The following is a 72,089-nucleotide window of genomic DNA, read 5'->3' as shown; positions in this document are numbered from 1 at the left end:
ATCCCATGTCTTTGCTATTGTGAATAGTGCTGCAATGAACATACACATGCCTAGGTCTACCATTCTCATTACTGGGTAGAATAGTAATTCTGTTTTGAGTTCTTTGAGAAATCACCAAACTGCTTTTGACACTGACTGAACTAATTTACATGTCCACCAGTAGTGTCTAAGCATTCAAAATGGTGACTTTTTGTTTGTTTGTTTTTGAGAAAGTCTCACTCTGCTGCCCAGGCTGGAGTGCAGTGGTGCGATCTCGGCTCACTGCAACCCCTGCTTCCTGGGTTCAAGTGATTCTCATGCCCTAGCCTCCCAAGGAGCTGGGATTACAGGCATGCACCAACACGCCTGGCTAATTTTTGTATTTTTTGTGGAGAAGGGGTTTCACCATGTTGGCCAGTCTGGTCTCGAACTCCTAACCTCAAGTGATCCGCCTGCCTTGGCTTCCCAAAATGCCAGCATTACAGGCATGAGCCACTGCACGCAGCCTCAAAAGTGTGATTTTTTAAAGAGCAAATAAAATACATCAAAATTAACTTATATCTGAAAAAAAGAAACTTAATAGACCAGTACTTTGATATGTGATTCAACTAGAGCTTTCATAAAAAAACTTTAGGCTCCCTAAAATGGCTCTTTATTGGATTAGTACAATTGGCTGAATTTTTGTTTAAGGGTAAAATTTGCCCAAGAATGTAGGGCTTTAAAATTTATTTGCCGGCAGGGTGTGGAGGCTCACGCCTGTAATCCCAACACTTTGGGAGGCCGAGGTGGGCGGATCACGAGGTCAGGAGATCGAGAGCATCCTGGCTACGGTGAAACCCCGTCTCTACTAAAAATAAAAAAAAATTGGCCGGGCGCGGTGGTGGGCGCTTGTAGTCCCAGCTACTCTGGACGCTGAGGCAGGAGAATGGCGTGAACCCGGGAGGCGGAGCTTGCAGTGAGCTGAGATCGCACCACTGCACTCCAGCCTGGATGACAGAGCGAGACTCCGTCTCAAAAAAAAAATACACACACACACACACACACACACACACACACACACACACACACACTCTCAGCCGGGCGTGGTGGCGGGCGCCTGTAGTCTCTCACACACACACACACACACACACACACACACACACACACACACACACTCTCTTAGCCGGGCGTGGTGGCGGGCGCCCGTAGTCCCAGCTACTCGGCAGGCTGAGGCAGGAGAATGGCCTGAACCCGGGAGGCAGAGCTTGCAATGAGCCCAGATGGCGCCACTGCACTCCAGCCTGGGTGACAAAGCAAGCCTCCTTCTCAAAAAAAAAAAAATAAAGAACAAATCATATGAAACAAAAAAATAGCAGTTCTAACATGAATGTGAATCTGTATTTAATGGCAACTACACTTAGGTGTTTATGAGAGAATATTACAATTTCATAAATTTACATTGAACACTTAAGAAAAGAAACATATTGGCACAAAACTCTTTGAACCATGAAAAGTCCACTTTATTCAATATTTATGTGGAAATTATTCTGGCATAACTTCATTCTACACTGCTACAACAGGAAACTATAGGAACATAAGGACAAAATGCCAACATTTAACTGCAGCCTTTCCTGGGAAACATAATATGTTTAAATAGCCTTTAGAGACAAAGAAAAGTCTATTTAATTTATGGCATGAAAAGAAATGTGACAACAAAGCATTTTGTAGTCATGGTTATCAGTCTTTGAAAAAGTTCTTAATAGGATTTGGGTTTATTTTAATTAATGAAAATAAAATATGAATAATTTATTGAACTCAGTATATTATAGCAGTGGGAACTTCTCATAAATTATTCTCAGATAATTTTCACAAGCTAATCAAAAAAGACATAATTCTGTTTATTATGAAAAATGGGATCCAAGGTTTCGAGAGAACTTTCGTGTCTTGCTATTGTTTCTAAAGTCTCCCTCCAGACCATCTCATTTCTGAGTCACAGACTTTCCTAAATAACAAGTGCAGCCAAATATGTTATCACTTCAGGGTCATTTTTGTTTGTTTGTTTTCTCCCTTTCTCTCTCTCTTTTTTTGTATCCTTATACCCGGCAGCAGTTTCTTTGAAAATTTGGACCAGAAGGTGCATAACAAGTTGTTCTGCAGAAGTTCTTATCTGATATTCTTAGGGAGCTATCCTGCATGTAATCTTCATTTTTTTTTTCTCTACCATCATGTAGGCATACTCAGTGTAGACTACCACAATCCTGGATACCTCTCTGCTTAGATTTACAATCTCTGCTAAGATTTGCCACTGCAGAAAGTGTAGTAGTTTCACTACATATGAAAAAAAAGACTGCCTTCTAACTGCGTACTTATTTCTAGCTTCTAGATTGCACATTTACAGTGTTTGCAAAAGCAATAACTATTCTTACCGGTAGGAGATGAATTACACACTCCTTCTTCTTCTATAATAAGAGTTATCTACCTTCTGGTCAAAGTGCTTCCTTAAGGCACTTCGAAGCTCATCTGCTGGCAGGCATGAAGCATGCTGTTCCCCTGAGCCTTCACGAACTGGATCTACTCAAGACAAAACAGTCTCTGCTTCATTATATTCAGAAATTCAGGCTTGCCATGAGGCTGTTTAGTGTTCTGAAACACAAATGCTGGCAAATCAAAAATTCTCCCAAACACGTATCTACCAATTTTTGCTCCGTAAATAGGAACAGTATTTTCTCATATCCTTAGATTAGCTGAGTTAAAAAGATGCCCCAAACATTGAGTCCCATTATTTTAAGCTTGAAGTTTTATAATTATAGCTTTATCCTTGCCCCATGAGAGACGCATTCTCTATCAAGCCATTCAAGCAAGGATCAGTTTTCAGTTTAGATAAAACTACAAAATGAATAAATTCACTTCTGACATTTAATTAATGCCTTTCTTTACTCTCTCCTACCCCTACACTCCACCCCTTATAGTACTTGCCTCCTCTCATTCTCCCCATCTCCAGCCCAAATCCAGATGACTTCTGCTATATTAAAGTTTGCTTTCAGGAAAAGATCTGAAATCCGTAAGCGGTTTCATACTAAATATTAGCACACTTCAATGGTAGAACATTGATTTGCTGAAGTCTGGGGTTGATTTCCTAGCCCCTAAAATCACATTCTAACTGTGACTACGTGTTCTTTCTATAAGTTTAACATAGATTTAGGGTGAGACTTATCTTTTTATATAAACGAAAATATTTGGGAGAATGCTTTCTTTGTTTCTTTCTTTTTTTTTTTTTTTTTTTTTTTGAGACAGAGTCTTGCTCTTTCACCCAGGCTGGAGTGCAGTGGCGTGATCTCGGCTCACTACAAGCTCCGCCTCCGGGGTTCAAGCGATTCTCCTGCCTCAGCCTCCCAAGTAGCTGGGACTACAGGCACTCACTACTATATCCGGCTAATTTTTTGTATTTTTAGTGGAGATGAGGTTTCACCATGTTAACCAGGATGGTCTCGATTTCCCGACCTTGTGATCTGCCCACCTCGGCCTCCCAAAGTTCTGGGATTACAGGCATGAGCCACCGCACCCAGCCAAGAATGTTTCTTTCATACGTGAGCACATAGGGTATTTCATGTATTAGCATTAATGTTCCTTATCAAATATGCAATCAGGGGCTCTCTATAGAATCAATTTCAATAAAACAGTTAAGCAATTTTTTAATGGAGTAGGCATTGATTATAATTTTCTCCTCTTCTGACTTTTCAATTCTTCCCAATTAGCCAGTGATAAGAAACTGGAAAGAAAATTTCAAATTGTTTACCATTCACTTGTTTTTTTTAACCTACTGTAGTTTGGAAGGATTAAATTTTAGGCTAGCTGATTCATTTCACAAAAAAATTTATAAAATTTATAATTCATTTCACACAAAAAAAGTTTTAATAAAAAATATTTCCCTTTGTATTTGAGCTCAACTTAATTCTCAATTGGCCCTGAAATGTGAGAATTGTTTTCCTAAAATATTGATGGATGTCAGAAGGCCACAAGAAGTGAGACCTCATCTTTTTTGCTCTATGAGAACATCAATCTTTCTATTTCTGTGAAAAATAAGGAAAGGTAGGTGGACTCTGGTGATTTCCTGATGTTGAAGTTAATAAAAAGCTCCATTCAAAACTACGATATTCGGCACAATTAATCTTCCCTGTTAATATAAACAGAAGAAAGAGTAAACTATTTGATCTCAAAGCTCTGGTTTAATTTCTAGCAAGTACGATTACTTCGGTTCATAATTTAAAAAATGAAAGCTTTAGATTTCTATTCCAAGCCATTACTTGATAAATCATTCATTAAAGAACATGAATGCACAAAACAAAAATAAACTTTTTTTTTAAAATTTGGTAAGTGTCAGTGTTCTAGGATGTGCTGGCCATTCTTTGTGGAGGTCCTCAGAACCACCCTCTACCCTTCCAGCCCCAGTGTCACCCTTCCTGCCCGAGTGTCACCCTTCCTGCCCGAGTGTCACCCTGCTCCCCTCCCAGCTGACTTCCAGTTGGTTTTGGCTAATGAGAGACACCCACAGAAACAGTAAGGTTTCAGAAGTCAGAGCTCAAAAAGTTTCTTCCCTACTCACTCCTGTTTCCAGGTTCTGACAAGAAAATTCTTTTACTTCTATGACTGTGGCTCCTGCCAGACCTTTGTGTTCCCCGGCTGCTGCCTTCTGGGGATCTGGCAGCAACCGTTCCTCCCTCTGCGCCTCTGCTGTAGGTAGTAAAGGCTTTCTGCTAGTGCTTGTCTTTGGTTGCCACAACGTCACCTGGTGGGTCCCTTCACTTTTCTTTACAGCCTGTTCCTTTAAACTATCTGAGCAAATCATGCTTTCTTTCTGGGCCTTGACTAATGCAGTAGTGCATTTTAAAAATCTGACTAATATCACATTGCATTGCTTAGAAAAATATCATAAGAAAAATAATTCTTTGAGAAGTAGCATATTTGTGAAAGTAGATCTATTTAGGAATTAAAATGCTATTAGATTGGCAGGCAAATGTTATATTTTTGTATTCTCACTCTATTTTCTAGAACTGAAAACTAAGTTCTAGCTTAGACTGCAATGCACACGGTATACTACAAAGAGAGACGATAAAATTGCAGGATGAGAGTATAAAGTACAAGGTAAAACCTTATTGAAACAAAATAAGCACAACTCTATGTACAGGTTGTATGTGTTTATATATAAGAGCCAAGGCCGGGTGTGATGGCTCACGCCTGTAATCTCAAGACTTTGGGAGGCCAAGGCGGGTGGATCACTTGAGCTCAGGAAGTTCGAGACCAGCCTGGGCAACATGGAAAAACCTTGTCCCTACCAAAAATACAAAAACTTAGCCGGGTGTGGTGGCACTCACTTGTTCTCCCAGCTTCTCAGGAGGCTGAGGCACAAGAATTGCTTGAACCTGGGAGGCAGAGGTTGCAGTGAGCGAAGATCACACCACTACTGCACTCCAGTCTAGGCGACAGAGCGAGACTCTGTCTCAAAAAAAAAAAAAAGAAGAAGAAGAAGAGCCAAAACAAGGATACATAAGGATACATACCAGCCTGTCAGCCTGTTATGTATCATTGGTTACCTCAGTGGGGTTGGGGTGATGGTAGTGGCAATTATTAACATTTTCTTTATACAATTCTTTTAAAAATGTTCCTTTTGTAATTCAAAATATTCAAGAACAAATTTCAAAAGAGTCTGTCTTAACAAACATTTACATTCTTATAATCCAGAAGCTAGTCATCAAACACACCTCAGTATCATCATTTGTTCCAATATAAATATACTCACTTCCTAAATATGTGCTACTGCAAAGTAGATCTTATTCCTTTCTTATTCTGGTTGAATCATACAACCATTATCCAGATTGAAATAAAAAATATAATTGTATTTATTATCCATGTTAAGGTTAAATAGAAGGTAAGAAGTTTCAAAGTTTAAATTGCATTATCATGGAAAGTAGGGAAGAAAGGAAATAAAGCAGCAACACATAAAACATTTATATTTGTGATATTCGATATTTTTTCTGGGACATCCAGTGTTCTAGTTACATCGGCCATCTCGAATTCATGCCTTCATTTGTTCAGTAAGTGTGTAGTGTGTGATGATTGTGACGGATGCTTCTCTACTAGGCAAAGTAATTTTTAGAGCCTCACTACTCTTAGTCTGCAAAGTTCATTGCCAGCATTATCACCACAGCAAGTGTCTATGCTGATTTAAATAATAACCATATAGCAGCAATTATAGCCACATAAAATGCATTTCAAGACACACATTTATGTCTAAGGACTTCAAGTCCCCTAACCAAACAACTTAAGTAGAATAAACCTAAATAAGTTTTAAGTCAAAAGCAGGGGAATCAAAACAATTACAAGCCTCCTGTCTTAGAAGAAAATGATGATGCTTATTGGCTTAACCATATAAAATAGTGTATATACGTTTACTAGACATGAACAATTTGGAACAAATTTTGAGTGTACCTATAAGTGTGTAAAATGTATATTTTATGTATTGGGAATAATATTCATAAATATATTCCTCCAATGTTGTAAAAAATGCATGCACCCTCACTACGCTAGTGATTTTACAGTTTAATGAAGCCATTTTGTTTTAATTGCAAATGTCTACCACCGTAGAAGTTTCTTGGCTTTTCTCCATTAAGCCTAACACTTTGAACACCCAAGTTCACTTTTTTTTTTTTTGTCTTGAGACGGAGTCTGGCTCTGTCGCCAAGCTGGAGTGCAGGGCGCAATGTTGGCTTGCTGCAACCTCTGCCTCCCGGGTTCAAGAGATTCTCCTGCCTCAGCCTCCCGAGTAGCTGGGACTACAGGCAGGCACCACCACGCCCGGTTAATTTTTTGTATTTTAATAGAGACAGGGTTTCACCGTGTTGGCCAGGATGGGCTCCATCTCCTGACCTCTTGGCCTCCTCGGCCTCCCAAAGTGCTGAGATTACAGGCATGAGCCACCGCACCCGGCCAAGTTCACATTTTTAAAGACTCCATCTGATGCCTGACAAATTGGTATAATAATAGATTGACATTTGTTGTTTTACTCTAGGTCCAATTTAGAAGATGATTTCCATTTTCTCTCTTTCTGTCTCACTGAAGGCAACTGATCTGTCAATCAAAACTTTAGATTTATAAGATTTATAATTTTTTCTGTAATAAAAGACGTGCTATTTACAGAGTTCTTGTGCAAAAGTAGTTTAAGTGAACCCAATTAATAATTCAAGAATGACTTTGTAAGATTCTTCATCTATTACATTTGAATTCATTTTACATTTTACATTTTACATCTATTACATTTGAATTCATTTTAATGAAAAAGCCTTTCAAAGTTGTCTTTCCAAAGGGAAGATTAATACACTATTTCTTAGAGATACCATCTAAAAAAGTTAGTATCTTTCTTTCTTTTTTCTTTTTTGGAAACTCGCGGTGGTGGTAATGTGAGTGAGTTTGTCAATCTTTGCCCCTACTGTGAATTTGAGAAGCAGAGGAAGAGAAAAAGAGAAAGACCCCCCCGCCCCCTGCCTCCCGCCTCCCGCCTCCGCCCCTCCCTCTAGCACACAGCAGGCGCGCAAGGAGTGCAGTGTTAGCTGCTGCTGGACTGAGCTCCTCATCCTACACTTGCAGGGGTTGCTCTTTTGGACAGAAAGCTGGAATAAAACGTAAATTTTAGACATCCACCAAGGCCAGGACTAGGGTGAAGGGACTAACGCACTAGTCTCAGGAGCAACTGTTAAGTAACGCTAATCCTGAATGAATGAAATAGTTTTAAAATTGAATGTAATCGCAAAGAAAAAAAAAACCCATGATAGACAAAATATTAAAACTTTAAATAAAGGCTTGCACTCGCACAACCCAGGCTCACCGGCCTCTCCCTGCTCCTGGCCCGGTTTCCCAGCTTGGTTCTCTACAAGTCAGAATTCCTAGCAAAATCAAAGTGTGCGCGCGTCTGCCCGAGTACACGCCGCAGAGTTATTTCTGCCCCATCTTCCCTATTTGAACTCAAACAGGACAGGATTTTCCTGGGTGCAGCCCCTGCGTTGGGTGAACAGCGGAGTGATAAAGCCTGGCGTTCTCCACCTGCAGGCGGAGGCTGACGGCGCGGTCTTCGGAGCGAGTCCGTGCACCACGGCCGCCCCGCCCCGGTGGGAGAGAGGGACGGAGGAAGCTGCCGGTATAACGGGAGGAGAGCGCCAGGCGGAGCTGGGGCGTCCCTCCCGCTCGCTTCTTGACTCGCGTTGCTGCCGGCCGCCTCCCGCGCCTAGTGTCCGGGACGCGCCTGAACCTGCCGCCTCCGTGCCTGGGGCGGCGCCGCGCGGCCCCGAGCGCTCCAGAAAGCTGCGGTGCGAGTCCGCGGGGCCGACCTCGGAGACGCAGCTGGGGCCGGGCGCGGCTTGGCGGGAGGGTCTGCAGCGCCGAGGGAGGCTGCTAGTGCGTGAGGAAGAGAGCTAGAGACTGGACAGGGGAGACAGAGCAGCGTCAGAGCCGCGCAGGGGACGGGAGTGAGAGCAGGAGCGACGCAGAGCAGCCGTCGCCGTGCCCGGGTCTCAGGGCGCCTGGCTGAAGTGAGCATGGCTTCAGTGGCCTGGGCCGTCCTCAAGGTGCTGCTGCTTCTCCCCACTCAGACTTGGAGCCCCTTGGGAGCAGGAAATCCACATAAGTACAGCAAATGGTTTAAAACTTGCGCTAGGCTGTCTGGAAAACTTTGTTTTTTTTTTTTTTTTTATTATCGGTAATATTTGGAAGTGGAATTGCAGAACATGCTCCTGAACATGAAGTACCTTAAAAAAATATTTGGAATTGCAACCCGAAAAAGACGATTTTGTTTACAATAGACTTTCCTCTTGTGGGGGAGTCTAAGATATACCATGCATGTTTTGAATTTTTAATCGATGTACTTGAATATTCATTGAGAAAGTGGACGTTTCTGTAAAACCTGAAAAGAGCATCTTAATAAGAGATTAGCCTGCAAATGCTGTCATTTATTCCTTTTTAGGATTGTAATATTTTGTAGGAATTAAGTCTAACAGGGAAAAAACTGGCAGACATTACATCATACTGCATCAACTTAGATGTTAGCAGCTTACAGTTTTGCCGACCTTGGCAGCTTCAGAGTTAAAATGCTAATTAACTTCCATGCAGTATAGGGACAGAGCGCCTGTAGGCGAAACTAAATTAATAACCTGCCCTAACTACTAAGGGAATAACACTTGAACACCCCTGTCAGGGGCTTCGTTTCTCATAGTAGAAAGTTCTTGCTTAAAGACAAAACTCAGCCAGTCATTTAGGTAATCTTGAAAATGATTCCTCTCTGGATGCTAATATTTTACATTATTTAATTTGCCATCAGGTTCCCTGTTTTTTATTTTCCTTAATTTGGTAAACACCTAGGAAGCCTTTATTTCTAGAATGGGCTATGATTCTAATGTAATGATGATATTCCAGACCGATGAGCAAAACATAATGTACCCATATTTTATCACACATAAAAATGTTTACACAACATTGCACATTTTTTTTTGGCTTGGAGTAAATCTCTATCAGAGAGCTTTCTTTCTTGATTAATCAAACCATGAGATTAGAATTTTTAAAATGTCTTCCTCTTCCTTCTCAAATCACTTTTATTTTTCTTTCAGTGGCATCTCCCCGCTGTCAGCCTCAGCCCTCTCCTACCAAAATCTCTTTCGAAATAAGTTCCAATAAACGCCAGTGGCCATGTTTGGAAATTTAGATTATTGCAGGATAACCAAGGGTAGCTTTCAGCAGTTCTCCTAAACTGTCATGAAAAGTTTGCCGTAGCTCAGTGCTGTTCTGCCCGCGGGCTCAAGGGTGGGTTGGTTCTTCACACACAGGGCACGCACATGGGTTCATGAACTCACTGTGCATCATGATTCAGTTGCGCCTCAGTTAATCCTACACTTGGTGTGCCCTTCCAAAAAACAAGCTCCGGATTCCTTTGGTCAGATGCTGTACCGTGTTTCAGATTCAACTTTAATCTGCTTTTGTGAGAAGCCTTTGTGAATAAAACGTTGTTACTTAAATCAAAATCCTTGGGTCTTGTAATGGAAACTGCCGTTTGGCTTAAATAAACATATAAATGAGTTACTTATAGAAAGGCATGCTAGAGTAATTGACCAATCAACTGGCAAAATACAACAACAAAAAAAGTCACTAGAGGTCACTCTTACTATTGAATAAACAGGGCTTCAAAAAGACCTTCCTGGAGAAAAGCAAAGCAATGAAATCTGAGTGAGACCCTGCCACCACCTTTCCTGTTTTTGTTGCATAGTTGTGATTACTTTTTATTCTCAGGATTAGTTGTATTGATAGTTATTTTGCTTGGAATCCAGTGGAAGGATTACAAAGCCCATAGAAATTAAGCTCTTCTCGTTTATAGTGAACATTCTTTTTGGAGGAGGGGAGGGCAGGGACAGATATTCCAAATGGACTCAGCACCAGACGGGACTCTCGCGAGTTGCTGAGTGACACGTAAAATTTCAATACTACTACTGTGGGTGTTTTCAGTCTTCTTTCGTTGATGAAACTTAGTATCCTCATATCTAATAAATTTTACTAATTTTAAATTACCTTTTAGATCAAGTAATTCTTCCAGATAAAACTATGTAACTGTAATAATTATACCACCTTCAATACCAAGAAGAAAGTCAATAAGGACATCTAAAAGTTTCCTTCTCATGTAGACACCATGAGTTGCTCACGTTATTCACAGCTGGTTTTCGAGAAGCACGTTGGCCACCCACGAAGGCAGCCTGTTGATGATGGCATGAAATGGCTCTTCATGGGAAGAGCTCTATAGGCCGGGCACAGTGGCTCGCGTCTGTAATCCCAGCACTTTGGGAGGCCGAGGTGGGTGGATCACCTGAGGTCAGGAGTTCGAGACCAGCTTGGCCACCATGGTGAAACCCTGTCTCTACTAAAAATACAAAAATTAGCCGGGCGTGGTGGCAGGCATCTGTAATTCCAGCTGCTCGGGAGGCTGAGGCAGGAGAATCGCTTGAACCTGGGAGATGGAGGTTGCAGTGAGCCGAGATCCCACCATAACACTCCAGCCTGGGCAACAAGAGCAAAACACAAAACTCCGTCTCAAAAAAAAAAAAAAAAAGCTCTCTAAACATTTGGCATTGTGGGGATTATGTGCAGTTTATCTGAATGTTATTTGACCCGACAAATACATGGAAAGCTTTGTTAGGAAGATTCTGCATGAAGGGAAATATTTTCCTAACTTCAGTGCCCATAGACTTGCAGTGAGTGAAAGGTCACTTACTGCTCTCATTGAGTCCCTGAAAACAGCAGGAAGCATCAAGAGAAAGATTGAACTCTGGGCACTGATCCCAGGGATACACAAACAAATGGCTGGGCAGATTTTGCAGAAATTCCTGTAATTGGTAAAATGCTGAGAATAGCCTTTGATGTAACTTTTCAGTGGGTTAATTTATTCATTACTTAGCCTAAAACACTTTTAATTTTAATTGCCTCAATTTTTTCCCCTAAATGGTTATGTTTTGCAAGTTCGCCAGCCAGCCTGGGGAAAGACGGGTAAGCCTACTATAGAGTGTGTGTGGGTTAGTTAGGAAACTCACTTAGATGTGAAATGTGTCAGGAAAGAGATCTCACAGAGTGTAGGAATAATTATTTTTACAGATGTTTCATTTTGGACCTTTTAGTAATACCATTTAAAGAGAGATTCTGCAGATGAGTAACAGACTCTTAATTTTAGTGTCAAATGGTACTCTATAAAAAATGGAGTTCAGGCCGGGCGCGGTGGCTCACACCTGTAATCCCAGCACTTTGGGAGGGTGAGGTGGGTGGATCACTTGAGGTCTGGAGTTTGAAACCAGCCTGGACAACACGGTGAAACCCCGTCTCTACTAAAAATATGAAAAAATTTCAGGGCATGGTGGCAGGTGCCTGTGAGGAGGCAGTGAGCTGAGATCGTGCCACTGCACTCCAGCCTGGGTGACAGAGTGACACTCTGTCTCAAAAAAATAACAAAAAAACCCCAAAAAATGTAGTTCAGTTGCCTTTATTCATTTTCACCAAACTCTACACAAACAGTACGGAGCATAAGTAGCCCATGGAAATGATAATCAATTCCAAGACATTGGTTTGGTCATGAAAAAAGAAAAATCAAATTACTTGGCATTCTTCTTCCTCTTCCTCTCCCCTTCTCTTTTTGAACAATTCAGTCCAAGGTCATTCAGTTCAGCTTAGGCATCCATGCTGGGTAGTGGGGAGGCCCAGGACCGTGGCAGAGCATTCAGAAACCAGCAGGGTAAGGAAAGCATCCACAGTGTAGCAAGGGTGGGGACCTGGAGAGACAGGAGACAGCACTGGTGGTGACCTATAGCAAGTTGTCAGAGGTTGAGTGGAGTGAGGAAAGAGGCATTGGAATGATTGACAGAGGCTAAGAAGACAAGGCAACTAAATACTATTCTGCATTAAATGCTTATGTTATAAAGGACATGATTGGAAATTGGTGAAACTTGAACAAGATTGGGGATTAAATATTGGAACTTTATCCATGATGACTGTGATGATCATATTATGGTTATATAGGAGAACATCTTTGTTGTAGGAAATGTACATTGAAGTATTCAGGGGTGATACAGCATATTAGCATAGTTCTTCCATGTTTTCTGTAAATTGGTTTCAAAATCAAATGGTTACTTTAAAAAACCATTCAAAATTGTGTTTAAAGGAAACATGGACCAATAGAAAAACTCAGAATAAGTAAATGTAGTTAAATTGATGCATTTTACCTAAGAGATGTAGATTAAAAATAAAGAGGCTGAAAAAAAACAATTATGAGAAATAACAGTTCGTTTATGTATGTCTCTAAATCAAATTAGCCTGGATTTCTGAATGACAAAGATGTAATTGGCACTGGGATTGTTCCCCATTCTTTTTGGGACGTTTATTGCCTAGGACATCTGTATCAGTCTTCGAAGTACTTTTTAAAGCTTGAATATCTGAATGAACCCGTCAGACTGACTGTTATCTGGTCTTCTGTAATGGGCTTCCGCACCTTTGACGAGACTCTTAGCTGAAAGGTTGCTTGTCCCTAGGCCCGGTTGCTCCACGTTGTAAGAGCATTTGCAAACGCTTGGTTTTACATGATTGTGCACATGTCAAGTCTGCTCTGTCACTGTAGAAAAAATATTCCTTTTCCACTTGACATATAAAGCATGGAATTGTTTGTTTTAAATGTCTTTTGTCAAGGATTTCATATATCTGCTTGACGTGTTGTGGTACTGTATAAAAGACAAGTGTGAAATTCATTGCTTACTATGATAGCCTTAACACGACTACAGTAAATCTAGTTTTCTAAAAAACGGAGTATATGCTTAGCTTGGTTAAAATTTTATAATGAAATGACTACTCTGGTAATAAATATTAAAAAATATCATAAAGTGGGGGCTAAAAAATGATACTGCATGTGTTCCAGTTAATGAACATTTTTGTTGTAATAATACGAAGAGTGATTGAAATCTGAAAACATTTGAGATTTTAAAATAGTTTTAACCTTGTAACTACAGGATTGTAATTTAAGTAGCATACCTACTTAATAAGGCAGCAATTAAAATTATTGCTAAGAATTAAATTACCAAGAAGACATGGTCTAGTATGTATTGCCTGGGCTGTGGTTTGAATTACTTTTAATTAAGTATAATCACATTTTTTGAGAGTATAAAAACAGAGGATATTACTTGCTTCTAATTCACAGATGTGTTTATGAACCATTGGCAATTACAGCATTTGCAATTGAGGGCCTAAGAAAATTTTAGGTTAAAATAACATGTTGAGTTATGCCTTATAACTCAGTATATGCTTATACTTTATATGCTTTATGGAGTTTTGAATATATAATATATATGTATAATAGTATATTTTTCCAGGAAATATATAACTTGTAGTTCCTTGACTTATTTTGTAACTAAATCCCATGGAAAAAAGTTTATTGAATGTCATTGTTTCTCAGGCAAATGTAGAGTTAAGAAAATGATATATATATACATATTGGGAATCTTTTAGAAGGCTTGGACTTGGTAGCTCAAATCTTCTACAACCTTGAGCTTCAACTTTCTGGCCGGTTCAAGAGATCTCTTCACTGTCCTTTTCATGTAAAGTCAATGTTTATGGAACACTAGACCAAAATGGAAGGATTCCTTTGGAAACTGAACAAACAGTTGAATTAGTCTTTGACTTGATGGAGTGATTTGATCTAAAATATTACCTAACCGTTTTAGATATCTGTTCAATCAGAGCTGCCTCCATATATGCAAATGATAATTTGTCTTGGATTTTTAGATATCTTAGCCCTCAGACAAGCTAATAGAGTTTAAATTGAACCTGGTGTTTTAGGGACAGTTGAATTGTTGGGATGCCCAGGAAAACAGTCACATTTTTCTACAAGTATGTGTTTATTTGGCTGGAATGTGGGTGAGGAAGAAGTTATATGTGAATTAAAAGAAAGATTGTCTCAATGTCACATGTTAAATTAAATTACAGGCAGAACTAAGCGAGTTTACGATTGCTGCCGCTGGGAGCAGAGACTATTTTCAGCTTACATTTATAACAGAAGGAGGGATTTAAAATATAGTATTATGCCTACCCTGATACAGCTAACCTCCTCCACCCGCCCCTCCATGCACATACAGCTACATGCTTACCCTCGAACTATGAAAGAAGGGTGTCTCTCAGACATCCTATATTTAACCCAGCTTTGGACACGTCCCTGGAGTCTAGTCTTTTTGAACACAGCAGTGAAGATAAGGAATGGGGAGGGGGCTTTGATTTCAAGACCACTAGATATAGTAGATTCCTAATTTAATTTCAAAGACAAATCAATTATTAACACAAATACAAAGAGAACAGTATTTTAAGCAAAGCTTCTGTTGTGGCAGATAAACTTTTAAGGTGTCTCCCAGTTGGGTTTCTATTTTAGATGACTTTTTGAAGAATATATCTCTGTAATAGAAATATGTTTGATGATTCTCATCTTTAAGAACTTCACATTTGCTATAATTAAGATATTTATGAATTTATTGTAAGAAGGTTGGTAGAAAAAGTAATGCAACATCAAATGGGAAAATAAATATATAATATTATATAGCTGTTCAAATATAGGGTTTATGATTCTTGAGCTAATTTGAACTGCTGTACAACACCAGGAGAAAAGTCCACAGCTGTGTTAAGAAAGCTCTTATAAGCTTATGAAATTTTATAGCACAGGCTGTCACAGAACCTACAATTTACAAACATTTGTAAAAGTTAGGAAAGTTTTGGGTTCCTCAATAGAAAATGATGTTGCTTAGCTTTAAGAAAGTAACTAATTTATCTCTTTTTATTCTTGTCCACTAACAAAGGAACCCAAATGGTCTTTTAAAATTATAATAAAACTAAGCTAGTAAAATATCACATAGATTTTGAGATACTGTGAATAACCATAGAAAATAACAATTTGTTGTTCTTCATGTATAAAAATAAGCTTAACATGCTTATCAATACATCTTGAACTATAAGAGATTTATTTCAGCAGTGTTGCCAAAGGGCAAGCAATGCCTGCTGCCTGTAGAAAACTTTGAATTCCCTAAGCTCAGGGCTCCTCACTTGTCATGTAACCCACTGCGTGTGCACACATCCATCTGTGCCCATCCATATTCCCCCAGAGGACTTGGAGGCAAGGGAATTGATGCAAATATGCTGATGCTCATATTGTTTGCTATGCTGTAAGTAATACAGTCCTTTGCTTTGACCCAGGAGTCTTCTGCCGCAACGATGAAACAAACTGGCAGACTCATTTGTTAGCTTGCAAGTAGGGTAAAATCTCTCCTCACGGTTCTCATGATCCGCCCGCCTTGGCCTCCCAAAGTGCTGGGTTTACAGGCGTGAGCCACCGCGCCCAGCCCTGCTTTGTATTTTTAAAGGGTTATAACAAGAAGGACATGCAACAGAGACCAGGTGTGACCCACAAAACCAAAAGTGTTTACTATCTGCGTTTTACAGAAAACCTTTGCAGACTCCTGACTTAGACAAATGCCTTATGATTTTATTCTGAATTAATATGACTCTTTCTACAAACAGTTGTCTTTAAATAAAAAGATTTTACAATTATTGTGTTTTCTTTAACTAGAGTGTGTACTCTCATCCTTTTCCTTACTTTTCAAACTTAGAGTTCCATTATTAGGTTATATATTGTAACTCAAGAGGGTGGGAGTAAGTTCAAGACACTACTTTCCTATATGCTTGGACTGGTGTGGAGTAATACTGCTTACGTCAAAGTCAGGCACTCACCACTGCTTCTTATAAGTACTGTTCTTGTTTCACAAAACAAGCCCACATAGTAAAGGGAAGTGATGTCATAAGCATTGTCATTTGTAATTTAGGTGAAATTAGCTGACGATTGTAGTGAAACTTTTAATATTTAACTTCTACTATTGGAAATAAATGTCTATTTTATCTCTTTCTATTCATAGAACATTCTGGACTGCAAATTTTTATCCTTATGTACCCTAACAGTGTGTTATGTCCTGTTACTTTTTGTGTTGTTGTTAACATTAGAATTTAATCTTTAGTTATATATTTGACTAAAGTACCTAATACCAAAGAAAGTGTTACTAGAAAAGCAAATCTAGGTATTTCCACCCAGTCAGTATAAAAAAATACGTTTTTAAATACTCCCAAATATACATACATCGCAACACACAAAAACACCTATAGGGTAGATATTTAACATATTTTAGATAAATGGTAGTACACAATTATATTTTCAGGTAGCATTTTTCACACTTCACAGCATATCCTAAATAAAATTTGGGCTATGATTTCATTTATTTTAATTTAACCTCCACTTTAATTTTTTTCACTTATACTACATAATGCTAAAATGCATGCTTATTTCTTAGATGAGATTTCACAAAAGAAGCCAAACCTCTTTTCACTTGGTTGGGAAATAATTCCTGTTATAGGAATTTTAGATCTGAATTTTCCCCCGTAATTTCTTATTCTGAATTCCAGGTATTATCTTAAATTTGATCAGTTCTAACCTTGCCCCTTCTCACCTCTCTAATGAATGGTGAAGCTCATCGCATCATACCGATGTCCATAAACAAGCGGGAGCAGCAGTCTTCATATAGTAAATACTGTGGAATAGTTTTGTCATAGTTGTTGCTTTTGTCCTATTTTTGTCTTCATATTCAGGCTGCCTGGGCAACAGCTCTGGCTCTGGATGTAAAAGCCCCCTGGGAGGGTTTCAGGGCTGCCTAAGGCTCATCACCATTGGTGACAAAGCGGTGGATCCCATCTTAGTACAGCAGGGGGCGCTGGGGAGTTTCAGGGACCTCCAGATAGACTCCTGCGGCATCACAGACAGGTAAGGGCCATCCTAGGTCACTTTAGCTTGCCTGTTTTCAAAGTTGAAGAAAGCAAATGTAGACAGCTGGAAAAAGGCATTCCGTTCTCTTTTTTGTTGTTGTTATCTTTCGAGAGGGAATGAAATAGTCATAATTACTATGAGGATTAGAAAACTTCATCTTGGCCGGGCGTGGTGGCTCACACCTGTAATGCGGCTGAGGCTGGCGGATCACGAGATCAGGAGATCAACTTCATCCTGGCTAACATGGTGAAACCCCGTCTCTACTAAAAATACAGAAAAAAAAAATTAGCCAGGCGTGGTGGCAGGCGCCTGTAGTCCCAGCTACTGGGGAGGCTGAGGCAGGAGAATGGCATGAACCCGGGAGGTGGAGCTTGCAGTGAGCAGAGATCGCGCCACTGCACTCCAGCCTGGGTGACAGAGCGAGACTCCGTCTCAAAACAAAAGCAAAAACTGCATCTCTAATGGAATAAATAGCATTTTTTAAATGATAGTATTTTATTAGAAGATATACACCTTATGAATTTTACCTTAATATGATCCCGAGTTGCTCAGCTAATAGTTATAAAGCTCGCTTTTGCAACCACACACCCATCAGTTGGATGATATTTTTCCAGGCAGAGGAATTTGCCAGGTTACTATTCATCAGCCACCCAACCCCACATGTTCTGCAGAGAAAATAAAAAGTAATTTCTGCTAGAAAAGTTTGAATCATAAAGACGGATGAAGATGTGTGCAGAAGGACATACTCAATGAAATATGGAGGTTAGACAAGAAAAACATTTAATTCAAATAAGTATTACAACCACAGTTATGCTAGTTGTGCCATAATTTTACAAAGATTTTGGCTGAGAAGAATCATAGGGTCACACCTGGAAAAATAATATTTCTACATACAATTTGCCCCAGTACATTTGGTATTTACTTTCAGTGAATAAATAAATGCTACAGATTTAAAAATTAAAAAGCGATAATCTGGCCCAGCGCGGTGGCTCACGCCTGTAATCCCAGCACTTTGGGAGGCCGAGGCGGGCGGATCACGAGGTCAGGAGATCGAGACCATCCTGGCTAACATGGTGAAACCCCGTCTCTACTAAAAATGCAAAAAATTAGCCAGGCATGGTGGCGGGCGCCTGTAGTTCCAGCTACTCGGCACGCTGAGGCAGGAGAATGGCGTGAACCCGGGAGGCGGAGCTTGCAGTGAATGAGATCGTGCCACTGCACTCCAGCCTGGGCAACAGAGCCAGACTCTTCTCAAAAAAAAAAAAAAAAAAAAGTTATATCTGCATCTGGTAGAACTTTCAAAACCTGCCTTCTTCATGGAGTAAATTCAGTTAGTCAATTCTGTTTTAAACATTAACTGTAAAATTATCCTCTCTGGCTAAACAGGTTTTAATTTATAACTCACAGTTAGTGACATACTAAAAAAACGCAATTACTACTAAATGAAAAGTTCATTCATATGGACTTTATTTATTCAGCATGGAATAATTTCCCCCTGTGAACATTCTGTTGATTTGTAGGAAAAATGAATTAATTCAAAGATGAGGAGTATATGAAGTGTAAGAATTTGTCAAGTACCTCTCATTCTTGACCTTGAGATTTGAATTCTTGGCACACAGCTGGGACTGCATTTACATCTCAACACCAGCTCCAGAACCCCACTCTGTAGTCGTGGGAAGGGTAGTTGGGAAGGTTTCTGGCCATTTGCTCACTTAATATAATCCCAAGTTGCTCAGCTAACTAGCCAGGGAGCTCAGCTCTCTCTGAGTTAAGGGGTAATGTCCCATGGGCCCACACTGTGAGTGACAACAGCTGTCAGCTCAACTGTGATGCAAGTGTGATTTTCTTCACTTGTATGACATTATTTTGATACCTTGTTAATTACTCACAAAATATGATCCATTTGCAGTGTTTCTGTTATGAGATATATATTGTGAGGCTGCCTCTTTTCAGAGATGATCCATGTTGCCTGCTTTGTGCATGTAGCTCCCAAAGTACAAAACTATTGTTTTTACTGTTATAGGCTGTTTTGTTTTAACCTTAAAGTCCCAAGAGTTACATTGGTGCCTAACTTGGTATCTAAGATCCCACATTTTAAAAAGCCCTCCAAATTGTACCCCAAAGTTACTTGTAAACATGCTCAACTAAGCATGTATGTGTGAGCCACACTTAAACTTCAGCCATGATGTGTACAATAATCATTGCAGATAAGGATTTTAAGAAAGCACTTTTAAATCATTTTCAAATAGGGCTACAAATAAAGGCTATTTACTATTTCATTCCCAAATTCAGTAACGTAGAAGACTAGCTCCTCTGAGATTATTTTGAAAACCTGAATTTTATAAAGCAATAAAATTAGAAAACTTTGGGGACACAAAATGACATCCTACAGAGTTAAAATTAAAGACCTTTGCTGTTCCCTTTACATAAAGTTTTCAAAACCTGAAAATACTGAAAATTCACTTTTAAGTATCCTGAAAACAGGCCTGTAAGCATCTATCAGCCTTTCTTTGTTGTTGTTAACAAACAAACAAACAAACAAACAAAAATCTAATTGTATTAGTCTGTTCTCATGCTGCTAATAAAGATATACCCAAGACTGGGTAATTATAAAGAAAAAAGGCTTAATGGATTCACAGTTCCACATGGCTGGGGAGGCCTCACAATGATAGCAGAAGGTGAAGGAGAAACAAGACACGTCTTATATGGCAGCACGCAAGAGAACCTGTGCAGGGAAACTCCCCTTTATAAAACCATCAGATCTCGTGAGACTTATTCACTATCATGAGAAAAGCCTGAGAAAGATCTGCCCGCATGATTCAGTTACCTCCCACAGGTTCCCTCCCATGACACGGTGGGAATTATGAGAACTACAATTTAAGATGAGATTTGGGTGGGGACACAGCCAAACCATATCACTAACTCACAAAGTAGAAACATATGTTACTCAAATACCAGACCTAAAAATCCTACTTAGGGACAGATAAGGGGTATGAAGTTATCTTTTTTAGTCAAAATTTTAAGCTACGCAAAAAATAGCAATGGGCACTTTGGATGACAGAGTCACAAATAATGGATGTTTATGTTTGGATAGGTGTTTGTTTGTTTGTTTTTTTGAGACAGAGTCTCGCTCTATCGCCCAGGCTGGAGTGCAGTGGCACGATCTCGGCTCACTGCAAGCTCCGCCTCCTGGGTTCATGCCAATCTCGTGCCTCGGCCTCCCGAGTAGCTGGAACTACAGGCGCCCGCCACCACACCTGGCTAATTTTTTGTATTTTTAGTAAAGACGGGGTTTCACCGTGTTAGCCAGGATGGTCTCGATCTCCTGACCTCGTGATCCACCCGCGTCAGCCTCCCAAAGTGCTGGGATTACAGGCGTGAGCCACCACACCCGGCCAGGATAGGTTTTAACTTCTTAATCACCTCTTACATCAAATTCCTATACTGTTTTAAGGTTTGCCCTGTATACCACATGGCAGAGCTTCCAGTGGAGTCCTGTGCTGCGTTCCAACTGGGGCTCCCTGAGCAGGGAGGCCTCCGTCACCTCCTCACCTGGCTGTGCTGACCAGGCTTCTGACCCCACTCCTGCCCTCCCTCTGCCATCTTCCCCTCTGTTGGTCTTCTGCATGCTAGCTACTTCCTCTATTATTTGTAATACATGTAAATTTTTCACAATTGATGTTGTGTTTAGTTGAAGAAAAATAGTGTATACATGTTGATAGTCTCTAGATCACTTAAATAGTTCTTATTTCCAAATATTTTGAACTAAAGTTATTCTCTCCCTGTTGATATCAAACAGCAGTGGTTTTTAATGTTTTTTAAAATTTGTGGAATCTTCAAGTCAGGTATGATCTTAAGATGCTCCATTATATTAAGAAGGAAGGGGAGGAGAGGGAGAAGGATGTGGGGGAAGAGGAACAGCTGCTCTTTTAAAAATGGTATGAGGGTGGGCCCCCACCCCAGCCAACCTTGCCTGTCGCTCCAGCTCCCCCTCTTCTGATCAGTTCACACAGGCTTTTCCATGCCTTGGCCTTTGAAATACTTGAAAAGTTGTGATTCTCATGGCCCCTAACTCTTCTCTGAATGCAGACTAAATGCTCATTAACACCATGTAATTATGGAAGTCTTGGCCCTGAGCTGGTGGTGCAGTGCTGGAGAGCCAGGATAGGGGGCTGGGGGCATGGGGAGGGTAGGGAATGCTGCGGATTCTTCCCAGCCCCTCAGGTTCCCCTCAAAGGATCTCTCCCGAGGCCAAATACAGGCCCCTGGGGCTTTCTGTCAACTTCATACCCCAGTTCTCTGCTGGTCGTCCTTCCACCACAGCCAGGAGGCCTGTCACAACCTCCCGGCCCCTCTTCTGTTACTTCTCTGGGTCCCATGGTGAGGGGCACTGGGGTGCTCCCCGCCTCTGCCGCTCCAGCATGGACTATGATGTCCCTCACGGCCTGGAAGGTCAGTGTCCTTTAGAATCTTCACTCTTTACCAGGTCCTTAGCTGTGTACTCAGCAGTGGGAGACAGCGGCCAGAGGCTGAGATCCAACCCTGCTCAAGGCAGAGGTGGGTCATGGTATTCAGGCCAGGCCTCCAGAAGGTCACACTACCTCTTGGTGACACTCTGTGTCAGGTGCTGGTCAGTTTCCATAGTGTACCCTGCTCCCTGTTCCCCTAACAATCCTGAGAGGCAGGCATGCTAGGCCCCCAATATTATAGTGGGCGGCAGCAGATTCCAAGAATTCTGAAAGTGTGAGACCTCCAACTGTTCTTTTTCAACATTGGCTGGTTCAGGGTCCCTTGAGGTTCCCTATGAATTTTAGGATGGATTTTTGTTTTCTGCAAAAAAAGGCATTGGGATTTTAATAAGAATTGTATTGAATTTGTAGATTGCTTTGGGTCATATTGACATATTACCAGTGTTAAGATTGCTTAAAAAGCAATAACCGACTGCTTATTGCAAATCTAAAAGGTGACAAGATGACCTAAATTAAATGTTCTTCAAAATTTCTGAACCTCTGTCACTATGTGACTGAAGCTGTTCCTGTTTCTTTCTTCTCCCCTCTGTATCTTCCTCCCTGTTTCCCCTTCTTTCTTTTAAAAATGACCACAATATAGTAACGGAGCATGCCATATTTCATAGTTTTATGTATGTAATTGGTTTTGCTAGCCACATGTCAAGTTATTGTGTCACTTGGGACAAAGAAAAAAAGAAATGTGTTGAAAATTCAGCTGTCTCAGAAACCTAATAATCAGCTGCATGCTAATGGATATATTTATCTAAAGTTTGTCAATATAATTAGAGAACCTTGATGGCAGACCCAGTAATCACGTCATGTGGGGTTATCTTGCGTATGCTGCTCTTTCACATTAACCTGTTTTTGGTTAACCTGTTTTTGGTAAGACACTTATTTTTTGATGATTGAAAAAGGGAAACAGCAGTTGTATCTGTTTTCTTTTAGGTGCTTGCCCAGCTACTGTGAGCATGGGGGCGAGTGTTCCCAGTCGTGGGACACCTTCTCCTGTGATTGTCTGGGCACAGGCTATACGGGCGAGACCTGCCATTCCTGTAAGCCTCACACCTCCCTCTCGTTTCTGTCAGCATCTCTTTGTCATTTCATTTTGATTAGTTGTTTATATGTATCTGCATATTTGCAATCATGCAAACACATCAGAAGAGATATTTCAGCATTCAATTTCTAGTTTACTTTTAATCCACCTTATTTAATACAAGGGTGTTGAGACAGTGCACAGAAATACGTGGTACACATAGGATTGAAAAAAGAAACTGGCAAGCAATGGGGAAATAAGTCTAGGAGAATCAGATATAGTAAAAGGTAGAAACTAAATTAAATTAAAAATGCATGATGTTAACAGCTTGTTCCATTACTTGAGTTGGACCATAATTTTAATTCTGAGAATCTTCTCAGTCAAAGAAAGGTGGAAAAACAACCCCTTGCCAGGCTGTCAATGTTGCATTTAAGGTATTTAAAGATTTTTTAACAATCACTGGGATGATGCAATCATGGGATTGTACATGGCAAGATTTTTGAAGAGGTAATGGGATATCAGCTAGAAACTAGAGGACCTTTAAGATCTCTTACAATGACTGTGATTTTCTTTGGTGGTGGTGATGATGATTGTAAAGTGAATAATTGTAAAAGTATTAATGTATTGAGTACTTATGTCAGCCCTCTGCTATTGCTTTGCATATATTAACTCATTTAACCCTAAAGCAGCTGGAAGAAAGTACTATTATCTTCATTGCAGAGTTGAGGACAGAAAGAGGTTAAGTAACTTGGCCCCCAGCTAGTTTGTGGGAAGATGAGGAGTTGAGCTAAGGAGGTTGGCTCCACAGCCTTGGCTCCAGGATGCCTGATTGGTGGTCCATGCACCAGCAGCACCCACAGCCCCTGGGAACCTGTTGCAAGTAAAGACTCTCAGGCCTTACCCAAACCTACTAAATCAGAATCGCTGGAGATGGGGCCCCGAGTCTCTTGTAACCAACCTTCCTCATGCTTCTGGTAGACATTTAAGTGTAAGAACAATGTCTAAGGGATGGCATATTCTAACACTTCTCAACTGCCTCTGCCATATTAAAAATCATCTGTCTTTACTGAAGAATCACCCTCTGTGAATTTCAAAGGCCATGCCGTTTTATTGACCTCTAACCTGTTATAATTAGAACATCACAGAATCTGAAAAGCCTTTTTTTTCTTATTTGTTTTTAACTTTTAGAGTTTTCTTTCTGTATATCTCTACTGACGTTTCTGAGCAACTTCTCCTCAGGAATATTTCGCCCATCCCTGGGTCTTCAAGGAAACAGAGATGCAAAGTCCTCAGTTCCACTTGCTCATCCTGAGTTCCTAATTGAAACTTTTAAGAACTCTTCCGTGAGACATTTGATTTTCACAAAAGCCACAGGAGAAAGGCAGGCTGTGGAGTGTTAAAACCACACTTCATACTTGCAATGAGAATTCTGCGCTCCCAGTCCTGAGGTTCTGTAAAGGATCTGGGCAAAAGAGGAGACAGTCCAGGAGTGACTCTCACAGATTGAAGCATGAAGTATGATTTTTGTACTAGAAGGGTCCCTGTTTATAAAGCTGTGACACATTTTCTTTTTTTTGTTTGTTTGTTTTTTGTTTTTTGAGATGGAGTCTTGCTCTGTCGCCCAGGCTGGAGCCCAGTGGCATGATCTCAGCTCACTGCAAGTTCCGCCTCCCAGGTTCACGCCATTCTCCTGCCTCAGCCTCCCGAGTACCTGGGACTACAGGCGCCCGCCACCACGCCCGGCTAATTTTTTGTATTTTTAGTAGAGATGGGGTTTTGCCATGTTAGCCGGGATGGTCTCGATCTCCTGACCTTGTGATCCACCTGCCTTGGACTCCCGAAGTGCTGGGATTACAGGCATGAGCCACCATGCCCAGCCGCTGTGACACATTTTCTAGGAGTTGAGTGGCCTCTCACACCAGAGGCTGAATGTCTTGATAAGGTCATAGAGTTGGTGCAGGGACCACATCTTTTACTTCTGTGTATCTTTCATCCTCCAGGCATAGTATCTTACCTAAAAGCAGAAGCCTAATCTTGTGTGTTACCTGGAAAATTTATATCTGCCACCACACTCAGCATTGTCTGATTGCATTTAATATTGCAATTAATCAATGAGTTATATTAGTCCATGGTTATTCACTGCAATCAAAATATAACTCCAAAAACTTCTGAGGGAAAATATCAGGAGATTGAAAAAGTATTTCAAGTGTCAGTCTCATCTAATAATTGATGGCTATAGGTAGAAATTTGCCAAGCCCACAGTCATTCACTGTGAGACTAGACTGCCACACCTAGTTGAATAGGTTATTTTGTATTTCTAATTGTATAACATGTATCAATTATGTGCAACTAATTAATTGTATATAATTATTAATTGTATATAACTCATTGTATATAATTAATTATACAATTAAAATCAATTGTATTCAATTAATATATACTATACATTAATACATGTATACATTATCATTTAAAAAGCCAAACAGTTCACATAAAGCACAAGTTCTAGTCACTTTCCTCAATATTTGTCTCCATTCCAAACCTAGTCTGTGCCCTATATTTAAGTATTGTTATTAATTTGAGTGAATCCCACCAGACATATACAAATATATGTATCTATTTAAATCAATATGCCATAAGTGGCAAAAAAATAAAGATTAGCAATGTCCATCTCCTGCAGATATTAATTCCATACCTTGTACTTGGTAAAACATTTACTTGCACAAATGAAAATACTCAATTATGCTAGAGTAAATTTACATTATATAGGGATGTCTTTCAAAAAAGTTTCTCTCCTGTTTTGAATTTCGGCTGTCTTGAATTGTCACTTGCAAAATACTTAGGGATGTTTCTTTTTTAAATCAGCTTTAATTATTTTTTAATGACGAGAAGTTGATAGCTTATAAATTCCATTTATCTCTTTAAAATGCTCATTCATATTGTTTTAAAGGAAGCAAAGGGTATAACTGCCGCATAGCTTAAGAAAAACTTTACAGAATGCTTATGGGAAAATACCAGATTATTTAGGCATTTTAATGTGCTTAGGTATTCAGTTATTACAGGGAGAATGAGGGTTTCTTCCTTAATTATAGAGTTTAATTCTGAGGTATAGTTGCCATGAGTTTGGAAAGAACCATGCTTCAATAGCACGCAGAATTCAGATTCACAAAGTTTTCCTCTCGTATCTCTTCAAGTGTTTTACACTGTGCTTCAGAGTTTGCATGCTTTCTTGCCTAAAAGCAAAAGAAAACATTTATGTAGAGAAAGTACAGTCTCTAGACATTGCCAAAAGATTGTCTATTGAAGATAGTATCGCATTCCCACTGTAAGCACATCTTCATGTTTGAACACCAACACAATCTTTCCTTCTTCCTCAAAATAGAAATACACTGTGACCGAATATTTATTCAGCATCTAACAACATCCAACCTTTGAATGTATTTTGACTAGGTAATTTTTTTCTCCTTTGTTAATAAAAATAGATTTAATTTTTTAAATGTCATTTTTTTTGCATCTCATCAAATATACTGTCATACACTATAAAAATGATGTTGGGTCATATGTATCACATGTCTGTAATTCAGAAATGCAAACCTTTGGACACTGACTCAACATCTGGAGATATTTTTTCTGGTTCTTTTGGCTGGTGTTCTCCTACAGCTCTCTACGAGCAGTCTTGTGAAGCCCACAAGCACCGAGGGAACCCATCCGGGCTTTACTATATTGATGCAGATGGAAGTGGCCCCCTGGGACCATTTCTTGTGTACTGCAATATGACAGGTATGTTGATAATCGTTAGATGCATAGATCAGAATAGACCAAGGAGAAATTTACCTAGTTGGCAGCATTATTAAAACATGCAGTTTGATAGTGTGTACTTGCTAAGTAGAAGCATTAAATATGTATTTATTAATTTTGTTGTCAACAAAATTTTCTTGTATTTCTTCTTTGCCTGGATTGGATTATAGGCAAGATTCAATGCTCTGCCAAGGCATCTCTCTAGCTCCTACACTCCTCATAATACATCTGTTCATGTGCATCATGATAAAATACAAACCTCTGATTCGGTGATTTACATGCTTTCTGTATTTAGAAAAAACAGAGGTGTTTAAAAATGCTAAGAAATAACATAGATATGTTAATGTTCTATGTGCATCTTAAATAATTTAGTGATTTTTATGTCATATAATTTTTTCATAACCAAAGAAACTTGATTATTTCTCGTGCTTTAGATATTAGAAATGAACACTGCTTGGGCTGCGCATGGTGGCTCACGCCTGTAATCTCAGCACTTTGGGAGGCCAAGGCGGACAGATCACGAGATCGAGAGATCGAGACCATCCTGGCCAACGTGGTGAAACCCCATCTCTACTAAAAATACAAAAATTAGCTGGGCGTGGTGGCGCCCGCACCTGTAGTCCCAGCTACTTGGGAGGCTGAGGCAGGAGAATCCCTTGAACCAGAGAGGCAGAGGTTGCAGTGAGCCAAGATTGCGCCATTGCACTCCAGCCTGGCGACAGAGCAAGACTGCATCTCAAAAAAAAAAAAAAAAAGGAAAAAAAGAAATGAACACAGCTTGATTATAGAAGATTGCACTAGAACGCCTTTTAAATAGTTACATTTTTACAGAAATTTGTTGTCACCTAGCTCTTCCAACTCTCTGCAAAGTGGAAATCTGGAATAAACTGTTCTCATTTATTGTGCTGACAAAAGGTTTCAAAAGTTTCATAAATTTGGACAATAACCAAATGGGTCAGCAAGCATCAAGGAAAAAGAAAAAAATAACTGAAATTACATGGGCATTTAAAGTGCCTTAGCAAAGATTGTCAAAAAATAGTAAAACTTTACAGGGGATGTTCAGAAGATTCAGAGCCACCTGCACAGCAATGTGCTGAAGATAAAGAAACACAAGCGTTCTGCCATAAGATACCAATTACCTCCAAAATCCCGACTCAAACAATGAAAGCAAAGTGAGAAATCCCATAAAAATGGTCTTGGTGGATATCAAAAGACTCAACCAAAGTCACAACCAGGAAGGACCTTGGTTGTCATCATTTTAAGATGAGGAAACCAAGGCTCAGAAAAGTTGGTTAGGGAAGTATCTACTGACAAAATCTAGCTAATGATAGGGGAATCACTAAACTCTGGTCTCTTTTCTGCCCTAGAAAATGTCACCTTCTCTTTAGATGCCGCATTGCTCTATAGCCAGTAATAAATTCTCTAGTTGTACAAATCAAGCAATAATGATTATAAAATGTGCAATTTCAAACTACTCTAATAGCTTGAAATGTATATATCGTAATAACCTTCAAAAAGCAGTTGCTTCAGAGCTTGGAAGTCAGCACTCTATCTTAAGAACAAGTAAAAAGCCAGGCAAACTGAAAAATTAACCAATTTTTTTAGATCCAGCAGAGAAGTGAGGTCACAGAACAAACCACTGCCCCTCAAAATTGGAGAGACAGGCAGGCTTATATACAGAATGACAGTTTTCTTCCACAAGCACTAACCTTTGGGGAAACCGTTGTCAAGGTAGGAAAACCTAAACTTAATTGACGAATTGTTGGATGTTCGATGTGGACACATCTGAGAGTTAAGAACTCCAGGAAGACCCAGACAGAGAAGGGTCCCCACACTTCTGTGAGTTTGACACCTAGCTTGACCGGGTTCTCACAGTGAATGTTGGAGAAAAATCTCCTCATGCTTCCAGAAAGGGAAGGTGAAAAGGAACCGTCTTGAAGTACACCAGAGCTTTCTGTTCTTCTTAACAAGGTCTTTCCTCAAGGGCAAATATTTCACCTAAGCTACTGGTGTTTTGTTTTGTTTTGTTTTGTTTTTTGTTTTCAGAGCCTAACCTGCCTGGAGGAAGGAAATTACCCACCTCTGGCCATCCTGTCCCATGTAAGGGTGGTGATGGGAGGGAGGGCTGAGAAGCTCTTGTGAAGGTCACAGCCCAGAGGCACAGGCTCCCTAAAGGACTCAGACCTAATCACAGGACTACAGAACCTTTCCCCTTCCCACACATGTTACTTATAGTACTGCAGGCCTCTTTACAGCAGTTACAGTTACTTTTACCTGGTACATCACATCTGGTTATCAAGAAAAAATTTCAGCTGGACCTATAATCCTATTACTTTGAGAAGCTGAGGAGGGAAGATAGCCTTAGACCAGTTTTGAGACCAGTCTGGGCAACACAGTGAGACCCCCACCTCTACAACAACAACAACAACAAAAACAACAACAAAACAGCATTGTGACAACAACAACAACAACAACAACAACAACAACAAAACAGCATGGTGACATGTATCTGTAGTCCCAGCTACTTGGGAGGCTGAGGTGGGAGGATCGCTTGAGCCTGGGAGTTGGAGACTGCAGTGAGCCATGGTCACACCACTGCACTCTAGCCTGGGCAACAGAGAAAGACCTTGTCTCCAAAAAAAGAAAAAGAAAAAAGTTCAAGGCAAAAAACACACTTTGAAGAGACAGAGCAAGCATTAAAAACAGACGGTGGCTCACGCCTGTAATCCCAGCACTGTGGGAGGCTGAGGCAGGCGGATCACGAGGTCAGGAGATCGAGACCATTCTGGCTAACACTGTGAAACCCTGTCTCTACTAAAAATACAAAAAAAATTAGCCGGGCGTAGTGGCGGGTGCCTGTAGTCCCAGCTACTCGGGAGGCTGAGAAGGAAGAATGGCATGAATCCGGGAGGCGGAGCTTGCAGTGAGCTGAGATCGTGCCACTGAACTCCCCCCTGGGTGACAGAGCGAGATTTTGTCTCAAAAAAACCAAAAAACAAAACTAACAAACAAAAACCAGAGTCAGATATGGCAGGGACATTGGAATTATCAGACCAGGACTTTAAACAACTATAATTAATATGGAAAAAGCTGTAATGGGTAAAGTAGATAGCATGCAAGACCAGATGAACAATGTAAGCAGCAAGATGGAAATTCTAAGAAGCAAAAAGGAGTGCTAGAGATCAAAAACAGCATAACAGAAATGAAGAATGCCTTTGATGGGCTTATTAGTAGACCAGGCACAGCTTTGGAAAGAATCCCTAAGCTTAGAGATACCTCAATAGAAACTTGCAAAACTGAAAAGCAAAGAGAAAAAAAGACTGAACCCCACCCCCTGCAAAAAGAAAACCCAGAACATAATATCTGAGTACAGTGGCACAACTACAAAAGGTGTAACATACGTGTAAAGAGAATTCTAGGAGAAGAAAGAAAGAAAGGAACAGAAGCATATTTGAAGAAATAATGACTGAGAATTCCCACAAATTAGTATCAGACACCAAACCACAAATCCAGGAAGTTTAGAGAACACCAAAGAAGGAGAAATGCCCCCAAAACTCTACCAGGCATATATTTTCAAACTATAGAATTCAAAGATAAAAGTAAACTCCTTTTTTTGAGATGGAGTTTTACTCTCGTTGCCCAGGCTGGAGTGCAATGGTACGATCTTGGCTCACCACAACTCCGCCTACTGGGTTCAGGTGATTCTCCTGCCTCAGCCTCCTGAGTAGCTGGGATTATGGGCATGTGACACCATGCCTGGCTAATTTTTGTATTTTTAGTACAGACAGGGTTTCTCCATGTTGGTCAGGCTGGTCTTCAACTCCCGAACTCAGGTGATCCACCCACCTCAGCCTCCCAAAGTGCTGGGATTACAGGCATGAGCCACCATGCCCAGGCCAGGTAAAAGTAAATTCTTAAAAATAATCAGAGGAAGAAAGCACCTTACCTACATAGGAGATAAGTATTACAGCATCTTCTCTTCAGAAATCATGCCAGCAAGAATGCAGTGAGATACTTAAAGTGTGAAAGAGAGAAAACAAAACAAAACAAAACCTTCTCCTTGAAAAGTGAAGAAATAAAGATTTTCTCAGACAAATGAAAGGGTCAGTTCTCTAAAAGAGATAACCTTAATATGTATGCTCCTGACAACAGAACACAGTGGATCTTATTTTCTTTTTTCTTCTGGGACATATAGGAATGGGTATACCAGATGCTGGGGATTTCATATGATATACTGAGTAAATTTTAAGTGCAGACAATCCCCGTTTACAATGGTTCTACTTACAATATTGCGACTTCCCTATGTGAAACCATATGCATCCCTATTTCAAGTACCCATACAACTATTATTTTATTATTATTATTATTATTATTATTATTATTATTATTATTTTGAGACAGAGGCTTGCTCTGTCACCCAGGCTGGAGTACAGTGGCACGATCTCGGCTCACTGCAACCTCCACCTCCCGGGTTCAAGTGATTCTTCTGCCTCGGCCTCCCCGGTAGCTGGGACTACAGGCATGTGCCACCACGCCCGGCTAATTTTTTGTATTTTTAGTAGAGATAGGGTTTTACCATGTTAGCCAGGATGGTCTCGATCTCCTGACCTCGTAATCCGCCTGCCTCGGCCTCCCAAAGTGCTGGGATTACAGGCGTGAGCCACCACGCCTGGCCACAACCATTATTATTATTTTTTTTTTTTACTCTCAGTACAGTAGTTAATAAATGACATGAGATATTCAACACTTTATTGTAAAATAGGCATTGTGTTAGATGATTTTGCCCAACTGTGGGCTGATTTAAGTGTTCTGAGCACATTTAAGTTAGGCTGGGTTGAGCTAGGTTCAGTAGGTCACATGTATTAAAATGCATTTTTAATTTATAATAAGTTCATCCGGATGCAACTTCATCATAAATTGAGGAACATCTGTACTGTTAATTCCAATCAAAATCATGAAGTTAAATTAGCTTAATTTTCAAAGTTGGATATTTATTTGAGCAACAGGAGTGGAACAGGTATCAACGTGTTACAGTTACCCTCCTTCTGGGCTGGTGAGACGGCCTCCAGTGTGTTCTGACTCAGCCACACCTCTGAACCCCTTTCCACATTTAGCCACTGTTATAATTAATCTACTCAGGTCCAATTCACTTGAGCCCAGGAGGTCGAGGCTGCAGTAAACTATGAAGGTGCCACTGCACTCCAAGCTGGGCAACAGAGGGAGACCCTATCTCTAATAAAAAAGAAAAAGAAAAATATAAGGGTTATATTAGATGCTCTTTAAGATCCTTTCCAGTTCCAATATGCTTATAATCAATTGAAATAAATTACGAGCAATTAGGGAAACCACAATGGTCTGTGTCCTTCTTTGGGTCTTTTACTACTGATATTATAAGGAGAAGTGAGTCAAGTGGAATTTTATAAACACAAATGCATATCCTATAATGTCCCTGGTTACTATTCTACTCTTCAGAAAAACAAGTTTTACAGATGTATTCTCAACAGTTCCCTTCTCAGTACTGAGGGCATTTCTGTGATTACATCTTAACCATGGGTGACTGCAAATCTATCATACTGCCCACCAGCCTATGTGAACTACTCCGGACCATCATTTCTCTCCCATTGTACAACAAATCATGAACACATGGCCAAAAATGGCATGTGGTTGATCATCTTCAATGCCCAACTTAGTGTTCCATAGGTTTTTCTATATTTGATTCAGTTGATAGGAAAACTCTGAAGGTGAGAGTAGGTGATGTGCACAGAGTAACACCAGGTTGTAAAAATTCTAAAATGAGGCCAGGCGTGGTGGCTCACACCTGTAATCCCAGCACTTTGGGAGGCCAAGGCGGGTGGATCACCTGAGGTTGGGAGTTCAAGACCAGCCTGGCCAACATGGTGAAACCCCCGTCTCTACTAAAAAAATACAAAAATTAGCCAGGTGTGGTGGTGTTTGCCTGTAGTCCCAGCTACTTGTGAGGCTGAGACAGGAGAACTGCTTGAACCCAGGAGGCAGAGGCTGCAGTGAGCTGAGATAGCGCCACTGCACTCCAGCCTGGGCAACAGAGCGAGACTCTTATCTCAAAAATAAATAAATTAAATAAAAAATCTAAAATAAAAAAATAGAGCAATATTAAAGGAAGAACCCATGGAATTGAAATTACCATAGGCACACTTAGAGCCTCCTTTGGTGAGTACAGTGAGTGGAGTGATAATTTAATTTAAAATTGCATTCGTTATTTAAATTTGCAGATTTTTTTTCTGTACTTGTGGCTCATTTGTGGATATCACACCTTTGCTCTCCATGGGTTCTGTGACTAAAGAGATATTTCAGTAGCATGGCTGGTTTTCTTTTCCTTCTTTCCTCTGATCTCTGTTGTTAGGCATGTGTAAGTAACAGTAAGGCTGTGAAATTTGTCTTACGCACAAGCCATTTAGCCATTTAGCAGCCAAGCCATGAAAAATCCTGAGATGTGAAGGGCTGGGAGGGTGATTTCTCAAGGTAAAATGTATCACATTGTTTTGTTTCGTAGTTCTTAAAAAATCCCCATACAAATGTTTCTTCGTTTCTCCAGTTCGGAAAATTTTTATGTAAAATGTCCATTATTCTAAATATATCTTATTAGAGGTTAAAGGACCAGACAGCACCAGCATAGTAGAATTAAAGTGACTTCAAGTCTGGTGGGAGGTCCATTGTTGGGAACACTAAAGAACTCAAGATGCACTTCTTCCCTTTTGAGATTGTGGAGTCATTTTGTTTTTATTTCATCAAAACAATATAAGTAATCAAGTGACAGAGATACATCAGAAATGATGTCAGCAGGCAGTCAGATGCTCAGGGTCACCGCCTGGAAAGTGCTGTTAGAAGCTCAAGGCCTCTGATTCCTCTGGGCTTGGTCACTGATGGAGAAGCTGACATAATTAAACCACTTTATTTTAATAGAGCTGCTTCCTATCATACCTGTGAGTATGTGCGTCACAACGTCCCAATATGTATCTTTTATAAATTTATTCGATAATGAAAGAAATAGAGGCACATACAGATGAGGAAAATGCAGATGAGTTTAAAAAGATAAAGGTCCAGGTAGTAACAGTTTGGCCCCATGCTTGTGTTGATATAAAAAAATGGTTTTAACAACTAAAAAGTCATTGCTTACATGATACATTTTTAGGCGTGACGTCGCAAAAGTTTGGTCATCAGTTCTTCCAATATGCTTTCTCTTAGAGGCTGAGTTCTGGCTCAGTACATTGTTACACAGGTCCAACTCCTCAAATCGCGGCAAACATGCAGTAATGTAAATTTCAATTAAACGTTAATTCACATAAAAGACAGGTCTGCTTTGCCTCTTGCTGCTGGCCTCTGCCGCCCAGTGATGCCTCTCCTTTGCCCGTTTCTGCTCAGCAGACTCCGCGTGGACGGTGGTGCGGCACGGTGGCCCCGACGCGGTGACCCTCCGAGGTGCCCCCAGTGGGCACCCGCGCTCGGCTGTGTCCTTCGCGTACGCAGCGGGCGCGGGGCAGCTGCGGGCCGCGGTGAACCTGGCGGAGCGCTGAGGGCAGCGGCTGGCTCTGCTCTGCGGGACAGCGCGGCGCCCGGACTCACAAGGTAAGCGCCACTGCTGGAGGCTACAGGGGCTCACGAGGCCGGGGCGCGGCCCTCGGGCTGCGAGATGCCTTTGAGGGAGAAAAGGCCAGGGTCCCTCCCGTGGCTCTTAGTTCAAAGCCCTGACCGCTCTCTCCTTCTCTTCGCGCTCTTGGTTGGACCAAAGAGCATTCAAGAGCGCCTTCCTGACCATTGAGAGACGTTCAGCGCGTTCATATGCAGGACTAGTGACTTGTCCTTTCTTAATCAAGGGAAATTTTGCTAATAACTTATGCCTTAGCTTTCCGTTCACACTGAGGAGATAATGGCTGTAGGGCAGGCTGGGTCTAACAGTTCTTCATGAAGACCAGTGGGAACCGGTAACCTCCTTACTCTTCTCAAAGTCTTCCTCTAAATCTACTTGGAACCTTTGTTTCCTCCCTTTAGATTAACTGAATATGCCCTTCCTCAGCCCCGCCACTTTCACTGTGGTCTAGGATGAAATAATGACTAGGGTTATTAAAACCTTTTGTCAGTGGGTGTCTCATTTTTTTGAAATTATATCTTGAGAAATGTATACCTTAATCTTCATATATGGAAGTAATGTTTTGGAAACTCTGCCTGCATCAAAACCGTCTTCTCCTAAGTTAAAGACCAACTTCCCCCTCCTTTCCAGAATCCCCACAGTCCCCTGCAGGACTCACCGCTGCTCTCCAACAGTTTCCATATAGTTTCTTGAAAGCACTTTATTGCTAATTATAGTTAAATACTGAAATTTGCCTTTCATTTTTTTAGTTTTAGCAATCCCAAATAGTATATAGGTGGGAGGATCACTGGAGCCCAGGAAGTCCAGGCTGCAGTGAGCTGTGATTGCTTCACTGCCTCCAGCTTGGGCAGCAGAGCAACACCTTGTCTTAAAAAAACAAAAACAGTGTATGTCGGTAGCATAATAAAGCCACTTAAATTAAATTTCACTCTTAAATTTTCAATACAAAATCTTTAAGTTGGAAAGTGGTGTATGACTGTCATCTGAAGGTGGTTTGCGCTGATCCACTAACCCATACCTGCATTGCCTTCCCTAATCCGTCTGGCCAATCAGCCCCTGGAATATGCCAGACCATTTCCTCTGCCTGGATTGGCCTCTCTGTCACCCAGGCTGGAGTGCAGTGGCACGATCTTTGCTCACTGCAACCCCCTCCCCTCCCGGATTCAAGCGATTCTCCTGCCTCAGCCTCCCGAATAGCTGAGAATACAGGCAGGTGCCGCCACACCCGGCTAATTTTTGTATTTTTAGTAGAGACGGGGTTTCACCGTGTTGGTCAGGCTGTTCTTGAACTCCTGACCTCAGGTGATCCGCCCGCCTCAGCCTCCCAAAGTGTTGGGATTACAGGCGTGAGCCACCGCGCCCGGCCCTCACACTCTTAAATCTTACCCACTGTGCTAGACCTGTGCAGTCGGCATCTGGGTCCCTTCCCAGGGTGATCCCTCTCTCCCCTGGATGCCTGCCAGCCAATTTGGTCTAGTAGAAAGAGCAAAGGTCTGGTTGCATTCAAAGTTTGAAGTTCAAGTGCTAAGTCTGTCACTTAGCAGTTGTGGAAATTTAGGCCATTCCTTAATCTTTTTCAGACTTTGTTTCCTCTTTGATGAAATGGACCCTGTAGTACTGATCTCATGGGGTTTCTTTTATAAATGAGATATCTTACATAAGTTCAGTAAGTAAGAAACTCTCCTTCCCAGTTCTCCAGTTTTTTAAAGTTGGCATTACAAAACTTAATTATTTGTTAGTTCATTGCTGTTGAATGAAGTGTAGCCTTGGCTTTGGAATTGTTTAAAAAAAAAATCCCCAGGTGATCTTTTGGAAACTACTGGGCTAGGGGCTAAAATAACACAAGAAATGGAATATTCTACTCCCATCAGTGAGAATTTCCCTATTTCTCCTCTTTTGAAAAGATAATTTAAAAAAAATTTTGAGATAATTGTAGATTTACATACACTTGTGAGAAGTAACAGAGAGAACCCGAGTAGCCGTTAAGCAGTTCCCCCACCCCAAGGTGACATCTTGTAGAAGTATAGTGCAATATCACAGCCGGAATCTTGACATCCATACAGTCAAGATACACAGTATTTCCATCAGCACAAGAATTCCTCCTATTGGCCGGGCACGGTGGCTCATGCCTGTAATCCCAACACTTCGGGAGGCCGAGGCGGGCGGATCACGAGGTCAGGAAATCAGACCATCCTGGCTAACACGATGAAACCCCGTCTCTACTAAAAATACAAAAAAGTAGCCAGGTGTGGTGGCGGGTGCCTATAGTCTACTTGGGAGGCTGAGGCAGGAGAATGGCGTGAACCCGGGAGGTGGAGCTTGCAGTGAGCCGAGATGGCGCCAATGCACTCCAGCCTGGGCGACAGAGCAAGACTCCGTTCCGTCTCAAAAAAAAAAAAAAAAAAGAATTCCTCCTATTGCTCTATTGCTCGTTAATAACCACTAGTATGTTCTCCATTTCTATGGGTTTTTTTAAACTTCAAGAATGTTATGTAAATGAAATATATAGTATGTACTCTTTGTGGTTGAGTTTTTTTCACTCTGTGTAATCCTCTCTAGATTCATTTGCATAATTGTGTATATCAGTAATTTGTTCCTTTTCATTGCTGATTAGCAATCGGTGGCATGGATATACCAGAGTTTATTCACTCATTGAAGGGCATCTGGGTTGTTTGTTTACAGTTTGGGGCAATTATGAATAAAGCTTTTATGAACATTGTGTACAGGTTTTGTGTGAACATTAGTTTTCATTTCTCTGGAATTAATGCCCCAAAGTGCAATAGGTGGGTCATATATGGTAATTGCATACTTAGTTTTATAAAAAGCTGCCAAATTGTTTTCTAGAATGGTTGTACCATTCCCACCAACAGTGTATGATTTCATTTCCTCCACATGCTCATCAGCATTTGGTGTTGTGACTATTTTTTATTTTAGCTATTCTGATAACTGTGTAGTAATATCTTTATTGTGGTTTTAATTTGTGTCTCCCTGATGTCTAATAATATTGAGCATGTTTTATATGCTTATTTGCCATCTGTATATCGTTTTCAGTGAGATAGATGTCTGTGAATGTGTTTTTGTTGTTGTTCATTTTCTAATTGGATTGTTTGGATTTGTTTTGTTACTGTTGAATTTTCAGTTCTTTATATATTCTAGATACTAGCCTTTTGTTGGATATGTGATTTGCGAATATTTTTTCCCACTCTGTTGCTTGCCTATTCATTGACTCTTAACTGGAATTTTTTAGAGCAAAAGTTTTAATTTTGATGAGATTCAGTTTATCATATTTTCCTTTTATGGGTTGTACACATCGTGTCAATTCTAAAAATTCTTTACCTAACCCTAAATTCCAATTCCAAAGATTTTTGAATTTTTTTCCTAAAAGTTGTATAGTTTTACCTTTTACTTTTAATTCCATGCCCTATTTTGGGACACATTTTATATAAGATGTGAGAGTTGATTCTCTCTCACTCTCTCTGACTATGAATGTTCAGTTGCTCCAGAACCATTTGTTGAAAAGGCTATCCTTCCTGCATTGAATTGCATTTTAAATAGTGTTAAAAATTGGTTGAACTTACTTGTGTGGTGGGTCTGTTTCTGCATTCTTTATCTGTTTCATTAATTTATATGCCTCCACCAATATCACACTGTCTTGAACGTGGTAGCTGTATAGCAGGGTTGAGTTATTCCTCCTGCTTTATTCTTCTTTTTCAAGATTGTTTAAGTCTGTAGCTTGCCTCATTCTGTATAAATTTTGTAATAAATTTGTTTATGTCTACAAACATCTTGCTAGAATTTTTATGGGAATGACATTAAACATAATAGCTCAATGAAGGGAAAATTGGTGTTTTACTGTTTTGAGTCTTCCAATCCATGAACATGAGATATCTTTCCATTTATTTGGATCTTTGATTTCTTGCCTCAGCATTTTGTAATTCTTAGCATCCAGAGATTATATGTTTTATAAGTATGCTTAGGCATTTAGTTAGTTTCTTGATTGATTGTAAGTGCTGTTGTGCTTTAAATTTTTGTTTACATATGTTTCTTGTTAGAATATGAAATATGATTGTTTCATACTAATCTTATAAGCTCTTTTTTGAACTTAATTTTTTTTTAGATTCCTTGGGATTTTCTATATGGAAAATCATGTCATCTGCAAGTAGAGTCAGCTTTATTTCTTCCTCGTCAATCTGTAGGGAGTTAATTTATTTTTCTTGCTTTATTGCAGTAGCTAGACTTTCAATACTAGGTTGAACTAGAGTGGTGAGGACAGACATCCTTGCCTTGTTTCCTGTCTTAGGGGAAAAGCATTCATTCTTGTTTCCTATGTTATGTGGAGGTAGTTCCCTTTTATTCCTGGTTGGCTGACAGTTTTTATTTTGAAAGGACATTGGATTTTTGTCAAATGTCTTTTCTGTGTCAATTGGTATTAAAATATTATATTTCTTCTTTTGTCTGTTGATATGTTGAATCAGCTTTGCATAACTAGAGCAACTCCCATTTCGCCATAATGTATAATTTAAAAAATACATTTCTAATGTGTTTGATTTATTAATATTTTATTGAATATTTTTGCATTCAAATTCATAAGAGATATTGATATGTAGTTTTCTTTTTTCATATTGTCTTTATCTGGTTTCAGTATCAGGACAATACTGCCTACATAAAATGAATTTGGTAGCATTCTCTAGTCTCCTGTTTTCTGGAAGAGATTATGTAAAATTGACTTTAATTTTTATTTAAACATTTGGTAGAATTCTCCAGTAAGGCCCGGCAGGGTGGCTCATGCCTGTGATCCCAGCACTTTGGGAGGCTGAGGCAGATGGATCACTTGAGGTCAGGAGTTCGAGACCTGCCTGGCCAACATGGTGAAACCCCGTCTCCACTAAAAATACAAAAATTAGTTGGGTGTGGTGGCACACACCTATAATCCCAGCTACTCAGGAGGCTGAGGCAGGAGAATCGCTTGAACTTGGGAGGCAGAGGTTGCAGTGAGCCAAGATCACACCACTGCACTCCAGCCTGGGCAACAGAACGAGATTTCATCTCAAAAATAAAAACCAAAAACAAAACAAAACAAAAAGAATTCTCCAGTAAAACCATCTGGGCCAAGAGATTTTTTTTTCAGTAATTTTAAATTATGAATTCAATTTTCTTAATAATTACAATTACTTAAATTACCTATTTCATGTTAGGTGAATTGTGGTAGTTTGTACTTTTTGAGAAATTTGTCCATTAATCTGAATTGTCAAGTTGATTTGTGTAGAATTATTTATAGTATTTTCTTATTATTCGTTTGATGTCTCCAGCATCTGTAGTGATATCCACTTAAATTTCTCATATTTATAGTTTGTCTCATCTTTTTTTGTCTCTGTCAGTCTTTATAGAAGTTTTTCAATCTTACTGTTTTTTAGAACTAGATTTTCATTTCATGATTTTCTCTATTATTTTTGTTTCAAATTCTATTGAAATCTGCTCTTCTCTTTGTTATCTCCTTCCTTCAGCTTGTATGAGTTAATTTTGTTTTCTAGTTTCTAGAGGTAAGAACTTACATTATTGGCTTTAGGGCTTTCTTCTTTCCTAATGTAGGCATTTAATGCTACATTTTCCCTATCAACACAGTTTTACCTACATTTCACATATTTTGATATGTTGTATTCTCATTTTCATTTAGTTTTTCATGTAGTTTCATTTTCATTTAAGTATTTTAATAAATTTCTTTGAAGCATATTCTTTGACCTGTAGCTTATTTAGAAGTGTATTTTTAAAAATTTCTAAGTGTTTAGAGATTTTCTTTTTCTCTTTCTGGTATTGATTTCCAGTTTGATTCCATTATGCTCAGAGAATATACTTTGTGTGATTTTAGTTCTTTTAAATACGTTGAGGTTTGTTTGGCTCCCAGGGATATGGTCTGTCTTGTAAATTTTTCATGGGCATTTGAAAAAAAAATGTATATTCTGCTATTCTTAAGTGGAGTATTCTGTATGTATTTCAATGAGATCCTGTTGGTTGATTATGTTGTTCAGATCTTGTATATCCTTGCTGACTTCTTGTCCAGTAGTTCTGTCAGTTGCTAAGAGAGACATTTTGAAATCTGTACTATAATTGTGGATCTGTTTATTTTTCCATTCTGCTCCATCAGTTTTCTTATATTAATAGGCTTTATATTTTTTAGCAATTTTAAGTTTACATAGAAATTGAGCAGAAAGTACTGGAAGCATATGATTTTTATTCTTTAGCTTGTTGATCTGATGGACTATATTAATTAATTTTCAAATGTTAAAGGCATATCTAGAGTAAATCCCACTTGGTTGTGGTGTTTATTTTTAAAAATTGTTTGGTTCAATTTGCTAATATTTTTTAAGGATTGCTTCATCCATGTTCAAGGGAGATATTTGTTTGCAGTTTACTTTTTTGTAAGGTTTTGCTGGTTTGGGTATTAGGGTAATGCTGGCCCATGGAATGAGTTAAGAAATAGTCACTCTGCTTCTATTTTCTGCAACAGATTGTGGAAAATTGGTATCATTTATTTCTCCAATGTTGATAGAACTCACCAGTGAATCATCTGGGCTTGGTACTTTCTGTTTGGGAAGGTTATTAATTACTGCCTTAGTTAAAAAATTTTGTTTCTCTCGAGACTTTCTCTTTCACCATGTTTTATTATTTAGAAATGTGTTTTTAAATTTTTTGGTATTTGAGGATATTTCAGCTCTCTTTCTGCTATTATTAGTTTAATTCCATTCTGATTCAAGAACATGCCTTTTGTGATTTCTATTCTTTTAAATTTGGTAAAGTGTTCTGTGGCCTAGAATGTGGTTTAACTTAATGAATTGTGCATTTGTATTTGAGAAGAATGTGTATTCTGCAGTGTCTAGATAAAATATTCTATAACGCTAATTGAATTCTAAAGTATTCAGTTAGATCCAGTTGATTGATGGTGCTGTTCAGTTCAAATCTATCCTTAATGATTTTCTTCCTGCTGAGTCTGTCACTTACTCATAGAGGGGTGTTGAAGTCTCCAGTGGTAATAATGGATGTGTCTCTCTGTCCTTGCAGTTCTATCAGTTTCCCCCTAATATATTTTGACTCTTCTGTTGCTAGGTATATACATATTAAGCATTATTATATCTTCTTGTTATATTGACCCCTTTATTATTGTGTAATGCCCTTTTTCATCTCGGATAATTTACCTTGCTCTGCAGTTGGCTTTGTCTAAAATTAATTTAGATACTCTGTCTTTCTTTTTGGTTAGTGTTACCATGGTATATCTTTCTCTAGCGCTTCAAATCTACCTGCTATTTTATATTTAAAGAGGATTTCAGTAGACAACATGTAGGTGGATCATGGGTTTTGTTGTTGTTGTTCACTCTGACAGTCTCAGTCTTTTATTTTATTATTATCATACCTTAATTTCTAGGGTACATGTGCACAACATGCAGGTTTGTTACATATGTATCCATATGTTAATTGTGTGCTGCACCCATTAACTCATCATTTACATTAGCTATATCTCCTAATGCTATTCCTCCCCTCTCCCCACACCCCATGACAGGCCCCGGTGTGTGATGTTCCCCTTCCTGTGTCCAAGTGTTCTCATTGTTCAATTCCCACCTATGAGTGCGAACATGCAGTGTTTGGTTTTTTGTCCTTGCGATAGTTTGCTGAGAATGATGGTTTCCAGCTTCATCCATGGCCCTACAAAGGACATGAACTCATCCTTTTTCATGGCTGCATAGTATTCCATGGTATATATGTACCACATTTTCTTAATCCAGTCTGTCATTGATGGACATTTGGGTTGGTTCCAAGTCTTTGCTATTGTGAATACTGCCTCAGTAAACATATGTGTGCATGTGTCTTTATAGCAGCATGATTTATAATCCTTTGGGTATATACCCAGTAATGGGATGGCTGGGTCAAATGGTATTTCTAGTTCTAGATCCATGAGGAATCGCAACACTGTCTTCCACAATGGTTGAACTAGTTTACAGTCCCACCAACAGTCTAAAAGTGTTCCTATTTCTCCACATCCTCTCCTGCACCTGTTGTTTCCTGACTTTTTAATGATCGTCATTCTAACTGGTGTGAGATGGTATCTCATTGTGGTTTTGATTTGCATTTCTCTGATGGCCAGTGATGATGAGCATTTTTTCATGTGTCTGTTGGCTGCATAAATGTCTTCTTTTGAGAAGTGTCTGTTCATATACTTCGCCCACTTTTTGATGAGGTTGATTTTTTCTTGTAAATTTGTTTAAGTTCTGTGTAGATTCTGGATATTAGCCCTTTGTTAGATGGGTAGATTGCAAAAATTTTCTCCCATTCTATAGGTTGCCTGTTCACTCTGATTTTAGTTTCTTTTGCTGTGCAGAAGCTCTTTAGTTTAATTAGATCCCATTTGTCAATTTTGGCTTTTGTTGCCATTGCTTTCTTAATTGGTATATTTAGACTGTTTACATTTAAAGTGATTATTGATACTTGGATTAATATTTGCCATATTGTAACTCTTTTTTATTTGTTGCCCTTGTTTCTTCTTTTTTTCCTGAATTCCCCTCTCACATTTTTTGTTTTAATTGAGCATTTTATATGATTCCATATCCTCACTTCTCCTAGAATATTAATTACATTTCTTGGTAATTGTTTTAGTGGTAGCCTTTGAGTATGAAATGTACACTATAACAATCTACTTTCAAATAACACTATTCCACTTCATTAATGGTGCTGGTACTTTATAACACAGCATTTCCAATCCTTCTGTCTTATTTTGTATTACATTATTATCATTCATTTTACTTATTCATAAGCCATAATCACCCAATACATTGTTAGTATTATTTAGAGCTGTTACCTATTACATCAATTAAGAAGAAGACACTAGATTTTATTTTAATTTTTTTCTTCTCTAATGCTCCTACCTTTCTTTATGTATTTCTGTGTTTTTGACCTATATTGTTTTTCTTTTCTCTGAGGAACTTCTATTAACATGGCTTGCAAGGTAGGTCTACTGGAGAAAGATTTCCTCAATTCTGTTTATCTAAGTCTTTATTTCTACTTTACTATTTAGGATAATTTTACTGGATATAGAATTTTATATTAGTGTGTGTTTTCTCTCAACAGTTTAAATATTTCACTTCACTTTCTTCTTGCTTGCATGGTTTCTTAAGGGAAATCTGGCATAATTCTCATTCTTGCTCCTATGTAGGTAAGGTGTTTTATTTTACTGTGGTTTATTTCGGGATTTTATTTTTAAAAGATTTTATTTTAATTTTAAGAAAGTCTTCAATTTTTTGCAATTTGAACATGAGATGCCTAGGTGTGGATTTTTTTGTATTTAACCTGCTTGGTGTTTGCTGAGATTCCTGAACCTATGGTTTCATGTCTGTCATTAATTTTGAAACATTCTCAACTGTCATTATTTTAAATATTTCTTCTGGTTCTCACTCTCTTCCTTCTACTTCTGGTATTCCGATTATGGGTTACATAGGTTACACCGTTTGAAATTATCCAACAGGGCCGGGCGCGGTGACTCACTTGCCTGTAATCCCAGCACTTTGGGAGGCCGAGGCGGGCGGATCACAAGTTCAGGAGATCCAGACCATCCTGGCTACCACGGGGAAACCACGCCTCTACTAAAAATACAAAAAATTAGCTGGGCGTGGTGGCAGGCGCCTGTAGTCCCAGCTACTCGGGAGGCTGAGGCAGGAGAATGGCGTGAACCCAGGAGGCGGAGCTTGCAGTGAGCCGAGATTGCACCACTGCACTCCAGCCTGGGCGACAGAGAGAGACTCCATCTCAAAAAAAAAAAAAAAAAAATTATTGTCCAACAGTTTGGATATTATGTTTCATTTTTCATTCTTTTTCTCTTTGTTTTTAATGGAAAATTTTCATTGACATATCTTCAAACTCACTGATTCTTTCCTCAGCACTTCCCAGTCTTCCCAGACTTTGATGAGGCCATCAAAGACATTCTACAATTTTTACTTTTAATCTCTGTATTTCCTTCTGATTTTGAGATTTCATATCTTTGTTTATAGTACCTATCTCTCCTTGCATGTTGCCCACTTTTTCAACATAGAGCCTTTAGCATATTGATTATTATTTCAAATTCCTTATCTGATATTTCCAAATCTGTCACATCTGCATGTTTGCTTGATTCGTCTCATAAGACTGTATTGTTTGGCTTTAGCATACCTTGCAATTTTCTGTTGAAAGCCAGACATGTTGTATTGGCAAAGGAACTGAGGTAAGGAAGCCTTTAATGTAAGGTTTTATGTTTATCTAGTTAGTAGTTAGGCTGAATTTGCTCTTTGCATAACTGTGGTGTCAGAGGCCAAAATTTCCTCTAAGGTTATTTTATTTTTCTTTCTTCCGTTTTGAGTTTTCCCAGAGACTCTGTCTTAAATAGGGTCTAAAATTCACAGCTCTTTCATTTTTAATCTCCTGTTACTATACAGGTAATGTACTGATCTGATTGATGATAAGGTGCGGGGAGAGGAGAAGCATCCTATACTCTTTTTTTTTTAATGTTTTTATTTTATTTTAATTTTTTTGAGAGAGTCTCGCTCTGTAGCCCAGGCTGGAGTGCAGTGGCGCCATCTCAGCTCACTGCAAGCTCCGTCTCCCGGGTTCACGCCATCCTCCCGCCTCAGCCTCCTGAGTAGCTGGGACTACAGGCGCCCGCCACCACGCCCGGCTAATTTTTTTCTATTTTTAGTAGATACGGGGTTTCACCATGTTAGCCAGGATGGTCTGGATCTCCTGACCTCGTGATCCGCCCGCCTCAGCCTCCCAAAATGCTGGGATTACAGGCTTGAGCCACCTCACCCGGCCCAATTTTTTGTATTTTTAGTAGAGATGGGGTTTCACCATGTTAGCCAGGATGGTCTTGATCTCCTGACCTCATGATCTGCCCGCCTCGGCCTCCCAAAGTGCTGAGATTACAGGCGTGAGCCACCGCGCCCGGCCAGAAGCATCCTGTACTCTTAGGATTAGGTCAGTCTTTTAGAGAACCTGTCTTCCTGGACTGTGACCTTCAGAGTGCTTCTCAGCTTCCTTCCCCTTCCCTTGGGTAAGAAAAGAAGGGTAGAGGGGGCTGGTTCTGGATATTTCCATTCCCCTAGGTGGTTTAGGCTCTAGTAAACTAGCTTTTCGGGGGATTAGAATGTTGTTAAGGAGAACATAATGTTCTGCGCTTATTTCAAAAATGTTTACTCCTTCCCTCCCCCTGCTGGAGACATAAGAGCATTTTTTTCCTATCTTTATTCTGAGAACTTGATGGGGCTCTTCCTGGAGATAAAACTCTTGAAGGTGTGTTGACCCTCTAAGGCGTATCCCCCACTCTAGGAGTTTTCAATCTCTGTAGCTTGTCCTTGCTCAGTATCCATCAATTAGTCAGTTACATTTTAAGTGCTTTTACCAGACTCCACCATCTGCTTTGGCTCCATTAGCCGTGATGCTGTTTTCAGTTGTCTCTGCAGCTTTAGGAGTAATGTTTGCCCTATGACTTTAACTGTGTAAGAAGAACTGTTTATTTTTAGTTAGTGCAGCTTTTTTCTTGTTGTGAGAATGGGAGCGATGACTTCCAGACTCTTAACGTCATATCAGATTGGAAACCAGAAGTCTCAATTTTTGCCTCATTTTTTTAAGGGTGTATTGTTTCTTGCATATGCATTTATGTCTTCCTGGTGATTTTTTTAAAAATCATTATGTAATGTCCCTGTTCTAGTATTTTTGTTCTGAAGTCTATTTTATGAGATAGCCATTCTGCTTTCTTTCAAATTTAATTTTTGCAGAGTGTATTTTTTCCATCCTTTTACTTTTAACCTGCCTATGTTTATTTTGAAGTGAGTTTCTTATAAATTTCTCGTTGTGTTATTTTTTTTTCAGTTGATTCTGCCAACATCTAACTTTTGTTATATTTTAACCATTTACATTTAAGGTAATTTTTATAATTTTCTTACTCGTTGCTTGGTATTATAGTGTACATATGTGACTTACCACAGTCAACTTAAATATCTTCACTCTCATAATGAAATATGGAATCCTTATGTCTATTTGGGTCCTTTATCTTCCCCACTTCTAAATATCATTGTCTTGAGTATCATATGGTATTACAGTTTTTGTGTCAATTATCATATGTCATTTCAAAAATTGATAAGGATAGTCTATTATATTTATCCATATTTCTTCTCTTTTCATTTTTTTCCTGATGTTCCAAGAATCCTTTGTTATAATTTCCTTTCTTTTTGAAAAACCTCCTTTAGCCATTCTTTAGGGAATGTCTGCTAGCGACAAATTATTTTAGTTTTCTTTTGTGTTAAAAAGGTTTTTTGTTGTTGTTATTGTTTTGGAGATGGAGTCTCACTCTGTCGCCCAGGTTGGAGTGCAGTGGCACAATCTCGGCTCACTGCAGGCTCCGCCTCCCGGGTTCACGCCATTCTCCTGCCTCAGCCTCCTGAGTAGCTGGGACTACAGGCTCCCGCCGCTACGCTCGTCTATTTTTTGTATTTTTAGTAGAGACGGGGTTTCACCGTGTTAGCCAGGATGGTCTCGATCTGACCTCGTGATCCGCCCACCTCGGCCTCCGAAAGTCCTGGGATTACAGGCGTGAGCCACCGCACCCGGCCTAAAAAGATTTTATTTCCATTTTATTCTTGAAGGATAGTTTCTCTGGGTATATAATTTATAGTTGACAATTTTTTTTCTATCAGCCCTGAAAAAAAATATGCCATTCCTTCTGGTTCTGTAATTTCAGATGAGTAATCTACTATCATTCAAATTAGGGTTCTTTTACAGGCAGGTAATGTGTTATTCTCTCAGGCTGCTTTCAAGATTTGTTTTGTTTTGTTTCCAAAAAGTTCAATTATGATGGATCTTGGTGTCGATATTTTTGGGTTTATCCTTTTTTGGACTTAAACTTAACTTCCTAAATCTGTGGGTTTGTATCTTTCACCACATGTGGGAAGTTTACAGCCAGTATTTTTTCAGTACTCTTTCAGCACACTTTGTTCTCTCTTTTTGAGATTCGGATGATATTGTCTGATAGGACCCTATGGCTCAGTTCTTTTTATATTCAGTCTGTTCTCTCTTTTTTGGTCAGGTTAGATAAAGCCTATTGATGGGCCCTCAAGTTCAGTGATTCTGTCCTGTGTTTTTTCACTCTATTCTTGAGCCCATTCAGAGTTTTTTAAAACGTTATGTTATTGTATCTTCCAGTCCTGGGGTCCTAAGCTTCCTCTTTCTACCTTTCAGAATTCTCTTCGGTTGTCTTCTGTATTATTTCCAGAATCTATCATTATACTTGGTGGAAATAGCAGGGATAGACAAGTCTACAAGATCTTTTATCAGTCTAGAAGTTCACCCACTTACATCTTTTTGTTACTGTTTCTAAAAAAATACATTTTTACTACTTTATGGGGAATATGGGAGATTTAGATGTAAATTTATACTTGTACATTAGGATATAATGAGTGTTTTGCTCTTTAATCTGCGACAGTTTAATGGTGAAGTCGGTAACTTTTAAAGTGGCATTCCGAGAAGAGTGTATTAATTTTTAAAAATATCTTTTACGTTGTAGTAACAAGCTTTTAGCACATTTTTAAAAGATTCCTGGTACTAATCCCTCTTTAAATTTTCCCAGATTGCCTTTTTTGTTGTTGTTTTTTTTGTTTTTTGGCAGAGGGGCAGGTGATGGATAGTGGTGGTGGTAATGAATGCAGAGATCTTATCTATGAATGAGTTATAATTGAGTTGTAATAAGCAGTAAGGTAGAAGCTAAGTTCCAGATCTCGATTCATATTCCAATGGTAACAAGCTATTGAAATTTGAAAAACAGCACCACATGATCAAGCATGTTTAAAAAACTGGTTGAGTTAATCCAATTTCATTTTCCTCATGGCCTAATCTGTGATGACTGCAACTTGTGGCCTCTGACCCCTTTCCTTTTTTAAGATAGGTGGCCTGACACCTGCTTTTTAAATTATCCTAACTTTACTGTGATGTGCTGTCAGTCCATCACCCCAATCTTCACTCCCAACCCCTGGCAGCATCCCTTGTCCTAATATGCAGTTCTATAGATCTGAGTTAGTGTCTGACTCTATCATTTAATCATTGTCAGTGCTGAGAAGGAGGCGCACTCCTCAGAGCTGTAGTTGACCCAGGGCACTTTGTTTCTTTGCATGAGAAATCTCTAACCTCAGAGATGAGAAAAGCCTATCAATGTCATTCCTTAACCTCCAAATAAAGAGTCAGGACATCCAATGCAATAAAAACAAATACCTCCAAAAATTAGTAAGTACTGACAGAGAGTACGTGTATCTTTCCAAATGTGTAATATACAGGTAGTTAGCAAAAAGATGGGATGAGATAAATCAATGTCTTTGTATAATATTAAACTTTCTCAATGAACATTTCATAATTTCAAATAGATTTTATCTTTAGTGTGCAAATTACTCTGGTATTTATTTTAATGGTGAATTTTTTTGAATGTTATTTCTATAGAAAGTATGTATCACATGCAACTGACTGATTTCTAATAGAAGAAAAATAGATGGAATCATTTAAGCCTAGATATTGAAATATTGGGGGAAAAACATTGGTTAGGCTTAAAGAAACATTTCAGAGGTAAAATACAAGTGTTTAAGTATAGTTTCATTTTCTCTCTCTCTGCCTCTCACACATACACTTTACACCTGGGAGTAAAGGGAGCTATATGGGGAGGGTGATAGTGAGGGACAAAGTAGATGTCATCTTTCTTATACTTGTCTTTCAGATGGAACCCCACTGAGCTGGTGGGTTGGAAGAACCAATGAAACACACACTTCCTGGGGAGGTTCTCTGCCTGATGCTCAAAAGTGTACTTGTGGATTAGAGGGGAACTGCATTGATTCTCAGTATTACTGCAACTGTGATGCTGGCCGGAATGAATGGTGATTTCCACATGATTTCCCTGCACAAAAATGTGGTTTTTATTCTTTAATTATGCATAGTTAATTAAATGTCAGACAAGCTGGTACAATAAGGTAACTAGATTAAAGTATGTTCAAGCAAGCTGAAATACAAGTTTTGATGAAATATGATCAGTTAATCTAAGGATTAAATTTTATGACCAAAGATTTACTAATTCATTGTGAATACTATATAATGTGTTTTTTATTTTTCATAAAAGAGAAGCAGCTGTTAAGTTTTCCACTCACTGGAAATCAAATATCATTCTCTGCGAAGTTTAGTTAATTAATTAACGTAGTATTCATGTGGCAATTCAAAAAGCAAATTCCTCCAAATCTTTGTCTTAAATTGATTTGGGATATAATGCTGCATATTCTGTCTTTCTTTTAGAAATTAACATTAACACAAGAAACTCTGAGAGGTCCTGCATAAAAGGACTGTGTTTATTTTGTAGAAGCAACAATTTCCCACACTCATTGAAATCTTCAGTGCAATAGCAAAGCTTCAAGCACCAACTGTTCTGTAGACCATACTTTGAAACAACTAACATAGAATTTCCAGAATTTGAAAATTATTTTGTAAGCTTTCTTTTGAGCAGAAACAATTTTCTCATGTAGATTGCAATGCCTCTTTTTCAGAAGTTCTTTTTGAGGTTATTCTTGAAATGCATATTGGTTTTCTTTTTTTTTATTTGTAATATGTAAATGTTTTCAACCTTTGGGTTCATGTCAGCAACTTAAAAAGCATTGTCATAAAACAACTAGATCGTGTAGAGTACGTGCTTTAAAAAAAAACTTAGGCCAGGCACTGTGGCTCATGCCTGTAATCACAGCACTTTGGGAGGCCAAGGCAGGTGGATCACCTGAGGTCAGAAGGTTGAGACCAGCCTGGCCAATGTGGCGAAACCCCGTCTCCACTGAAAATACAAAAATTAGCCGGGTGTGGCTGTGTGTGCCTGTAGTCCCAGCTGCTCAGGAGGGTGAGACAGTAGAATTGCTTAACCCAGGAGGTAGAGGTTGCAGTGAGCCGAGATCGCGCCACTGCACTCCAGCCTGGGCGACAGAGCAAGACTCCACCTCAAAATAATAATAATAATAATTAATAAATAAAAAACGTAATGGTCAATCCAGGTGTCAGTATAATTGATTTGGACATAAAATAGCTAACCTAAGCAGTAATTTGATTCCTAAAAATTGAGTTGTTTGGCCTGCATGGTAGTCCACTTATTTATTTGGCATAAAAAGTCTACTTTGCATCACTTTAAAAAATATTGTGAAGTTGGGAAAACTCACTTGAATCTACTGGAGGTTTCTATAGAATACATACTATACATTTACATGGATATTATTTTTAATCTTCCTCAAGTTCAAAATTACAAAATGATCATACAGATTTATGAGACACTCTTTTTGAATATTTTGATATGCAATCTTAATACAACTTTCTCTTACTTAAAAATGAATGCAGTTTTAGTGCAGTGAGTAACAGGAACAGATCTGATCCATAGTTTCAAATCTGGCCACCAGTAAGTTTCAGGTCTGAAGTAATTTGCCGTCAGTTAAAATGGTTTTGTACCATATTTTGTATGATGTACATTTTAAAGTGTCTGGTATGATAATGTGATGATGTGTGTTAGCTTTGGGCTCTAATGAGACAAACAGCGACCTTCAAATCTTTTGACGGACATCTTTAACAATCCTGGAGGTTTTCATTTCCTCCATTCCACAAGGGGCTCCTGCCTGTGAGGGCTCCAGCCCTCCAGCTCCTGGCTGTTCAGAAGACCTCCAGCTCATTGGTCTGTCCCCACCCCCATTCTCTACAGGTCAGAAAGGAGAGCATTGGCAGGTTATTACAAGAAAGCCAGAATGGCATATATGCTAGTGGCTTTATAACTTAGTTCGAAGAATGTTAACCGTTTTGTTTTGTTTTTGTTTTGAGACAGAGTCTCTCTCTGTCGCCCAGGCTGGAATGCAGTGGTGCGATCTCAGCTCACTGCAACCTGCGCCTCCCGGATTCAAGTGATTCTCCTGCCTCAGCCTCCCGAGTAACTGAGATTACAGCCGAGTGCCACACCTGGCTAATTTTTGTATTTTTAGTAGAGACTGGGTTTCACTATTGGCCAGGCTGGTCAACTGTTTTTTTGTTACAGAACCTTCTGTTAGTATTAAGTGCATACTTTATTGTAGACTTCACGTATGCTTAGGGCAGTAACCAGAGGAACGTATCACTTGGAGCCACCTGTATTGAGTGACCCTCCCATGAACTGAGTTTGAGGAGGGGAATGGAAGGAACTGAGGTGGGTGCAGGTCCTCTGATACCCTTAGCCATGTCACTTCAGCACCGTCAAGGACTGCACTGGTGTGACAGAAGCCATGGGCTTTCATTTGGAAAAAAATTTAGGAGAGAAGCAGGTTTTAAAAATTAACTCCCCTCCTACATTCAGAAGGGAGCATTGTGGAGTCATTTGCTTTTTAACCTTATTTTATTTACTTTGCAGCTTCCAGTAGATAGGTCTATCCAACAGTAAGACCACAAGCATTCTGAAATCCTATCCCAACTCTTGTAGATTGTTTTGTAAATGTGGGGGTGTGTATGGGGGTGGGGGGGTGGGAAATTACAATTTCTATTTTAATTTTTCAAATAAAATTGATTTTTCAGTTTATAAAAATGGAATTTACCAGTCTCATGAAATGAAAAGATTTATAATTGTAATAATTTAGATTAAGGTATAGACATAAGAACATAAATCTTAGTCTTTATTACTTATTTTCTATTACTGAGGTGTGCCTAGTAAGGTTTTCCTGGTGGAAAGTTTATAATAAAAATAGTATTTGGGAATGAAAGTAAAGTGAAAGCTATTTTAAGTCTCTTCAGGCATATGTCCGTTAATGGGGCAGGCAGTATTGTTAATATAAACCATCGCCATTTTTCCATAAGTTGTCCCTGTAATCAGCAACTCGTCTAAGCATATTACTTAAAAAAAAGTTTATGATCAGACAGTTCCTCAGGCACAGTAAGAATATTCTATCAAATAACTATAACATGCCAAAGATTTATTATAAAAACAAATATATTTAAAAGGCACTATAATGATTTAAAATATTGAACTATGCTGCAAGTCAATATATGTGTATAAATGTATAGTGGACTATGTTCAAATAGACCAATATATTCTCTAAAATATACATATAACATATAATTCAGCTGTCTGCAAAAATCCACAAGTTGTTTTGCTAATATAATGATGACACATGTAACTGTAATATTATTTTACTTAAGAATTTAAATAGGACTTTTGTGTGATTACCTTAGAGTCTTTAAAAGTAACCACAAATAAAAAGCATAAAATAAGATGGTTTAAATGCATACAAGTGTACAAATAATCATAATAAATACGAGTAAACTCTGTTCATTTAAAAACCAGATATTAGATTTTATCATATTGGATTTTTAAAGAAGCTATAGCTTGTTTACAAAAGATAAAATATAAGCACTCGGTGAAGTTGAAACTAAAAGAATAGAAAATATTTACCACGTAAATACAAATCAAAAGAAAGCAGATATAGCTGTATTATGTCAGACAAAGATGAAAAGCATTGTTAGGGATAAACTTGAACTCTATCTAATGCTGAGATAAACTCACTAGAAAGATCTCACTACACTTGTGTGTATCATCAGATTGTTTAAAATATATAAAGAAGTGGCAGGGCGCCGTGGCTCACGCCTGTAATCCCAGCACTTTGGGAGGCCGAGGCGGGCAGATCACAAGGTCAGAAGATCGAGACCATCCTGGCTAACACAGGTGCAACCCCGTCTCTACTAAAAATACAAAAAATATTAGCCAGGCCTGGTGGTGGGCGCCTGTAGTCCCAGCTACTCGGGAGGCTGAGGCAGGAGAATGGCATGAACCTGGAAGGCAGAGCTTACAGTGAGCCAAGATCACACCACTGCACTCCAGCCTGGGCGACAGACCAAGACTCTGTCTCAAAAAAAAAAAAAAAAAAAAAAGTATGTGTGTGTGTGTATATATATATATGTGTGTGTGTATATATATGTGTGTGTATATATATGTGTGTGTGTGTATATATATATGTGTGTGTATATATATATATGTAACAAATATGCAAAGGCAAATTGACACCCAAAACAGTGGAATAATTAACATAACATTTTTGGGAATGAGTAAGTGAAGCAGGTAAGAATATTTTAATATTATAATTAACAAACTTGATATAGCAGCCATATATCGTTTAGTAAGGAAAAATTATTTCTTTATAGAATGTATTATACATTATTGTTGAATAAGTATAAAAAATTTTGTAAATGGATGGAATCTTAACAAATTTTACGGAATTGTCATGATGGAAACTATATTCTTAACTGTAATCAATAATGAATATATAATTTTTAAAAGCTCATGCATGTGTCAGTTAAAGACACAAGAGGAAATAAAATAGATGTAAGTGATAAAAAGTTTGGAAAAGAAACAAACCTGGCAGATATTGTAGATAATATGATTGCCTACATAGAAAATCCAAAATAATATAAAGAAATATCAGGAAAAATGAGAGTTCAGTAAGTTTGCTGAATTTATGGTCAGTCAGTATTGAGGAATTACTTGAATTTCTATAAAATCATAAAATACCATTACACACCTAGAAAAATTTTATTTGCAATATTAACAAAAATGTAAAGTTCTGTGGAATAACTGCAGTACTTTTATGGAAAAAATTACAAAACTTATTCAAGAGAATTAAGGACAGCCAAATAAATGGATTGACTCACTACTGTCGTGGATAGTATGACTCAGTATCTTAAAGCAGTAGTTCTCAATCGGGGGTGATTTCGACTCTTGGGACATTTGGCATTGTCTGAAGACATTTTTATCATCACAGAGAGAGGAAGGTTGTTTATATTAGTGTCTATTAATTAGAAATCAGGGTGCTGCTGAGCATCCTACAGTGCACAGGACAGCCCCCCCCATGACAAAAAAAAATTAGCCCAAAATATCAGTAACGCTGCTGTTGAGATACCCTCTTTTAAAGTTGACATTCTCCTCAAATTAGTCTGTAATTTTAACAAAATTCCAAAAAATGCCAAGTGTTTTTACTTGTGTGGATTGCAGCAACCTGGTTTTAAAATTCATATGGAAATTAAGGATGAAAGGATAAGCAAGATAATTTTTAAGATGAAAAATAAAGTGAAGAAACTAGTTCTGTTAGCTGTCAAAACATACTGTATTGCTGTAGTAATTAATGCAGGTTGAACTGGCCAGAAGATAGGCAATTAAACAGAAACTGAGAATCTAGAAATTTTTTAAGTGGGTTAGATGTGGATCATAATGATTTTATTATTGCTGACCTACTCCCCCAAAATAATCATTAACAGTTGGGCTGGGCGCGGTGGCTCACACTTGTTATCCCAGCACTTTGCGAGGCCAAGGCGGGCGGATCATGAAGTCAGAAGTTCGAGACCAGCCTGACCAACATGGTGAAACCCCGTCTATACTAAAAATACAAAAATTAGCTGAGCGTAGTGGCGCACGCATGTAATCCCAGCTACTCTGGAGGCTGAGGCAGGAGAATCGCTTGAATCCTGAGGGTGGAGGTTGCGGTGAGCAGAGATCACACCATTGCACTCCAGCCTGGGCGACAAGAGTGAGACTCTGTCTCGAAAAAAAAAAAAAAAAAAGTTAAAAAGTTGACTCAACATTTCTCCCTTTTAGCTTTCTTTGCAACCTCCCAAACTTATGGCTCTACTTTGCCTTAAATAAAGTTCCCTGGCAAATAATAAGTAGTAGCTTTTAGAAGTTTTCACACTTCCTAGGAAAGTACAATTTCCAGAACCGTAGGAATTTCTAATAAATAAAAATTTTAGTAAAATATAAAATAAAAGCAAAAAGTCTTTGAAAGTTCTCTTACTGAATTTTTAATACTGCTCCAAGAGATTATGGTACCTATGAAAGCACTATTTCCAAGTGTAGACTATAGTATAAGCTTTAGAAAATAATAGGGAGAAAAGAAAAATGAGATGTCCCTATTAATTAGGAAGTTTTGAGGAAGTCTGATAACTATTACAAATCCTGAGTATTCTATTTTGATTTCCAAAGGTTGGGAATCTGCCTGTAACAATAAGAAACTGGTGAAAAACACTGGCTATCTTTATGCTCAGAATGAAAACACCAGACTTTCCAAAACAATGAAAAAACAAGACTTTACTATAGTATCTGCCCTAATTAAACTGAAATGTGGATTTCATTTACACATTCTCAATATTTTGCACAGTCAGTATTGAAAATGGAATGAAACTTGGAGCTCCCGTGAAATAGATCTTTTAAAATACAAGCATCCTCCATAAATAATTAAATTGCATTTTCTCTACTAGACTATCTTGCTAAAATGATGATCACAGAAGTGGAAATGGTAATTTTTAATGGCTACCACATTAATAAAAAATTTCCTAGACCTACCTCATTCAGCAGGAGACATATTTCTAGCTTGTCTACCATCAATCCACTCTAAAGCTGAATGGTGATGCCTTTAGATAATCCATATTCTGTTCTTTGCATTAAAATGAATAACAGAATCTTAACTAGGTAAAGCAACAGGGTTTTAGTCTGAATTTTAGAAATAAGCTTTCTTTACCATTAAGTGTATTTTTTCAGGGAATAATCTTAAATAATATAGCCATTTTATTTTAGTTTTATATTTTCCAGTTTGAAAGTTTGATACCTAAAGTCTTTTATAAAAGAAGTTGATTAATGGGTACAAAAGTCGAGTTAAGTAAAAGAAATTCTAGTATTTGATAGAACTAGAGAAATTATAGTTAACAGTAATTTATTGGATATTTCAAAATAGCCAGAAGAGAATTGTAATGTTCCCACCACAGAGGATAACTGCTCAAAGTGATGGATATCCCAATTACCCTGATTTGATCATTATGCATTGTATTCTAGTATCAAAATAGCACATGTGCCCCCAGTATATGTACAACTCTGACATGCCAGTTTAATTTTTTTTAATTCAGAAAGCCTTATTCTGAAAATACATAAGTGTTGCAATGATGAAATATCAATTATTGTGATCTTTTGCCACAAATGCATACAAAAGAAGGTTTGAGAACTGGGCAATTTAAAACATACAGTATTTACTAGATACTGTGGAGTTTCTAACCGTAACTGGACTAAGAGTGTTTTGTCTGTAAATCAGAATATACATGCAGTTGAGACATATATGTAATAAAATATAACCAAAAGTATATAAATATAAGCATTTTATTATATATGCATATATGCAATATTATTGGCCAAATATTTATTACATATACAGTTACATACACATATATAATAAAATACTTTTGCAGCAGAGTAGACAAATGCCTTTATTTTGGCCAGAGACAAAATTAGTGGCATAGCTAAGACCAGGACCCCAGGTTCCCCTAGGGGATCCTCCAGGTCTCTTTGTATTGGACCCAGACGTGTGCATTTATTTTCCCAGTCACATAATTAATACTCATGGTATTCAACAGGCTGTGTGCTTTCAGAAGGCAGAGACTAAAATATATTTTTTACTCTGTGTCCTCAATTCCCAGGACAATGTCTGTTCGACAAAAGGTGAGCGCTGAGTGTTTGGGGTTTTTTGTTTGTTTTTTGTATTTTTTGAGACAGGGTCTCACTTTGCCACCCAGGCTGGAGTGCAGTGGTGCACACATGGCTCACTACAGCCTCTACCTCCCAGGCTCAAGGTATCCTCCCACCTCAGCCTCCCATGTAGCTGCTACAGGTGTGCACCATCACACCCAGCTAATTTTTGTATTTTTTGTAGAGACGGGGCCTCACTATGTTGCCCAGGCTGGTTTCGAACTCCAGAGCTCAAGCAATCTGCCCACCCCAGTCTTCTAAAGTGTTGGGATTACAGGCATGAGCCACTGTGCCCGGCCTGTGTTTGTTGCCTGAACTACTGGGAGCAGTGTTTCACAGACCACTTTCACACTCATTAGTCTATGTATTACTTATAAGGGTGTAGTATGTATTTGGTTTTGAATCTGTGGGACTCATTTTGCATTTACAAAGTTAACAAGGAAAGAAATACCCAGTAATCATAAAACGACTTTAAAAAATAATGATAAATTAATATTCTGCAAAATGAATATCTAAATCCAGTGTTACTATTTTTATTTGTAATGAATAATCACTTAGATATTATTCTAAGACAATTTTAGAAGGGAAGTTACCTTCTTGATTTTTCCCCTTCTCTGTAATCATTTAGATCAGGAATTGGCAAACGGGTCAGGAATTGATAACCTCTTGCTTTGGGTGAAATCCAGACCACTAGTCTATTTTTGCATGGCAGTGAGCTAAGAATGTTTTCTTTACATTTTTAAAAGGTTGAAAAATAAAAAGAATATTTCATGTCATATAAAACTTGTATGAAATTCAGATTTCATATCCATAAATTTTTATTGCAACCCAGCCATGCCTGTGTCTGTGGCTGCTTTCACACTTGGTGGCAGAGTTAAGTAGTTGCTGTGAGAAGCTGCATGGCCTGCATAGCTTACTGTATGGTCCTTTACACAAAATGTTTGCCCATCCCTGATTTAGATTCATGGTAGTCTCTGTGCTCTCAAAATATTGAAAATGTTAAGTATTCTGTTAAGCTCTATGATGTTGGTTTCAAATTGAGATAAGAGATCAGAGTTAATTTTGCCCGTATGTTAATCAGAATAATTTTAATGGTTTCGGTTGTTGTTCTTTAGGACTAGTGACACAATAGTCCTTTCCCAAAAGGAGCACCTCCCAGTCACTCAGATTGTGATGACAGACGCAGGCCAACCACATTCCGAAGCAGATTATACACTGGGGCCACTGCTCTGCCGCGGAGATAGTAAGTAGTGTCAAGAAAAAGCTTTATTTTCATAATAACTTTTTTTGGTTATAAAGGGGTAGACAAATGCCCTTGTTCTTGCCAGAAAGAGAATAGTGGCAGTACTAGGACTGGGGTGAATATCAGGAAAACACACATACCATAAAGGCACAGTCAGTACTGAAGATCTGTGTTTCCTTACTGAAGCATTAGTTTATAGAAAATGAATCATCTTTGTTTTAACTTATTACTTGCTTGGCTGGATTTATTATCAATTGATTGTATTTTTTCCAGAACAATCATGAGATGAACTATTTTCTGAATGCTAAGGGATATTTATTCATTGCCCTTATACTCTTCAGACAACTATAGTGGTAGGAAATTATTGGACACTCTCTATTTTCTGACCTCTGTACATACTGTTTTACATTACATGGCACCGAATGTGTATTAATCTCTTTCCTGCAGCATTTTCGTTCATGGGTGGCTTTCATGGTCAAGTCCTCGCTCCCCCACCTCAGTGGCACTATAAGCCCAGGGTTCTTAGAGGATCTACCTACTGGGTAGCACGGGAACCACAACTAAGCTAGTAAAAATCTTCTTTCCCTGAGAAAAATTGTAATAGTGTTTCTTACCCACTAGCATCATACATTGCCGTGGAGAAGTCTGAGACTAAATGTATTTTTATTTCCTGTTCTACCTCAATGTGTGGAGGCTACTTCTGAGAGGGATGGTTCAACAAGGAGCCTGAGCCTCTCTGTACATTCTTGCCGAGTGTGCCAGATGGTGTGGTGTCTCCATCCCCTAATACCAAGCAGTTTCTGTAGCCAATCGTGTAGGCAGCTAAGTAGTTCAAAGAGAACACAACATCACTATCGACGCGTACTCACTCCCCAGAGAGGGCGGGGACCGGCTTGTCTCCTGCTTGATGAAGGAGTCCCGGACCCTTGTCTGGGGGCTCCTCATCTGAGATGCAAACCTACCCACTGTGTGTGTAGCATCCACCTGGGCCAATGGATTGTGTTGCCCTGTGAAATTTGGAGATAAGGGGAACCAATGCAAATATTCTGACACTCATGCTGCATGCTGTGCTGTGAGCAATAAAGTTCTTTAACTCTGACCCGGAAATTTTGTGTTTTCTATCAGCATCCATTAATCTGTGGCAAGCTAAATTGTTAGCTTGCAAGTAGGGTGAAATCTCAGACTCTTCACAGCTCTTGACAGATATGTTATCCTTCAATTTCAAAAACTTATCCAGAATATGCCTTAGCGTTAATTATTCTGTTAATTTTTTCTAAAATGAAATATGCTTATTTTGACCGAAATATTCTGTTCTCTTTTAAGAAAAAATGGTTTTTATTATGCTTTGAATACTTTGTTTCATTTGTTGGATTCTCTGCATCTAGGACTGTTGACTTGTTTCCTTTGCCCCCCATACATTTTTTCTGTTTCTTCCAATGGCTTTAATCTCTTTGTCCTTCTCCTATGCATTCAATATGATTATTCTAAGCTTTTCCCAATGTCAGTAATTTGTTATCAGCTGTGTTCTCCATTTCCAGATATTTCCGATTTCTCTGTTACCTCTGTGATTTTGTTTGGGTCTTTGATTTTTTTTTCCTTAAAAATCATCTTTTCTGTTTATCTCATATTTTAGCTCTTATTTTACTGAATTGGTTTTTATATTATTCCCATAGTGTGAAACTCTTATGAAATTTTTCTTTCCTTGTGTTCTCTCTTAATTTCCTTCCTCCATCCCATTCAGATGGCTCCTTCCTTCCTTCCTCCCTCCCTCCCTCCCTCTTTCTCTCCCTCCCTTCCTCCCTCCCATTCAGTCTGGCTTTTATACTCCTTCCTTCCTTCCTTCCTTCCTTCCTTCCTTCCTTCCCCACTCCCTCCCTCCCTCTCTTCTTTCTTTCTCTCTCTTTCTTTTCTTTCTTTTTCTTTCTTTCTTTCCTGTCTTCTTTTTTTCTTTCTCAGTATGTTTGCACTGTTTCTGTGCTTTTTGAAACATTGTTTATACTTGTAGTGTAAGTCTACACTACAGGTCTGTCTGGCAGGTCTGTCCAGACATTTAATTCATTTATATGGAATGGAGTTGAATTCTTCTCGACATTCATCTCTTCACAATCAGACACATACTTCTTGTCCCTTCTGAACTGCAATAGCAGGACTAGAGTTGGTCATCCTATCAATATTTTTTCCCATAATCTAAGAGCTCAAGGGAGGGATCTGTTGAATTGTATCTGATTTACTGGCCATTCTCTGTGCTGTTTTATCTTCAAGAATTATTAAATGTCCTGTGCCAGGCATCACACTGAAGCATGGAGGGTATATCTGCAGGCTTCAGATGCCTCCCACAGTTCAGTAATAACCCCTGGAAATTTGTAGCCTTTTCCCCTGCCTATTGATACTCTGACATCAAACACTGGTTTCTAGGTACTCTGTACTTCTCAGAAACATTTTCTAGATTATTTTCTCTCTGGAAATTTACCTCAGCCCTTCATTTCTCTCCAAATGTGGCTGTATTTGTGAGACTCTTCAGGATATGTCATTCACCTTCAGTTTATATCTTACTTTCAGCAAGACTTCTGAAAGTATGGAGAAGAGAAAGTGTGATATTTGAAATATTCCCTTCTCTTTTTGGGAGACTGAGATGGGAGGATGGCTTGAGCCTAGGAGTTCAACACAAGCCCGGACAAGATGGTAAGACCTTGTCTCTTACAAAAAAACTAAAAATTAGCTGGGCATGGTGGCCTGTAGTCCCAGCAACTAGGAAGGCTTAGGTGAGATGATCTCTTGAGCCCAGGAATGTGAGGTGGCAGTGAACTATGATCATGCCACTGCACTCCAGCCTGGGTGACAAAGTGAGACCTCATCTCTAAAATAAATAAATAAATTGATTAATGAAGAAAGAAAGAAAAATAAAATATTATCTTCTGTAAAACTTGTAGCTTCCTCTTCGTTTCTCTTTTCCTTTCCTTCATCTCTGTTTTCTTTAACATAACACTTATTGATTCTTTTCCCTTCTTTTGGGGCAGCTGGGACTAGGGGATCTGCAGGGATAGGGTCAAGGAATGACCACTGGGTTAGAAGCTTGGTTCCACACTGGGGAATGAGCAAATCTGTAAATACAGTAAGGAGAGTAGGAGTGACCTCACTGAGGAAAGAGTTATACATGTGGGAAGGAGGAAGACTGTAATGAACCCTGTGGTGCTGGGTTAAAAACGGAGGTATCCACATGAACTCATGGATTTTAATATACATAATAGATAACTGTAGAATACACATAGAAGAGAGAGACTGCGTGTGTGTATGTGTGTGTGTGAGAGAGAGAGAGAGATACAAATACACATATTTCCTAGCTGACTACTGAGAGGGCTAGAAGCAATGACACCCTAGTAAATAGCCTGCAGATCTGGGCTTCTAAACACCATTTTCTGTCATTCTCTGCTAAAAAAGAAACCACGACTCCTTGAAGAAATGGCTGATTCCAGAAATGTGGCAGAGAAAATTTAAGATGAGCCTGGATCATTTTGTCATGACAAAGGGGAAAAAAAAAGCTGAAAAAGGCATGGGTGTCAGCTTAAAGGAGCTGCCACATTTGAGACAACTTAAGCATCAAAATAAGTTATAGAGTATAAACCATTGAATAGAATACAAATTCAAGAGTGACGTGAATAAACAAATGCATAAATACACAAATAAATTAGTAAAAGATCAAGAGAAAAGCTATTTCTTGGTTTGTTTATTTGTTTGTTTTTGAGATGGAGTCTCGCTCTGTTGCGCAGGCTGGAGTGCAGTGGCACGATCTCGGCTCACTGCAAGCTCCGCCTCCCGGGTTCACGTCATTCTCCTGCCTCAGCCTCCCGACTAGCTGGGACTACAGGCACCCACCACCATGCCTGGCTAATTTTTTGTATTTTTAGTAGAGACGGGGTTTCACCGTGTTAGCCAGGATGGTCTGGATCTCCTGACCTCATGATCCGTCCGCCTTGGCCTCCCAAACTGCTGGGATTACAGGCGTGAGCCACTGCACCTAGCCGAGAAAAGCTATTTCTGACGGAGGCATGTCAACCAATTAATGTGGAAGGAATGACAGAGCTTAGAAAATCACCATTGGCAGCCATCAGAATAAAAATTCAATCAGGAGCCATCAATATATTGTAAAACCATTGGATGAAAAAATTTTAAACTGGGTAAAGTTGTGTTTCTGTAACCTTAAAGTGTCAAAAATACATGAAAAAAGAGAAAAATAATAACTTCATGTTGGAGAAACTGGACAAATGCCACTTTACAAGGCACTTGAAACTAACAGGACCAGTGATGGGCTGATCAGCATTGCTGCCTGCTGCTGCGACACACTGAGGAGAACACAGCAGCCCTTCTGTGGTATTTTTGACAAAAATGCACAACATGAATCCAATCATGAGTATGTCAGACAAATCCAAGTTGAGGAACATTCTGCAAGTCAACTGAAAAATACCAAAAAGTCAAAAGTACACAGAAGATAAGAAAAGACTCACACACTGTACCAGAATAAAGGACACTAAAGAGGCCTGAGTAATACATGTGATGTGCAGTCCTGTGATGGGTTTTGGACAGAAGGGAACAAATAAGCTTCTTCTTGTTCTTGATTGTTCTTGCCATGAAAGGAATTAAGACAGTGTGTGTGTGTGTGTGTGTGTGTGTGTGTGTGTGTGTGTGTGTGTGTGTGCAGGAAGGAAAGCAAGAGTCTGTGTTCTGGCTTCTGGAGTCATTTATCCAACTACCTCCTTCAAATCTCCACTTGGATGCCTAATAGATATCTCAAATGAAGCATGTCCCAAACTGAGCTGCTGCTCGAACCTGCTTCTTTAGAATTATTTCCCTTCCTAGTTAGACCAAAAACCCCAAAGTCACCTCAGACTCCACCCTTCTTCTCACATCTTACCGAGTTCTTCAGTAAGTTCTGTTGGTCGTATCTTTGAGGTGATTCTGAACTTGACCCTGTCCCTACTGTGTTGCTGCGCGATCCCCTGACTGGTCTCATTGCTTTTGCTTCGCTTTTGTTTGGCCTTCTCTGAACACAGAATTCCAATCCTCAGCGTAATCACTATTTAGCTCTTGATGTCATCAGTATATGACATGGATGCTCAGAACCCCCAGTGAAAGCTCATATACATTCTATTAATGTATTTAGCAGTCATAATCCTGTAAGTATCAAATGTAGCTGTTATTTTTGTTTCATGACTTTTTTTCCTTTTGTCGTTTTCTCTATTGTAAACAGAGTCATTCTGGAATTCAGCTTCCTTCAACACTGAGACTTCATACCTTCATTTCCCTGCTTTCCACGGAGAACTCACTGCTGACGTGTGCTTCTTTTTTAAGACCACAGTTTCCTCCGGGGTGTTTATGGAGAACCTGGGGATCACAGACTTCATCAGGATTGAGCTGCGGGGTAAGCTGGCCACTCTGGACAAGTCACAGGATACCCATTATTTAGCAATAAAAGCTTTAACTCAACAAAATGGTAGTATTTCATTCTTACTTTGTGATTCTATTTCATTATAAAACACTAAACTTCTATGATTTTAGGTAATTTTTTGTTTTTGAGAGAGGGAGAGAGCATTTTGCTGTGTCACTCATGCTGGAGTGCAGTGGCATTATCTCGGCTCACTGCAACCTCAGCCTCCTGGGTTCAAGCAATTCTCCTGCCTCAGTCTCCTGAGTAGCTGGGACTATAGGCACGCACCACCATGCCCAGCTAATTTTTGTATTTTTAGTAGAGGTGGGGTTTTGCCATGTTGACCAGGCTGGTCTTCAACTCCTGGCCTCAAGTGATCCGCCTGCCTCGGGTTCCCAAAGTGCTGGGATTACAGGTGTGAACTGCCACACCCAGCCAGTAATCATTTTTAAGAGAAAATAAAACAATGAAGCACGTAATAATCCATTAAAATGTCATGCCTTTCCTAGAGTACTGAACAGCAGAGCCAGAGCTTTAAACCAAACTCATCACATTGTTTACTGAATTCCAAAAATATTTGACCAGACATATTGTTTTTTATGTACCCAAAGCTTAATTTATGACTGTCAAAATTTACATTCAGTGTTTATAGAATTAGATGAGACTTTGAGCCGTTTGTAAATAAAATTACTGAAACCTCAAAAACAAATACTATTTGGTATTCTAGCTATGGGTACATAGCTATGGGTAGTCCAGCTATGGGTACATATCTCTACTATTTAGGACTTAACAAGGTTGAATTGTGAACTCTGAGGATAAATATGTTAAAATCCGTTCTGTTTTCCTCCAGGATACAGATTTATTCTGCCCCCACCCCAACTCACAGTCTTGTTTTTCTGCATCGCCGTCATTATCTCCTTCCATCCTGAGCGTGCCTTCATGTTTTCCTGTGTCTGCACAAGACTCAATTTTCTGTGAATTTGCTTGAGCAATATTCATATCTAATATTTCTAGCTCCCACAGAAGTGACCTTTTCCTTCGATGTGGGGAATGGACCTTGTGAGGTCACGGTGCAGTCACCCACTCCCTTTAATGACAATCAGTGGCACCACGTGAGGGCAGAGAGAAATGTTAAAGGAGCGTCTCTTCAAGTTGATCAGCTTCCTCAGAAGATGCAGCCTGCCCCTGCTGATGGGCACGTTCGTTTACAGCTCAACAGCCAGCTCTTCATTGGTGAGTGCTGGTGGTTTATAACTGAATTTAGTGTGAGTCCAGAGAGGGACCAAAAGAAATTAAGAACTGTGATGTACTGAGAGCAACAGTTGCCAACAACTACTGCTTATTGGTACTATTTGCTGATAACCTGGTAGGTTCCAGGAGCTTGCTGTGTGCTTCTTATTTGACATTTCTTTTGTTTGTTTGTTTGTTTTTGTTTTTGTTTTCAGACAGAGTCTCACTGTGTCGCCCAGGCTGGAGTGCAGTGGTGCAATCTCAGCCCACTGAAACCTCCACCTGCCGGGTTCAAGCGATTCTCCTGCCTCAGCCTCCTGAGTAGCTGGGATTACAGGCGCAGGTGCCACCACGCCTGGCTAATTTTTGTATTTTTAATAGAGACACGGTTTTACCATGTTGGCCAGGATGGTCGTGATCTCTTGACCTGATGATCCACCCACCTCAGCCTCTCAAAGTGCTGGGATTACAGGCGCGAGCCACCGGGCCCTGCAGTATCTCAGTGTTTAGGTATCAATGTTTAGGTATTGTCATCTGTTTACAGATGAGATAGCCAAGCCTCAGAGAAGTGGAGTAACCAGCTAATGAGAGGGATCCCAGGATAGCCAACCCCCAAACTTGAACCATTCACAATGCAGAGGATTGGCATATGTGACAGCTATATTTTATCAACACTATTAGTGAGATCATTAGACATTTTTATCCATTCCTTCAGTTTCACTTCTCGGTGGAGTTAGAGAGCTTGTAATTGGGACAGAAGTCCTCCAGGGTCCACTCAAAACCAGATCGCAGGATACCCGCTGATTGGAAGCAGCACTGCGCACCTCCCCCGCGGCCAGGCTTCCAGGAGCCCACTCCCGGTTTTCCTCGCTGCTGTTCTCACTTCTGGGGCTCTCTCATCACAGGCTCCTTGTTTATAACCCGGTCTGGCTCATCTGTTCTTGCACTCCATTTATTTAAAGGTGATAGCTCTGGAAGTCTTTCCTTTAGTTTGCTTACTTACTGTTTTATCACTGTTGTTTATTTTTCCATATTGCTTTTGAAACTATTCTAACGTAGGAGCTACACAGATTAAAGCTCTCACTTGTTCATTCTTAAGTGTTTTAAAGCGAATAAGGATGCAATCTAATTAAAACTGGACTAAATCACAAATTATCATCCAACCTAATTTACAGGGGAGGGTAGATACAACTTCCAGGTACTAAATGTTACACATGAACCCATGTATGTATGTGGATGTGGATGGGGTGTTATACCATGACTTCCTAAAACCTAGCTTCAGGCGTGGTTAGCTCTTCTATTAAGTTGCAGTGAGGCTTTTTCAAAGGACATGAAACCATCAAACTACTGGAAAGGAGGACTACACGGAGGGGTCAAACCAAGAACTTGATTTTCTCACTTGTAATCTTGGAGATTATTTAAGGGAATGCCTAGAAACACAATTAGCATAAAATTCACCTAGAATCAGCATTCATTGCGGTGGATGAAGCACTGGCTTCAGAATCACCCACAAAGCTGATTGATAGTTCAGATTTGGGGCCCCCACCTTAGGCCACCGAATTGGAATCTCTGGGAGGAGGCTAAAAACTGCATTTTTCCAGAAACTCTAGGTAATTTCCATGCTCCTAACATTGAGAATTGTCGCCTTCGTAATGGTGTTTGTCACTACACAGGTGTTGTAAACCTCTCTAAATGGTTTCTTCAGCATTCAAGTTTGACATGACAAAATGTGCATGCATGCAGTATTCAATTACTGTTTAGCACTGTACCCTCTGAGAGGAGGAGATCCTGGGGTATGGTGTCACCCCTTCCAACTTCCCCTCCTTTGCTTATCCATTTCCTTTCACACTTTATTTTTAGAGTCCATCCAAGTAACAAATTTATCCATATATATTTTTATTATTGTGAAAAATTTGGAAGTTCATACCTAACCATTATAATGCACATTCTTATTCATAAAGAAATTAAAATAATGTTTGATGAATGCACATTCTTATTCCTAAACAAAGTAAAATAGTGTTTGATGTGATTTATATTATGTATTTTGTTCTTTGTAAAGGAACTAAAGTGAAATTCTTTCTTACCTGAAGTTAAGGAAATGTTTTTAGAAGGACTATTTGCCAGACTCACCATGTTTGAAAGTTATGTAAATAAATGTTTTATTCAATGTCATTTAAAGCTGCATATCTCATAACAGTTATATTTTCAAAATTGTATATGTTCACAAAATTTTTTGACACATTGTGATTATTGCCACTCTCCATAAGGCCTGAGTTTGACATGGACATAAAATCCTGAATAAAATACCAAGGAACACATTTCTATTTGCAGTGTTTCCGTTGTAGGTGGAACGGCCACCAGACAGAGAGGCTTTCTAGGATGCATTCGGTCTCTGCAGTTGAACGGGGTGGCCCTGGATCTTGAAGAAAGAGCCACAGTGATGCCAGGAGTGGAGCCAGGGTGTGCAGGACACTGCAGCACCTATGGACACTTGTGTCGCAATGGAGGGAGATGCAGAGAGAAACGCAGGGGGGTCACCTGTGACTGTGCCTTCTCAGCCTATGATGGACCGTTCTGCTCCAATGGTAAGTGTGACCAAGGAGCAGGTTATAGGGAAAGTACATGAAACTTAAATAGTATGAAGAATGCTTCTGGCATTTGATATTATAAAGAGAGGATAAGATTGAATTATTTGAAATGGAATAATTTCTGTACCAAATTCCTCTATTGAATTTAGAAGGGATATGACTGTTTTTGAAAACTTAAGGCTATCAGTCCTCTCTGGGTTTCTTATTTAGAAGATCTCTGGGTTACCCCAGCATCTGTTCAATGCTAATCCTCTTGAAATAATTTGGTTTTCAAAACTCTGTCCTTGTACTGTTCTAATTTTAACATCAGTAAAGCATCATTCTTATTTTTGTTTTTAATTTTTAGAGACAACGTATTGCTATTCAAGCCTCTCTGTTGCCCAGGCCGGACTTGAACTCCTAGGCTTGAGCAATCGTCTTACCCATTGTCCCTTGTGACAGTGACTTTAAGTGATTCAAAAGGCCTTTATAGAAATGTCTTTTCTTATAAAACAAACATACTAACTAGAAGGGGAAAAGAATACTTAAATATTGACAGTCATTAACAGGATCACTCAAACACTTTGCTCTATGATGTTTGACTCTTCTTAGAGGAGTGCAGTGGGGTATCACACAGCTTCTGCTCAGGTACAATCATGTTTTCAAAAGAAAAGGGCTGGGCGTGGTGGCTCATGCCTGTAATCCCAGCACTTTGGGAGGCCAAGGCAGGCGGATCACGAGGTCAGGAATTCAAGACCAGCCTGGCCAACATGGTGAAACCTCATCTTTACTAAAAATACAAAAATTAGCAGGGCATCCCAGCTACTCGGGAGGCTGAGGCAGGAGAATTGCTTGAACCCGGGAGGCAGAGGTTGCAGTGAGTCGAGATCGCACCACTGCACTCACTCCTGGGCGACAGAGTGAGACTCCGTCTTGGGGGAAAAAAAAAAGAAAAGGAAAAAGGGACTGATTTTAGTATTAAGTACTCTGTACTGACTTATTTAATATATTTGTAATACTTTTATGAAACCTCTTACAATATTGATTCATCAGAGCTAAAATGTAATTGTGTGTTTAAGTGTCTCTGGGCTGTTACACTTACTATTTTTAGCAGCAAAACAGGCTTTAATCACTATAAATTGTGTGACTTTCAAAAGAATTTTGAGGATTCATTATCTAGAAGTCATTTAAATTTTCAGAAGGTCTTGCATATGTCTTTTATTAGTCCTGAAGATCTCTGTGCTCACAAATCTCATAGCTCTGGTGCAAATACAGAGCTCTTTTTATATCTCAAGCCAACATCAGGAGTAACCACTCCTTCATGAGCACAAGTGCTGATTTCTAAATCATTCCCAATCCACATTTGCTAAGTGCAATTTGAATGTTATTTTATAACCCAAAATTTTCTTAAGGATAGACATTATATGGTAAGTAAATGGAAAATGGTCCTCCAGTGGCTGGGGCATATGTTATAGTTAGATTACCTAATCTAATAAGAATGATCTGGATTTTCAGTAAATTCTTTATATTTTATGGAAATGGAAAGAGTGGAGTAGTATTCCAAGACAGTGATCATCACCCAACATTTTCTTTTTATTTACAGATACATTTGGGGTGTGTGTGTATGTGTATGTGTGTACTAAACACATTTTTGGAATTAACTTGATATAAAATTAAAATATCAACCTTTCATAAAGTGTTTTAAGAGAAGCTGAAAGACCTTCAACTTTTCTCTCTCAGAATACTGTAGATACCACTTTGGATTAGCCTTTCTATCCAGACAGTAAATTTGAGAAACATCTTTGGCATAAAAGAACATTTCTAAATTCTGACCTTGAAGGAGGGTTGGTCTTCAAATCACCTTTTCTCTAGTTACTTCAGGAGCTCTGTTTCATGCTTCCTACAAAGCAAATCGATTTTTAAAGAGGAGGTAACATTCAAATAAAAAACCTGGTACTCTGGCATTTCCAGGCTGGCCACATAAGGAGCTCTGTAAACCCTCTCTCATACGAAACAGGCATAACTAGTAAAAATTATTATTTTAAAAAACAACTATTGAAAGTCTTTAGAAAATGTCCTAAGGAAATACATCCAATGGAGAAACATTTATTAATCAGTAATAACAGTGAGAGTTTGAGGCATTTAAGCCAAGACCCTCTCCCTGCACCTCCCCATCCCTAGCTCAGTATGACGGAAGCTCCACTCTATATGGATATAGCCAAGAAGCCAAAGGTTTCCTCTCTACCCAGGTCCTACTACAGAGATACTGCATTACCCCAAGATTGGGTGCCAGCATTTCTTGTCATCCCCAGTTTTGTAGGACAGAAGCTCTGTCCACGCAGAAACAGCTGAGAAGTCTGGGGTTTCCTTCCTACACCAACTCCTCATTCCAGGACATAAGGTCTTCAGGTGTGGCAGCTGGAAAAATCCTGTGTCCCAATTGCCCTCACTCCAGCTTACTTGTAAGGAACAGTTTCTCCACCAGGAGAGGCAAGGCAAGAAGTTACCTTTCCCACCCTGTGCCCTACTTGTAAGCAGAGGTTTTACTACAAAGGAGCAGGCCACTCTCACTCTCCACAGCTTCAGAGCAGTGAGGCACATTTAACCAAGAGGTAGAGGGAGGCCATGAAAATACACAGCTTGGTAGCCCTCCCCAAGTGAACTGATTTCTATTTGGAACAGAGCATGGATAAGTTTAAGCTAGTGGTATGAAGATATTGGCAGTAAGCAATTAAGAGAATGTTGATAACTCCAAGAGAGTAATGAGTTAAGCCAGGGAAGTTTAACAGAGAAAAGAAAAAAGAATCAGCAAACTTGAAGCAAGATCAGTAGAGATTATGTATCCTGAAGAATACAGAGAAATAATAATGAAAAAAATAAACAGATCATCAGAGAAATATCAGACATAACTAAGCACACCAACATATACGTAATTGAAAACACCAGGAGAGAGAGAAAGGATCAGAAAAAAATATTTGAAAAATAATGGTTGAAAACATTCCCAAATTAATAAAAATCATTAATCTAAGATACAGAAGCTCAGTGAAATACAGATGACACAAAGAAGTTTATATCCAGACACATCTTATTAAAAACTTTGAAAGCCAAAGTCAAGAAGGAAATTTTAAAAGCAGTAAGAGAAAAATCATATATACAAGGAAACGCCAGGATCAACAGCTAACTTCTAATCTGAAAGAATGGAGGCCAAAGGACAGTGAGATAACATATTCAAAGAGATGAAAGAAAACCATTGTCATGAAGAAACTTACACCCAGCACAACCATCTTTCATGTTCAGTAGCACAGGATGACTATAGTTAACAATAATTTATTGTATATTTCAAAATAACTAGAAGAGTGGAACTGGAATGTTCCTAACAAAAAGAAATGATAAATGTTTAAGGTGATGGATATCTCAGTTACCCTGATTTGATCATTACACATTGTTTGGTTGTATCAAAATATTACCTCTACCCCATAAATACATACAACTATTAGGTATTCATAAAAACTAAAAATTATAAAAGATAGTAAATATATCCCTACTTACAAAAAGCAGAGAATTCACTGCTATTAGCCTGCATTAGAGGAAATAACAAAGAATGTTCCTTCAGGTTGAAGGGACATAACCCAGACAATAATCTGAATCTACACACAAAAAACAAATAGCACTAATAAAAGTAAGTGTGCAGGTAATTATAAAAGAAAGTATAATGTCATATTTCTTACCCTTTTCAGTGCTTAACTATTTTAAAAAGCAATGTATAAAACTATAATAGAGAATATACAAATATATAATGTATATATTTTCATTGTTGGGCCTATAGAAATATATTACAAAAAAACAGCACAGAGGAGACAGATGGCAGCAAGGCTGTACTGAAATAAGGAATAACACCAAATGGTAACATGAGTCAGAGGAACAAAGAAAGAGAACTAGAAATGGTAAATAAGAGAGTTTATAGACAAAGTCTATAAATATTTATTTGATCTTTTTTCTTTTCTCAGATTTTTTAAAAAGAGAACAAATTATATAAACTAATAATGGGTTTGGTATGCATAAAAATAGTTCCAAAAGAGAAGAAATAGAGCTATGTAGAAATAACTTTTCTAAATCTCACTTGTATTAAGTTAGTGTAAACCTGAAGCAGATTATTGATAAGATATATATAATGCAAGCTTAGAGCAATCACTAAAGAAAATAAAACATTGTCATGAAGTATATTAAAAGGCCTATATACCAAAAACTAGTAGGATTTATCCCAGGATTTCAGGAGTGGTTCAACAAATGAAAATCAGTCAACATATTACACAAGATTAATAGAATGAGAGGGGAAAAAAAACATGATTATCTTAATTGTTGCTGAAAAAAAAAACATTTAACAAACTCCAGTAACCTTTCATGATTGAAAAACAAAAACACTCAATAAACTAGGAATAGAAGGGAACTTTCTCAATATGATAAAGGCCATATATGAAAAACCTGCAACTAACATCATACTCAATGGTGAAAGCTTCTTCCGTAAAATAAGAAACACAACAAGTATGCCCAGTTTTACCACCTCTATTTATCATAGTACTGGAAGTTCCAGCTAAAGTCATTAAGCAAGAAGAAGAAATAAAAGGCATCCAAATTTCAATAGAAAGGCTATCTCTCTCTCAGATTACCTTATCTTATATGTAGAAAACTCTTCAGAAAATAAAAGCTGTTA

At 39.0% G+C, this 72,089-nt stretch overlaps 1 pseudogene; it reads left to right on the top strand.

Annotated features, from left to right (window-relative positions):
* Positions 17,192 to 67,396, top strand: LOC101930090 (contactin associated protein family member 3B pseudogene; annotated as a pseudogene).

Source organism: Homo sapiens, chromosome 9, assembly GCF_000001405.40.
Source record: "Homo sapiens chromosome 9, GRCh38.p14 Primary Assembly".
NCBI classification, from domain to species: Eukaryota; Metazoa; Chordata; class Mammalia; order Primates; family Hominidae; genus Homo; species Homo sapiens.
The sequence above is the reverse complement of the archived record's forward strand: the minus strand, read 5'-3'. Positions and strand labels throughout refer to the sequence as shown.